The sequence below is a fragment of the Talpa occidentalis genome, unplaced genomic scaffold, assembly GCF_014898055.3.
Source record: "Talpa occidentalis isolate TD23 unplaced genomic scaffold, MPIMG_talOcc4v2.1 talOcc4.4, whole genome shotgun sequence".
NCBI classification, from domain to species: Eukaryota; Metazoa; Chordata; class Mammalia; order Eulipotyphla; family Talpidae; genus Talpa; species Talpa occidentalis.
The window spans coordinates 34117434-34189128 of record NW_023604295.1 but is presented as its reverse complement, the minus strand read 5'-3'; the positions used below and the strand labels follow the sequence as shown (position 1 = coordinate 34189128).

Below are 71695 nucleotides of genomic sequence, written 5' to 3'. Positions count from 1 at the left end.
GCTCCTTCAGCCATTGAAATGACGTGACTGAGATCAGGAAGGGCAAGTGCAGAGTCATCATTGTGGACATTTTATATAAATAATAATTTCCCAGTGGCAACTGTGAACTCTTTTTGTCTCTTCTATTTTTAAATGCTAATTGCTTCTGATTTTGTTTATATAGGCGGAGCTAATAAGAGTGTTTGCTTCATAATCATTGAACTCAATGTATCTGTTTTTGGACACTTGTGATTTATTTTTGCACACATGCTTCAAATTGGTACTAATTACTTTAAAGGATCAGGGTTTCTATTCCAAGAGAGATGACGACAGAATGTCAATTTCCAGTCTCTGAGCATAATGTCCCAATTATCAATGCATTCCAGACCAGAATGGACTTGGCACCTTCTTGGAGGGATTTGGCTGCACTTTTATCAGCCAGTCCCTGGACGTTGCTTTATTAAATCTTGCTTTCGAGTAACTTGTGGGTATGCCTACTTTGCCCTGTCTTGAAAGCCCCGTCAGTTCTATATCAGTATCCCCAATACCTACCTTTCAAGTCCAGGTCACTACTTCTCACTCAAAGCCTCCTTTGATCTCTTTGGTGAAATATAAATTTTACTTCCTCTGAAAGTCCCAGAGCACTTTGCTGATTCTTGATCCTTGCCTCACAGGACTGAGCACTTCTACCTAGTTCTAGAATTATTTATTCACCTTCTTACCTCCTTTCTGCATTATAACCTCCTTAGTGACCACACCTTTCCTGGGTTATCTTTGCCCCTACTCCACGCTGAAACCTCTCCTAGTGCCATGTGCTTTGTGCGTTGATGTAATTGATTTTTTTTAATATGCTAATTGCCTATCTTCTCCAGAAAGATTTTAAGGCAAGTTAAAAAATACGTATAAAGGGGCCTCCCTAGTGGCTCAAGGGGTTAAGATGCAACCTATGAAGCTATTCGCAGCCACTGAAGCATGAGTTCGATCCCTGGCCAGAGAGCTACCCACATGGCGCCACAGACCTCTCCTGTCTCGCCTGCTGCTCAGCAATGTATTTCAGTCAATCTGCCCGTTCTGTTCCCCACTCTATCTCTGATGAATCCTCTCACCCACCCCCCACACCTCTGGCCTGTACCCCAGTTTTTGTATGCATAAATAAATCTTTTTTTAAAATACCTATAAAATAACAAAAATCTATAACAGAGTCTATGAAGTGAGTCTGGAAATTCAACATGAAACTATCATGCCCAGGGAGAACAGCACCACTGTGCTGGGGGCTGGAGATGGGGCTGTGGGTAGCGCAAAGGATTTCAAACTTGACCATGACCACTAAAGGGACCAAAACTACGGATTTGGTATTTGCTGAACAAAAATGTTTAGATGAAACCATCTCACTGAGGTTTCACTGACTGCATAGGATGAACATGGGACATACTGTGACCAGGGAGATATGTCCTCAGAGAAAAGAAAGTAAGCAGGTTGCTCCTCCTAATTTGGTCATTGACCATCAACTTATTTTCTACCCAACTGTTATAGAGAAGACTCTGTTAAACAATGTGCTCACACTGTAGACATTAAAGTAAGAACATCCTAATTTGGCTATTTAGACCAGGAGCCTGCAAATTAGGCCCAATGGGCCAAATTTGGCTCACCATTTGCCTTTGAAAATAAAGTTGTATTGAGGCACAATTTGTGTATTATCTTTGCTGCCTTCCCTGTAAAATTGCAGAGGTGGGTAGTTCTAATAGATACCTGTTTTGTCCTGCAAAGACAACAATGCTGATTACCTGTCTTCTGTCCCTTTAGAGAAAAAAGTTTGTAAGCCTGGTTTGTGCCTTAGTTTAAGACTCATGAAAAAAAAAAAAATACTGTAGACAGTGCCTGGTGGTTAAGGACTAGATTCCATTAAGATCTAATGGAGTGTCGCAAAGTATAGGAAGACCTCTTGGATTAGGGCCATGGGGCAGTGACTATGTATGCCTGGCTCGCTGTTGGATTACAAGTGCCTGCATGGTGCTTGGCACATAGTAATTGCTCGGCAAATATTTATTGTATGAATGAACAAATGGGGACACTTCTAAGATGAGAGTGAAAAGATGCTTGGATGCTTGGCATTATTCAGCAGGAGGGTGGAGGGGTGGGTAGAGAAGGGTACAGACTATGCAATGACTCTGAGGAAAGAAAAAGCCAGGTGTCAGGGAACAGATGCAGTCAGCTAATGGGGAGTAAAGAGACAAGACTGAAAGGTAAGCAGGTGTCAGAACTGGCAGATCCACTTAATAAGCCTTGTTATGGAGGCCTTATCCTGAAGGCCAGGAGAGCAGTTGATAGGCTTTAAGCAGGGCACGTACAAGTTCACAGTGTTGCCTCAGAAATTCCACAAAGCATTCCACTGCTTCATGCAGATCTGTTGGAAGGAGGGCAGGTTGTGAGTATAGCTGGTTGAGAACCATGGCAGGAGTCCAGGAGCCTGCCCTGAGATAGTGGCACTGGAGACAGCGCTCAACAGGCTGAATAGAGAGTACTTAAGAAGTGCAGCTGGTAGGGCTTGGTGGTGGAATAGTCAGGACAGGGAAGAGTTCAGGATGATAACAGAATTTCAGTCATGAGTAACCAGGTGGAAGTTCTGGCCCTTCAATGAGTTGAGGAACACATGAGGAATAAAAGGTTAAAGGGAAGGAAAACTGGGGGTCCATTTGGAGCAGCTGGAATTTGAGGTGCATATGAGAGACTCACCAGGAAGTTATATGTGTAGCATTAAAATTTGGATGGGTAACCCAATCTAAAGACCTTTAGGGTCCAGAGAAAACGAAAGCCATGAACATAAGTAAAATATCCTCAGGGTAGAATGAAAAAAAGGAAAGGTTAAAGAAAAAATTGGTAAAACCAAAGGAAGGCTAGCATTTACTAGAGGAACAGAGTGCACGTGGTCCTTAAAAGAGCCTGGTGAGGGCACGAAGGAAGATGGGGTGAAAGCAAGTGCAGTTTGGTGTCGCAGAACCAAGGGACATGATCCAGCAAGGTCAAGAGTTCAAATAATTAAGAAATGTCTGCTGCAATAAATATTGAAGAGAGAGCACCAAGATGGATGAACAGTGCCCATCAGGACAGCAGCTCCCGCGGAAGAACTGGAGCAGCAGAGAGGCTGCAGTGAGCTGAGCAGGCCTGGCAGGCATGGAGGGGGAAGGGCAGCCTGTTCCTGAAGGATGTGGGGGCTAGGATAGCCTCTGAGGGTCAGCCCCAGGAAGGTCTCTTTTACTTTTCTTTCTTCTTCTTTTTCTTTAGATAAGAGAGATTTGATCATGCTTAAACATTCACTAGGAGGAAACAATAGTCCCATTTTAATAAATCACTAGGGAACCTTGACTTCTGCCAATGACTTCAAAAGTTTTGTCCCATTAGAAAGAGAAAATTCGGTAACCCAATATGTTCTCTTTTTGTACTGAGTTTCCAGGAAGCTTAGAATCAAATTCAGTTCCCCCTAGATGTCTGGTGATATTTACTGCCACTTCCTTTACCTGCTTTCTGTTCTGTTTTATATCTCAATATTTTATTTTTAAAGAATAATTATCATGAGCGGTTTACAAGGTACTTTCACACACAATAACTCGCATCTTCTGTCTCCCATTTAGCAAGTGTGTAATGAGGGTCCACTGTGGCTGTCCACTGTGCTCTGTGCGGCAGACACAATGGCAAGGAAGACAACAGTCACTACTCTTAGAGTGGAGTTGAGGAGACCACACAAGCCAACATATTATACTAATAATTACAGCTGCAGTAAGTAGAGTGAAGGAAAACATTGGGAGCCATGAGAATTTGAAGGGTAAGGAAAAGCGCCCTGGAGCCTGAAGGATGAGAAGAGACTCACCTTCACTGATAATGAGATCTCCTTGGAGGGACACTATAGGTGGCCATTCAGCTCCTGCCTGGATGCTCACAATGATGGCAGCAACTAGTGTTGCACTTTTGCACAGTGCTGTCAAAGTGGAACCAGGTTTGGCTCCTATAACTTCCACCCATGGGTCTGTTACCTTGAACTCACACAAAATAAGTTTAACCTCTCCAGCACTGTCCTTCACAGCAGTCACCTCCCATATTTGGAGACAAATCTGTTCTGTCAGTGTTAAGATCACATTTCCAATTCCATTTTTTCTGTTTCCACATGATATCATGGTTATAGAGATTTTTAATTTCTTGCAACTATCCATTCTTACCTTCTATATAAGAAGATTGTTCTCATATATAGAATTCTTAGCTAGACACCTGGTCATCCAGGGGAAAAAAAAAAGACTGCATTTTATCATTTCATAGCTTCTCTTGCAGCTAAGTTGCAGCAGACTACAGGTAAACGATTAACCATCAGCTCTGGAAGGAAAAATCACTTCATTTATAGCATTTGCCAATTTCTGTCATATTACTTCTTTCTCGGCTGATTCCTAGCTGTCAGCATGACTTCCTGAACCTGAAGTTGGGAGGAAAGTTCACAATCACAATCAGCACTCATGTGCCCTAGGGGTGAGCTCTAGTACATTATCAGGCAGGTGGGTCCATACCATGAAGTTCTCATCTTATGATGTGGGCTGTGAGTGGAAGCAATGCAGACAATGGCCCAGTGGTACCTTCAGTGGAGGTAGGGGAACAGTACTCCCTCTTTTCTGTTTTCCCAGTGGTCTGGAATACAGACATGAAGGAGAGCCCATTTTATACCTTGTAGATAAGGCAACATGTAGAAATAGTGCAGCAATAAAAAAAGGAGTCCGGCTTCCAAATATTTTAATGCTATCCTATTAGACCTAGTTTCCTTGTGAGTGATTTTTTTTTTTTGTAAACAAGAATTTCTAACTTATTTCAGGCATTATTATTTTGGGTGTCTTTTAGAAGAGCTGGACCTATATCATAACTGATAAAGTCATCCATCACAGTATGGCAGCAAGACCACAGCTCTAATATCATGTAAAAACCTGCTATATATGAATCTCAGGTAAGTTAGACATACAACCTATTCCAGGGAGACCTGGCACAGGAAAAAATGTGGCTGGTTCTCAAAAAACAAGGGTGAGTTCATGAGTACTCTAAGGCAGTGTGGATGGTCAGATATTTAAAAGAAGGGATTATTATCATCATTAGTAAGGTAATATTTGAATTCAGCCTTTAAAGATGGCTCTTGAAAAGTCAAAGTGAGCAACAAAGCATTTCAGGTAGGACTGTACTTTTCATTGAGGTTTCAAATTCCAATCATTCTGAAAATGTGATCCATTCAAAAATGTCTAGGCTATTCTATTTTCTTCTGTAATAGAACACATTAGTATTGTAAAACTATGACAAAAATGCTTCAAATATGTAAGTGAATCAATTGTTTTCTGAGACTCTGGTCCCCTCCCCCCCACATTTACAAAGGAGTCCTTGATTTGTTCATTTCAAAGCATTTTAGTGGATTAATTAAAGCATTCCTCTAAGTGCTTTCCTAAGCAGTGATTTCTGGGCTTATTTTGCATTGTAAGATGTGCATAAAGGCACTAAAACACCATTCCTTTAAAAAATCTATAATGCAAAATTTTACTAATGTGGACAGGTCTCTCTTCCAGTTTTTGTTAAGGGAAGAAATGTCTTTTATTTCTTTTTTATTGCTCCATAGTACCCAGCAGAGCAATGAGCATGAGAGCAGTGCTTGGTAAATATTTATTAGTCTGAATGGGAGTCACAGAATTTGAGACTGTGAAGGAGGATGTTGGACTGGGGGGGTGAGGAAAGAGCACATTTAGTGCCTGGAGATCTGAAGAAGTCTGCATGTGCGTGATAAAGTCTTAGGAATGCGCTTTTGAGATCCCCCAGATGATCTCCAGTCTTCTCTTTCCTTCATTTCACAGGTGAAAGACAAGAGCTGAGTCTAGTAATCTAGTGCCTTTCCAAATGAGCTGGGTTTTGTTTTAAAATTTTCTTTTTCAGAGTTGTTACCATAAACATAATAAAAAGAATCTTTGGCATTTTTTGAGACTCAAATTCACACTATAGTCTTTCCTCAGAAAATGAATGTGTGAGTAAATATAAAGGAATACAGTCACATATGGAGATTCCAAGATTTGAAAATGTAAGTCTTTTTTGTGAAGGAACAAAATCACTGAAGTTTGGGGATTCTCAAGACTTATCAGAACCTCTAGGAATTGTTTGTCAGAGCAGAACTATAATTCTCACAGGGCTGCCTGAAGAGTATGAGGGAGAAGAGACCAAGGAACCTTGAGGATGAGGTCAGGATAGTGTGGTTGGAAGTCAGTTCTTATTAGGTACTGAAGAAATAGAGAAGATTTGGGTTCTTAATAGCAGTTGAGGGGGATATACTGGACCCCTCTAATATATTGGCACAAAGTATTTTATCAGGAAAACTTCTTATAGAGGAGCAATGCGCTGCACTGAGAAGAGGTTGTAGCCCACGCTTTGTATCCTTTGTGTAGCTGGACAGTTTATCTCCCTTCTGAGTTTGTTCTTCATCTGTAAAGTGAGATTTCTTCCATGACTAGTGACCTGTCCTTTTCATATGTTAAAATGACGATATTTATGTTTCTGAGAGAATTTCAGCTTTGCAGATGGTATTACACTCTACCACAAACTTCTGTGAAGTCCTCAGAAATATTTTTGTCTGCTTCTTCCATCACTTAACAATTGACTAAAGTATTCAACTTACAATCCACATCATGATTCAAGTCATATAAGAACCAAGAGAAATAATATACAATATGCTACTTAATTTTCCACAGTTGGAAGGAAAAATTATCTATATGCTATTATTAGTCTAGGGTGGTAGAAAGTTACTTAACTTTAATTTTAAGGGTACAGAATATCTATTTTATTATTTAAATTTTTTTTTTTTTACTTATGTTTTGTTCAGGAAGCATTGGTTTATAACACTGTATATATTCTAGGGGTACAGAGGTTCATACCTCTTCAAGTGTGAGTTATCACACTATGCCCATCACCAGAGCACCAGCAATCCTCCACGACAGTCCATTAGACCCCCCACACCCACCTGTCCTCCCACCCTTGTTACTTCCATTCTTTCTGCCCTGCTGTCAGAATACAAAGGCTTGTTCTGGTGTGCTCCTTTGCATTGTTTCTTTATGTTCCACAGATAACTTTCAATTGAGTTTATATTTTCCTAAACTTTCTCCCATAGTTCAACCCTTTAAAGAGAAGTCATCTGAAAACTTAGCGCAGGGTCTTTTCCTCATTTTGCGCCAGTGGTATAGACTATTATGGTCTAAACCACAACCACATTAAGCTTAAACTCTTGTGATAGCTACTAATCCTTCTCCTCTCTCACATCATACCCACCACTCTTTTTTGCCCACCCCACCAAGTCTAGTCCTCACATAGCAACCAGCATGATTCACTTAAAACCTAAGTCAGGTCCTATGATGCTCTGCTCAAAACACTCCAGAGACTTCCCATTTCACTCAGAGTCAGACCCATGACACCATCCAGGCCCCGCCAAATTAAAAATGCTCCCCTGTTGCTGCTTAGACCTCACCTCATCCCCTTCTCCACTCGGGAATTTTCTCCAGCCACCCTGACCTCTTTGATGGTCCCAAACATACTCACACCACAAAACTTTTAATGTTCCCTCCATCTGGAACATTCTTCTCCTGGATGGCAACAGGGTATGTTCAGACCTTGGTTGAAATCTCACCTCTGCTAAATAATACAAGTCTGCCTTCACTGCTCTTTATCTGCCTTCCCCTAATTGATCTTCCTGCATCACATTTAGCACCCCATCATGGTTCCTATTTGTACCTGTCTTTTCTGTTTCTTCCTGCTAGAATATAAGGTCTACAAGTTCAGAGGTTTTGTCTGTTGTATTCACTCACCCTAGTATCTCTAGTGCTTAGAAGTATGTGTGGCAAATAGTAAACATTCAATGAATATTAAATTAATATTTGGAGTGAGCTAGCTTTTTACATGTGTTCACTACTTTATTTTACTGAATGATGTATATGCTCTCTAAAAGAATAATTTGCATTGGAGAGCTTTTTTCTTTTAGAAACAATAACCAACCAAAAAAAAATTAACAGTTCTTCTGAGATCAGTGCCAAGAGGGCAAATTTCAGGGCACTGTGGAAGAACTGAGTGACGGTCTATTGGGCTAAGTTCAGAAGACTGGTAGATTCAAGTAATATCCTATCAACCCTCATGGGGCCATTTTTACCAAGTTGTAAGAGTATGTGCAAATGACCAATGTTTTCCTTTCCTTCTGGGGAACTTTATAGACAGAGGTATTATGTGACTATGTCATCCATAACAGTGATTATACTGATGTGAGGATCTTTCTTTACATTGTAAGGCTGTTGTAGTATCATAATTCTATGAAGGTTAACATTATCGGGTGACTTGGACTCAGAAAATGTTCCTGTTGAGCTCTGAGAAGTCAAGAGGTATCAAGACACAGAAAAAGTACTGGGAACATGGCCCAGGGCCTGGGTGGAAGATTTCAAAACAGGGCTCCAGTAGTCTACCCTGGGTGAGTCTGAGCAAGACATTTCACTTCCCCAGACTGTAGTCTTCTCTTGTGCAAAATATGAGTCAGATAATTCTTGCTCTACCACTTCATGGCATGAATTTCTCAAAGTCTGCATAGAACTCCATGTAAGCTGCTCAGTAAGTGACTAAACACTATTACCTGAGTCCTTAGGCTGATTCCTGAAAAGATGAATGAGAATGTCAGGTGAACAGTCTCACCCGAATCCTGCCCATCACTGAGACAATGAAATCAGGGGAAGGAGAAGTTCAGTTTTAGGATACCTGATTTAGGCGCTATATTTGGGGATTTGTTCATTAATCCAACAACCTATGCAACTGAGCATTCACTGTGTGGAAGATGCTAAACCTCAGATACTCTGGGGAGAGTTGACTTAAATGTAACCCAGGTCTTATCCTTAAGGTGATCAAGAAGAAGAGTGAGGGAGGATACACATACACACACGCACATGCACACACACTAACATCACACACCTCTAATACAACATAGAAAGGGATTTTTCAAAAGAAAGTTCACTGGAATGAAATCAATTCATGTGGCATTTGACAGTTGCTTCCGTGTTCTGAGTTTTAGTTTCCTCTTCTGCAAAAGTGTAATAATCACACAGTGATATGAAGACAAAGATGGGATATTATTTTGTTAAGGTATTTTGTGAACTGGGAATTGCCTTCCAAGAGTTCCTTCTTCCCTCTCTCCCTTCTTCCTCCTCTTCTTCATCTCCTCTTCCTTTATCTTCCTTCTACTCAATCTTCCTTTCTCCTTCCTTCTCCTTTTCTCCATTTTTCTCTCTGTTTTGATAGGAACCCCACTGCCTATTCCTGAGAAGCCTCACAATTATTTGGATCTAACTTGATCATCAAAGTGTCAACCCAGTTGGAAATCTTTTGATTAGGCATGTTTCCTACTTACATCACATGATGACTAAGCATTGCTTGTGGATCTACCCCTTGCCTGAATTAGATGCTATTTTTTCCAGTTGCTGCTAACATATAATGCAGAATGGGGTCAATGTGAATGATGACCTTTATTTCCTAAATGCCTGAACATAACTGAAGTTGGGGGATGGGGTGGGAAAGTTGTTTTAACACAAAATGTAAAGTACTGAGTCTTTCAAATCAGTTAGCATTTAGGAACCAAAATAGACACACCCAGGACTGCTAGGTTCAAGGCTTTCATGTTCCCTTTATCCAGCTAAACCTTGAGTCCCTGGAATTTGTAATGGAATACCAAGGCTGAAAGGAACCTTGGCAATCAGATTACTGGTGCCCATTTTTCTTCAGATGGTAAACTTCCACCCAGAAATAGAAGGCTCTCATGAAGTGATTCAATTGGATTAGCAACAAAATATCTAGAACTTGCATCTCCTAGTTATCATTCTTTCCTTTCTCCTACCCCTTAGGCCAACCCCTGATCCAATGGGCTGGGCAACCATAGACTCTTATTCTTTCTGCAAACCTTCTCCCTTTCTCTTGAACTGGGTTTGGGCCCCTCCCTTCCCCTCCCACCTTTTACACACCTTCTTTCTGAGTCATACACTGTGACAGCCAAAAACTCCCAAGGTTTCAAGGCTATCAAAGCCAAAGTTGGTCTTGTATATAGCCAGGCATCATGTGCCCTGTATTCCACACTTCTGTCCCCAAAATATGCATTGTCTCATTTTATCTTTACAAAAATCAGTAAGATAGCATTATTCTGATCTAAATGAACTAGTCAATCGAAGCTCAGAGAACTGTCTTACTTGCCCTTGGTCACACAACTGAAAAGTAGGAAAAACCAGAATTTACATCAAACCTAGAGACAGATTGATTATTGACCTACTGCCCCTTCAGCATAGCCCAGCCTTGGAAATGGGAACTTGGGGGTTTAAATGAATGCTGAGGGGTAACTGATGCCCTTTTCTTCTCTCGGGGAAGATGGCACTGTGATTCTCTTATATTTCTGAATCCCTTAACCACCAGCAGTGCAGGAAGTCTAGGATATTTCTGAATCCCTTAACCACATACTGAATAGTGAGAAGTAAGGCAAGTTACATACTCCCCTTCAGATACAGTAACAAATAATGTTTCATGAACAAAAATTAAGAACTGGAAAATTAAGAACTGGAATGATGTTTGAGAAAGAATCAGGTAGTCTGTAAAAGACTATGTAAGTATTTGGTTCAATAAATGACTCATGCGTTTCTTAATCCAAATGTTAATGATGACATTGCTTATACTATTGTATTGTAAGCCATCTCAAATACTTTGATTAAATGGGTAGTCTATATATAATAAATTCATGAATAATTAAAATATCTTATTGAATTCTTTTATCTGACCTCTTACCAAAGAAGAGGAAGTTGACTTATAGCTTGAAAGTGCATATATATCATCATGCCAATCCTGTCACTTAGATTATAAAAAAGTCATTGTCATCATTTTAACAAACATTTATTAAGTATATGCTATGGCAAAGACTGGGCCAGGTAATACATTCTCCATCCTCTATTTAATTTTCAAGGGGTAGGTACTATTATTTTATCCATTTTATAAATGAGGACATGGAAGCCCAAAGCATCTAATTAACTTGTCTAAGGTCATACAGGTATTCTTTTAAATTTTTTAACTTTATATATTTTTACATCATTTTTCATTTTTGCACAATGTATGCATTTTCATCTTGGTTATATCCCCCATACAATTCCCACCCCCCTTGTTTTGATCCTACTCCCTTCTCTGCCACCCCCCCACCCAAAGTGTGTTTCTGGTTTATAGTTACTTGTTGATTTTGATTTTTACTTTATTATAATTAGTCTTTTTCCTGGTCCCTTATTTAGGTTTTCTAAATTCCTGCAACGAGTGAGACCATCTCTTATTTTTCTTTCTTTCTGGCTTATTTCACTGAACATGATCCCTTCCAGCTCCATCCATGTTGCTGCAAATTGCATGAGTTTATCTTTTTTGATTGCTGAGTAATATTCCATGGTGTATATGTACCACGTCTTCTTGATCCAGTCATCTATTTTGGGACATTTGGGTTCTTCCATAGCTTAGCTATTGTAAATAGCGCTGCTATAAACATAGGGGTGCAGGTGCTCTTTGGAATTAATGTTTCTGTGTCCTTTGGGTAAATACCTAGGAGTAGAATTGCTGGATCATATGGAAGCTCCATCTTTAGCAGATTGAGGAATCTCTACGCAGACCTCCATGGTAGTTGGACCAGTTTGCACTCCCACCAGCAGTGCAGGAGAGTTCCTTTTTCTCCACAACCTCGCCAACATTTGTTGTTGCTAGTTTTTATAATATAGGTCACACAAGTATTAAATGAAAAAGACAAGTTTTCCAAAGTATACATGGTATATTGTTATTACTACATAATACTTCATGTAATATTATACTTTTGTCAAAATAAAACTTTTCAAAAGTGCTGAGTGGTTTACAATGAAGATTTCCAACACACACACACACACACAAAATAGGTAAAATGTTACCAACCAAGTAGTCAGTATGTATGTTTGAGAAAGGATAGGAAACAGGCAGAAAAGCGTAAGAAAAATTAAAAAAAAACTACTACAATTGACCATAGATTGTAGATCTGCATTTCTTTATATAGACATTTGCATGCTTAATGACAGATTCACTAACCAACAAATGATTAAACACTTATTATGTATGATCACATCTAGAGAACATGGAACTCACAATCACAGAACCTCCTCCCTGGATTTCAAAACTCCTGGATAAATGTCAGGTAAATGTACTTAAATTTAAATTTGTGTGTGTGTGCGTGTGCGTGTGCGTGTGTGTGTGTGTGTATGTGTGTGTACAACTTAAGTAAATTGCCTCTGGGGTGTGCTCAAAAGTTGGTTCTTATCCAAACTGTCCTTTTATACAAATGCTTAAAGAGTGTGGAATAGAAACAATGTCCAACTTTGGGAAACGTGAGAATAGGATTTGAAGAAGAAGATGAGTTACTTAAAATGGTGAAGACATTGGAACATAGGATACTTTTATCTTCAGTAGAACTTTGAGCTCTTTGCAAAAAAAAATCCAATGTCCTCAAATCTAAATAAAGCAAATTGGGCCTCTGATTCCCCAAGGTTCAGATTAAGAGCCCAGGTCTTCTGTGGAGGATAGGAGGAATGAGAGACTGGATTTCCATTATAAATAACCCCGGAGTTCAGTCAATAATAATTTCTTTTGAAGCCCTTTAAGAAAGCTGGGGTGAAGCCAGAGGAAATGCACCCATTAGGCAAAGCCAGGAGAACAGGGATATAGCTATAGCTGATTTCATTTTGCATAGAACTTACTGCTGCAAATCACAACAAAATAGGGTGGTCTGTGGTCTCAGAAGCAAACCACCCCCACCTTTCATTAAGATTTCTCTTCCCTACCACTACCACTCAGGTAACATGACTGGCTTTACTCTTGAGGTATCCTTTGAGGGAAAACTTTGAATTTCCCTGCCTCAGAAAACAGAAATTCCTGGAATAATAAGCCATAAAATTCACATCTCAGTCCATCCAAGTAACAGCTCTTGGCACAGACAGGTTATCTCACCTGTCCATGTAAGTTTCTGCATGTCCCACTGTGGCCTATTTCACAGAGTTACTGGGTCTTTCAAATAACATGATGGATGTTAAAACACATTGGGAGAGGATCAAATTTTCCAAACATGAGGAATAAATAACCTAAAATCTCAAAGGTCTGAAAACATATCCCTACCCATGCACAGTTGGAAACAAAACGAAAACAGTGAGCAGTGCACATAAATGCACAGACATATCCAGTCTATAAAGAATGGAACCCAAATATCTTGACCGACCTTCAAGATCTTCCCCAAGATATTTCCAATCCATTTCTCTAGGATTGTCTCATTCTGTCTTTGATACCTGTTGTACTCCTGCAGATTAATTGTCCAATGACTCAGAAGCCCAGAACATAGGCTTTTCCTTAATATCTCCATTTATGTGTTGGGCGATTTCTACCTCCTGGAATGCCTTTCCTCTCCATGTCTGCATATCCAAACCTGCTTAAATGCAACCTCCTCCAGTAAGGACACCTTTTCTGATTTCCCTTGGTGTAAGTCATCTTAATCTGAGCACCTCTGGCATTTTCATTTGTACCTCATATTTTAATAATTTATATTCCTTTGAGTTCGTCAGTTCTTTGAGAACAAGAATTATGTCTAATTCTTCTTTGTTTCACTCCCCACAGAAATAATAATAGCTGCTGGCTAAGATCTATTGAGCATTTAATATGTGTGATCATCTTTAATCCTCATAGCTAACTGAGGATGTTGATAATGGTATTTTCTTTATTTTTGAAATAAAGAAACACAGGGTCAGAGAGGTTAAGTAAGTTGCTCAATTACACAGCTGTTATGTGATGAAGTCAAGTTGGAAACCAGGATTTCCAGTCTAAATCCATGGTTTTTAATATCCATGCCTCCACTTACTGCATGTTCTTAGCACAGGAAATATTCAGTATGCTTATTCATTGAGTGAATGAACAGATGGATGAATGAAGAACACACATCTTCAAGCGTGAATATTCCCATTCCATGTCTTGGACTTTATATTCCCTTTCAGGTAGTGGTCATTTAACAAATATTTACTGAGTTAATGACTAAAGGAATCAGTACTAAAACAGATGTTGGGGCCTGCTGAGTCTAGAAAGCCCTCAAAGAGGAGTCATTCATTCTTTCAACATTTATTCATTATTCACTCATTCTTTCAGCATTTATTTAAAAAGCTGTTATGTGCTGAGCAGATGGTGTAAGAATAATGACTAAACTAGACATGAATCCTGGTCTTTGGGTGCTTACATTTTGGCACAATGAGAACTGGCTGGTGTTTTTCGATCTACAAAAGAGCACGCTTTGACAGAATAAAGATAATGCAAGCTCAGAGAATGACGAACAAAACTGGCAGAGGTGACAATAAGGTAAGCCTAATACTGAACATGAAGAAGCTCTTTCTAAAAGAGGCATTCAGTTGAAGATCATGAAGAATAACTAGATGACTCACCTATCAAAATAGGAAGTTCTCTCTTGGAAGGAAGATGGTGGCATTGAGGAAGTAGAAACCACCAAGAACCTGCTGAAACATTTAGCCCCAATCACTTCACCCTTGCTGCTTGGGACTGTGAGGTGGATGGCCACTCACTGGCCAGGGCTCTACAGAGGCCATGCAGTGCTATGGTAGCACTGCCTCCCTCTGAACAAAGACTCCCTTATGGAGCAGCTCTGCAAACTTGAGCATATATAAAAGTGGAGATAACAACACTGAATTGTTATGAAGACCCAAGAGTTAATACCATTTAAGTGCATAGAACAATGTCTGGCTTATCGAAAGCCCTGTCCAAAGGTTAGTTGTTTTTATTGTGTTTCTATCATTGACTCCAAATGTTTGTATGCTTGAACTGAAAAATCCTCAGTGAAATTTAGAAGGAAGAGAGAATCCTTACTTTTCACTTGGGTGTGAAATAGAAGTATAAATCACACAATGTGCATCTTGTAACAACTACTTCGTAAGAAGATAGTTCTTCCATTGGCCCAAGACCAGGGTTTTTTAATTGCAGTGTAAATGTACTCTTTAGTAGAATGCCACAAACTCCATGCTTGTGGACTGTCACCCAAGACTTTAAGTGCAGTGTAGAATGAATCACATCATTGGCTTTCTTTTACTTTACCACCCATTGCACCTATCAGAGTCCACCATCTGCTTTCGGCTTGTAAATGCTATTCTAACCTAGACAGTCCATACTTCATTGTTCAGAAGCAAATGCTGATTTAATCCATATATTTCTTGTCTATTTAAAACATCAAAATATATATTTTAAAAATGTGTATATTGGTGGCCTCCCTGGTGGCACAAGGAGCTTAGATGCAGCACTATGAAGCTACCCACAGCCACTGCAGCATGAGTTCAATCCCAGGCAGGGAGTTGACCCACATGGTACAGCAGACCTCTCCTGTCTTGCCCACTGCTCCCCCCAGCAGTGTATTTCAGTCAGTCTGCCTGTTCTGTTCCCCGCTCTGTCTCTGGTGAATCCCTCACTCTCCATACCTCTGGCTCTTGTATGCATAAATAAATAAATCTTTTTTAAAAAGTATATATTAAAGAAAAATATGCAAAGAATTTATAACAAAAAAAATATATAACAAGATGCTGTACCAGGCTCTACTGCAGTGTTCCCATTTTAAATTTTGTAGATAATCTTTTAATATAAACATGTTTTAGTATAATTAGCAGCTTTAAAAATCATGACTAAAATAAATATTTTCAGACCATTATTATTTGTATTTATTTACTTGCATTTACATACTTAATATTGTAACTAACCGCCAGATGCTAGGGTCTTACGTTGCCCTGTTTTCTATAAGATGTATTAAATATGAAAAATACATCAATACATGCAGAAAATACTTTCTTATTTGACTGATGAAATAACTAATTTGAGTAGTCAAGGAATTTCAAAGAAATACCACAAATATTTGTCACATCAGCACCAGACACATAAAATGTTTGGGGTTTTGCTAGTGGGTGGGGCACAGAAGTGGGTTTGAGATCATCTAGAGAAGATGGTAGCTATAGTGAAAATAGCACAGGCTTAGGTGTCAAGAAGACTGGGCCCCAAATCTTGACTGTTACACTGGCTATGTGTCTTCCAAGTCTTAGTTTATTCATCTGAAAAGCAATCATAGAAACACCAATTTCAGAGACCCATAGGAAGGATTAGCGTTAATGTTTATAAATTGTCTGGAACATAGAAGCTCAATAGCTAGCAGTTATTATGATGGACCTAATTTTGCTATATTTGCACACAGATACAATTAGATGATATGTGTTGTGTATTTAGTTGTTTTAAAAGTCGTGTTAGGGCCTCCCTGGTGGAGCAAGGAGTTAAGCGCCACACTATGAAGCAATCCGCAGCCTCTGCAGCACGAGTTCCATCCCCGGCAGGCCAGGGAGCAACCCACATGGCACAGCAGACCTCTCCTGACTCGCCCGCTGCTCCCCTCAGCAGTGTACTTCAGTCAGTCTGCCTGTTCTGTTCCCCACTCTGTCTCTGTCTCTGGTAAACCCCCTGTGTCCCTGGCTTGTACCCCAGCTCTTGTATGCATAAACAAATAAATCTTTAAAAAAAAAATAAAAGTCATGTTAGCAGTCCCTACTCCAAGAGGTTGGCACATGGGGAGCCTGGAGCAGCCAGCCCTTTTCTCTATTCCATAAAACTTAATTTCTTTTCCAAAGCTCACTGGAAACACCATCACAGTCTTCACAGACTCAACATATCACTGATATATCATTGATAATCCAGAGTAAAGCAGTACTTTCCTAGGAATTGGAAGACCTGTGACTTAGTTCCAGTATCTCAACTGACCTTGGGTCAGTTGCCTCCTCTCTCTAGGCCTCTGTTTCTTAGTTTTAAGATGAAGAAATCAGATAATATTTATTCCAGGAGTTTTTCAGTTCTGAGACCATATTATGAACCCAAATCTTAAGGCAAGAGAAAGGGAGAAATCTAGAGAAATGACTAAGGTGGTGAGAGATACTTCCCTCTCATGTCCAGAAAGATATAGTGACCTGATTTTCACATGATCTTCTAAAAGTTAAAATCAAAGTAAGTAAGTTCAAGTATCTTTTCTGTGACCAAAAAAGAATTTCCACATAAGCCTTATCATCAATATCTAAGACTGTCATTTGTAAATATTTCTCTAGTCCTGGCAATAGATGTGTACTATATGCAGCATACAATTTTGTCTGTGCACTCTGCTGACTAAGCACTTACATATGGGTGGGGGTTGGGGTACAGATAGCCTGTGATCATGAACCCTATTTATATCCACTGAGATCACTGAGCTCACACAGCTCTAAATACCTCTGATGTTACTTTGCTGGTGATGGTTGCCTTCCTGTAACGGAACAAATAAATAAGTCCAAGTATAAACTGACCAACTTCTGAATCTGATCACGAGTGAAATGGACCAGTTTCCTGCAAGGCGGGGGGGGGGGGGGGGGGCTGGGTAGAGCGTTATCTGCCCTAGAGATATCAAAAGAGTTTGAAGAAGACACTTTGTTAGGGTTATGTTGAAAATTCATACACAGAATCTCAAAGTCTTTCTGAACCCAAGACTTTTATGATTTTCTGGCTCTATCCAATCTTATCAGACTAATTCCAGGAATATGGGTGATGAAATTTTGTTTTATTTTTTAAAAAAGGTCATAAGTTGTTCAAAGCTATTCAGGAAGAGAGAGAAGTCAACTCTGCACATGGGCAACTGAAGTTTTTAAAATCAAAGACATCAATATTCTAGGGTTCTGAGCCATGGAGTTTAGGTATTAATTTTGATTAAATGTGGATGGTAGCATTGTGAAAAACAAAGTGATTTGCCTAAACCTGGCCTTGGCAAATGGGAGGGGGCGAGCTTATTTGTTAAGGTACCTGACAATTACCTAGCCAGCCTACTGATCCCTGGAACTTCTGAGAATCTTGGACCTACCTGGCTCGGTTTGTGCCCGGTTTGGTGCCGATGGCTCAGAAGATTATTCTATAGTTAATCTACTCCTCCCCTTGGCATGCTGCCTATTCCTACTCAGAAGTTAAAAGGTTGCACTTCCTTAAAATGTAGTATTTCCCAACCAAATCTGCATCAATCAAGCGATTAGTATAATTGCACATGCACGTTCAAGGCTCTATGCTGGCTAATGATTGCTGACTTTGTCTTATACCAGGCTGGTCTTTCCTCGATCCGGCTGAGAACTGACCGCTTGAACGATGTGCTGGAAGATCTGAAATGGAGCAGGGAGAGCACCGTGTCAGATTGCCACAGTCATAGGAGAGGCCGCATTTGCAGCATCTGTCCAAATCTGGTAAGACGGTTGAGTCTCAGTTTGAACTGTGGGGTGTGGAGAGTGACTCAGGAGTTAAAGAATAGCATGGTAAAGGAGATACCAAAGGTGCTTCCTGCCTAACTCTCCTCTTGATTCCTTTAGAAGGCCCCAGATCCCCTCATTTTTCTGATCCCCACTTCTCTCTTTGGATATGTGTTGATTTCCAGGTTGGGTTAAGGAAGAGTGTGGCCCAACACTGGTAGGCATGACAGATTGGTCTGTGTGAATCAGGAAGAGTTTGGAATCTTTATAGGACTCACCCTGGCTTCAGGCAGAACCCAAGTCAGGGGAAAAAGGCCCTTCCCTAGAAGGATTGTGCCTGAAAGGCCAGGCCCATGCTTGTTAATGCAGGGCAGGGTGTTAAGGCCAGGCCTGCCTCAGTGTTCTCTCTTAGGAACCACAAATGGGAGGTAACACCACTAGCTAAAGAACAGTATTCATGTTTCTGCTCCTGCCTGTTCCTGTCTGGGCTGCTGTGACCTCCTCTGTTTGAAGAAAATTATTTGGCTCTAAACCAAAATGTAAGTCTCATTAACATTCTTCCTTCAAAGAACACAATTGTATCTCTCTCTGAGCTCTCTCCTCTTCCTTGGTCTCTGTTTTCCTCATGGTACATGTTCAAGCAGGAGTAGGAGGAGGGGAGTTAAACATTTAACTTGTTCACCAAAGAAGGCTAGCCATCAGGATTCTGAATCTGCTGGTGAAAAGGGGAAGTGGAGAAGTTCTTTGGGAGAGTGGCGACATCAAAGAGAAGCTTGTATTCTGTTTTCTAGTGTGGCTGGGATTTTTTGCTCCAAGAAGAGCTTTAAACAACAGAGCTTTCCAGGAAAAAGAATGATCTTTTTTTTTCTTCCCTCTCCTTCTCTTCCCCATCCATTCAGAAATGCAAGCATTGATATCTGGAGAACAATTGCATTTTGTAGTGAGTGCTAATGTGATTGAGGACTTATTCTAATACTATAATTAATGAAAACAATAATATCCAAATGTTTTCACACCTGCTCTGTTTATCCTCTAAAACAAGGTTTATAAATAGCAAGTTTTGAAAAGAAAAGTATGAATATTATGCCACTTTTTTATGGAAGAAGCCAGGGTCAGAAGTGAAATGCCTCATCCAGTGCTATATACCCAATAGATAGAAGCATCAAAACAGTCACTTTTCTGACCTGAGGCTCAGCATGTTTTTTTCTATACCTTGTTTCCTCTTCCCACACTATAATCTTTTTAAGATGAAGTCTTTAAAGTCTAGGGTTGGGTGCATGGAGTTACTAAAAGAACTAAGAAAAATTGAGCTTTTAAAAGGTTATACTCTTATCCTTCTTTCTCTGCACAGTATCTCAGTATCAAGGAAAAGGATTATTTTTTAAGACTGCTTTGAAAATTTACTGGCCCACAGTTTCTTGACTAATGCCAGTAATAAAATCTTTTCTATCAAAACCACACACTTCTTGGTTTTGTTGGGCTCATTATTGGTCTTAGCTGAGTGGCCAGCTATGTGCAAGTTAACTGGTTGGAAGGTTTTCTGGGAGTAAAGACTGGTGATGAGGTTTCTGTTGAGACCTGGGGGCAGCTGCAGGCAGGCACATATATCTATTCTGTATCTGTTATCAGGAGAGGGACAGGATAGAGAACATACTTAAACTGTTTATCACTGCTTGGGGGCTTACCTGGTCTTGTATAGACTGTTGGGTCACCAGCTGGGTCCCCTCTGGACCAATGGGAAGAGAAGCGAGGACTGCTGACTGCAAGTTGGTCTCTGCTGTGAGCTATCCAGGGTCTTGAAGAAAACTAGCAAATTCACTGTGCTGATCTGTGGGGGGAACTGTCCCATTCTTACCAAATAAGGCTAAGATTAAAGGGCCTGAGCTGCCCCTCTTTCCTTCCTCAGTGTTGATCAATATCAGCATCAGAAAATCAGCCATGGCGGGAGCTGAGGTAGGTGGAGGTATGCTGTAGAGCAACAGCTAAGCAGGCCAAGTTCCTGCTTGGCTGCAGGCTCTGTATGGCCTCAACCAGTGATTGGACTTTCTGGGTTTCATGTATCAAATAGAGAGTTAGACTTTCAAGGCCTTTGACACTTCCAAACCTCATGTTCTCAGATTCTGTCTATAATATCAAACTCTGGTCTAAACATGCTTACCCAGGAAAACCAAAAAATCCCCAAGCTTCTTATCTTTGGTTTGCCTCTCTCTTGCCAGTGTTGCCAGGATGACAGTGGGCAAGAGGAGCAATCCCTATTTACCGGTAATAGTTAATGGTCTTGCTGTTTTCACCCAGCTCCCCACTTCCACTGCCTGTGCCCTCACCCCAGTCCTTCTCTTTGTCATGACTTTAGGCTCTGACACATAAAACAAGAAAGACGTAAGAAGCCCCCTGTGTGGAGGGCTCTGATTTTAGGGGTGAGACCCAGACAGTTTCAGACATGGGCCTGGACTCAGTATCCTCACACCCCTGCGGGTTATGCCCCACGGCGTGGCCATGCTCAGTATTTCTTTTTTAAACACTCAGATAAGATAATACTGTCTGGTGATGACTCTCAGAATCCAGAGGATTAAATTTATTAATTTAATAAAGTGATCATTTCCCTTGCTTTCCTGTTCTATATCCATTCTATCTCCTTCTTCGACCTAGTCTCTTTCCCATAATTAGCTTTTTAATTGTAAGTACTTCCAGTATATTAAGTATTTTTTTGGAGGAAAAAAAAACATTAGGTAATTTAAGGGTTAAAATGAAGTGTTAGGTAAATAAAGAAACAAATGAACAATAACTATTAATGAATAACTTCTGATTTGAATACCTGTTTATTATACAAAATTAGAAATCCAGTAAATGAGAAGTAAAAATAAAACTTCTCATTATCCCATCACTCAGAAAAATCAAACGTGAACATTTGAGTGAGTTTCCTTTCAGTGTTTTTTTTTCTGCCCATTATGTGTGTATTTACTATTAACACTTTCTCATTGGGATTTCAAAGGGGGTTTTAGGACTTAGTCATCACTGTATACCTTTGGTCTTATATTGCTTTTTAAGATCTAATTCCCATAATAAATCCCTTATTTCGTATCACCTGGGATGGTTCTCTTTCCTAATGGATCCCTGATTGTCACAGAGCATGTTGCTGAAACTTCTAAAAGTACCATGTCTGGGCTTTGGTATTGGTTTTCTTACCTGGACATGGTCCAGAAAAGAATTTTGAAGCACTGGAGAGTATGTTTCCAAATAGCTCAGTTATTGCCTATTACATTTAACATTTATTGAGCATCTACTATACATATCAGACATTTTGCTAAGTGATTTTGCACTTTATACTGCTTATTATTAACTCCCTGGAGGCAGGTAGAGCATTCATTCATTTTATGGTGAAGAAACTGAGGCTTCAGGAAGTTCTCCAGTCCAAAGTTGCAGAGCTAATAAAGGGCAGAATCATGACTGAAAGCCAGGCAGTTTGGCCCTGGGGGCCATGCTCAGGACTCAGAGTTAAGTCACTCACCCACACAGCTAGGTGGAGAGGGCTAACCTACTGGAGGGAAGACAGTGACTTGTGTTGCAGAAATCTATGAAACAGTGCTGCTCAAGAAGGCAGTAGCTGTGCTGGATGCTCCCAGAGCATAGAATCAAACAGACATGGCCTCCAATCCTACTCTTTCAACATGGCAGACACGTGGACACATCACTTTCCATTCTGAGTAGCAATTCTATCATCTGTCAAAGAAAGGTAATCATATTAATCTTAGTGGTCGTGGTGAGGAATAAGAGTGATAACATTTGAAACTACATGACATGTTTCCAGGCATGTAGTAAATGCCAACAGAGATTAGTTAAATCTGAATCTGAGGAGAAAGTTTCAAGTTGAGACCTGGTTTTTAGTCCTGGATCAAACACACTTGGTATATGATGTTGAAAAAGATACTAGAAACTGTCTATGCCCAAGTCCCTTATCTTTCTAAGAAGGTTGAACTAGTTGATCTCTAGCATCTTGTCTAGGATTCTGGGGCTCTGAGTCCTTCCTCAGCGGGAGGAATATGCAGATGGTGTCTTCCCTTTTCAAATCAGTCTGAATTGAGGCCAAACTTATGAGTACAGAGTGTTTCTCCCTTGTCTCCTCTGCCCTGTGGATGTTCTTGACTAGTAATCGGAGCTCTCTGAAATGTCTAAGTTCTGATGAAAATCACAAATATTTCTTAGAAGGAAGGGGAGAGGCCTTTGACTGCCGGGATGCTGTGGCTTAAACAAAGCCTTTCGAGGAATGAAGGAGTAACAGTTTTATAGGTTTCCCAACAATGAAGGAAAATTACTCCTTGACTTACTCCAAAGACTGCAGTTGGGAAATCACAAAACCAGATGATTTCTGGGGTCCCTATACTTTTTGTGATTCAGCTATAAGACAAGTTGAGATTCACCTGGAGGGCCTCTAGATGCCCTCCATCTAGAAAGGAGGGCGCTAAGGAGACTGGAGATGAGGAGATGCTCATGCTAAAGGCCTGGTCAGCCTCCATCAAGAAAACTCAAACTGAACATAGAAGGTGCTACAGAAGATTGGTTACGATTTTGCAGAAGGGAGAGCCAAGACTTTCTCCTCCCCTCACCCAATTCTAACCCCCTCCACTCTTCTCCCACCTGCCTGATATATCCTCCTCTTCTCCCAAACCTCTAGCCAGGGAGTGTCCCAAGATTCAGCTAGTGGGCAACGTCTTGTTCAGTATTCACTTCCCTGGGAGTCTTACTCAGTTTCACAAGTTTAATAAAATCTGAACACTGACAAAGTAATATTTCTATCTCTAGCTTAGACTTCTGTCTGAACTCCAGACTCAGAAATCCAACGGCCTGCTCCAAAGTCTGCCTTTGACTGTCTATTTGGCTTCTCTCACTGAACACCTCCAAATTAGAATTCCTGATGTGCCCCAAACTCTTTCCAATATGCTTCACCTGCAGCCTTCCCTCTTTTAGTAAAGAGCAATTCCACTTTTTACAGTTGCTCGGGTCAGAGAACTTGGAGCTGTGTTTGATGCCTGCTTCTCTATAATCCATATCTGAACTACCAGTAATGCTGTTGGTTCTGCCTTAAATATATATACAGAGTTCAAACACTCCTCCCCATGTTCTAATCCAAACTACTGCTGTTTCGCTCCAGGATTATTGTAATAACTTCCTCAGAGGTCTCTGTGTTCCCACCTTGCCCATCTCAACAATGCAGCCAGAGGGATTCTGTGAAAATAAAATGTCAGTTCTGTCCAAATGTTTAATGGCTTTCCATCTCATCCAGGGTAATAGAAAGTCATTCCAATGCTCTGTGAGTTATTTACAATCACAGCCCCCCTCACTGCCTCCTTTTCACTGTCTACCCACCCTCATTCGGTTCTAGCTACACCAGCTTCCCTGCTGTTCCTCTAACACTCCAGGACATGCTGGCTCAACACCTCGGTGCTTGCAGACCCTCCTGCCTGGTGCTCATCCCCCCAAACCCAAATGGTCCTGTTCTCACCTCTGCTCAGTCACCTTGCTCAGTCTGTAGTGTGACCTGCTCAGAGCCAGCATCCCTAGCACCCTATCTCACCGTGCACCCTTCTCCTCTACACCTACCCTGCTTCTCTTCCCTGCTTTCATGCCATTTTAGCACTTACCACCATAAAGATACTGCACATACTCATTATCTGGCTTGTTGTCTGTTCCTCCCCACTAGAAGGAGACTCTCGGAAACTGTGGGACTCTGTGCCAGGCATTCAGTAAATATTAGTTGAAGAAATGGATGGGGTGGCTGATCACAGTCTTTGTGTAGAAGCCTGGGATGCTGTGAACCATGATGCTCTGCACCAGAGCCTGATGCGCTGAACCATGGGCAGAGGCCAAGGGACTAGAGGCTGAGAGAGAAGTGCTCGGGAGAGAGAGACCTTGGGCAAAGGCCAGGTGGGACCAGTGTGGTGTGGAAGGATGGACTAGCTGGCTTATTCTCCATCAGCCATTGCTTTGCTGGTTTTGTTTTGTTTTTTTTTTCCCAGAAAACCTTTTGTCTGTTTTTAGAGTGTAGCAAAAATCCTATGGCTATTTGCTATAATAGAAAATTCATGGATGGAATTCAGAGTCACAGACCTGAATCTAGAAGTGTGACCCGCACTAGCCACTTAACCTCTCTAACCCTCTGCTTGTTCATCTGTCAAAGAAGGATAATAACCCTGGCTTGTGCTCTCATGGGGCTGTTGTGAAGATCAGATGAGGTAACGGATGGGAAAGCGCTTCACACTCTGAAAAGTGGACATTTATAGTGGGGATTAGTGAATGCATGAGTGTGTCGCTAAAATAATTACTCAGACTCACATGTAGATTATCTACTCCAGTGGCAAGGAAAAGAGAGGGGTTTCAAAATCGATGACTAATTCAGCAATCCTTCATTTGGGTTTTCAAATACAGGAGGGGCATGAAGAAAGGACACGGGAGGATTGTACCTTCCTAAGGACGTGGCTGTTGTCCAAATAAAGTGCTATTTATTCCCTATGCACCAGTTCTGGGAATTATTTCTCCTTTCAGCCTTCCATATGTTTGTGAGTTGGGTTTTATTCCACCATTCTTTAGAAATAAGAAAACCAAGATTCAGAGAGGTTAAGTAACTTACTCATCGGCACACAGGAATTTTGTGTCAGACTCAGAAGAAACCAGCTTTACCTCAAAAGTTGATGTTCTTTCCAAAGACTGTCCATTCAGAGAATTTGATGCAAATAATTTAGCATAGGTGCTGCTACCCCAGTCACCTGAATTTGCGCAAATGGATAATGCGGGAGTCTAACATCAGAGACCTGGGCAGAGACCAGACTCTGAGTAATTAAAATGTTCTGAGTCATTCTAAAACTGAAAAGGAAGGTCGTCCACTACCTGTTGCCTTATGTTATGAATGGTTTTTCTCAGCAACACATGGTAACAATTTAGAAGAAACCAGGATTGTTAGCTACATTTTCAGTAAGAACATAAGAAAAACATTGCTGGGAGCAAAGCCCACTGGTCTTTCAAAACATTCGAATTTTGTTTTTAATGCAGTGGTATAAGAAATGACATGGCTCTTTGGGAGATTAACAATCTCAGTCAAGATTTTAACTGGTGACATTTTGTACAACTGATTTGCTATGTGCTAAGCACAGGGGCTCAATCACTGTTCATGGAAACCATGCAGATATTTTTATGTGTATGTATATTAAGAATGGTAAAGGGTAGGGGTTTTGGTGGTTAGGTGTCCAAGCTTATTCAAATGGGTGATGGATGTACAGATTGATTGATAATAGGCCCACCGTTTGGAAAAATGCAAAGACAAAGAAATACCTCTGACAATGTTCAGGATACTGACAGAATACTCGCTTTAAATGCTTGTGAAAGAGAGAATTTATTGAACACCTATGATGCCCATAGAAAGTGGGGGTGGAGAGGACAGTATCTCTTTGCATTGGCCTTAGATAACTATTAGCAACATACACAGAAGATTGTAAATAAGTACTTTTTATAGGCAAGTACCAGTTGGATTCGGAAGCAAAGGGGAATCATTTTCCCTTTGGTGTTAACCACCAATCACAGAAGGACTAAGGAGGCCTGAGTCAGTGAGGCACTTAAGTGTCTTAGATTGTACCGTTGAACTGCATAAGAGAAGATTACAGTGACTCATTGAAGTTTTTTTTTTTTTAATTAAAGTTAAGAAAATAACAAAAAGCAACACCACATTTTTCTGCAGGTGAAAAAACGGGTCTCTGGAAGCATTAAACTTGGAGAGATAGCGTAAGGTCAAGAGCATGGGTTCTGGATGTAACTCCACCAGGGTTTGAATCCTCCTCATCTTCTTATTAGCTCTTTGATCTCAGGGAGGCTATTTCCATTTGGAACCTCTGGCTCTTATGAAATGAAAACACCTGCCTGTGTCTGCTGTCAGAATGAAATAAGATTAAGTCTTGAAGGAGTCAGCGGAGTGGCTGTCTCACAGCGCTCCTCAGAATCTCACTCCCCCACATCCGCAAATATTTCCCAGGACTCTGACCCTTGGGCTGTCTGGGACATGTAACGCTGCCTTCTCCCTTCTGTTCATCTACCACAGTCAGGCGTTGGAACAGCTGATCTCTGGTGCTCTATAAAATGAGTCTGAATGTCTAGTCCTGTTTTTTACCAGCTGACTGGGATTGCTCCACGATATATCAAACAGTCGACTTTCTCTACATTTATGTTAACAAGCTATTTACTGTACTTTGCTGCACTTAATCTTCAAATGAATAACTGTGAGGTAGCAGTTGCTTTCCCCTTCTACAAATGAGCAAACCAAGGCAGAGGCATAGAGAGAAATTACTCTAAACCTTGCGACTGGCATTCAGCACACAGAGAAGGATCCTTTGAAAGCACTGACAACAGCATTAAAAAATGAGGCCCTTCATTATATCCCTGACCTTGAAAAGCAAGTGGAAGCTTTCCCCTTTTCACTCCATCCATTCTCCTCTCTCTTGCACTAAGCGCTTTAGTCATCTTATCTCTCTTTTCTTGCTGTCTTTGAAATGTTGCCATTCCCAGCTGAGGTCATGACTCTCCCAAGAACCTTAATCAAATCTGGAAAACAGCAGGACTGAACACAAAGCCTTCCCTACCTGGTTCCTGGGCTGAATAAGCACAAACAAAGCTGATGCTTGAGAATCCGGCCCTGCTGCTCAAGGCTGTGGGCTGGCTGGGAATATTTCCTGGCTCTGCCCGATTGTCTTTCTTTGGCATTTGACACACTTGTCACTGGATCCATGGTCGGGCCAGTTTCTCCTTCTAGCCTCTGATTTATATTGTCCTCAGAGGACCTAGAACTATGCCCCACACAGCGGGCACTCCCTGAGCTGGAGACCATGCCGCCAAACGGGGCAGAGCCAGATCCATCAAGAGTTTCTGCAATTTCCCAGAATTGCTGACGGTCGTGAGCGTTCGGTCAACCTGACCCCCGGCTTTCCCCATATAGATACACCAAGCCCAGTTTCAACTCATTCCTAATAATGCAATTAAATTTTTGGAAACTGAAGCTGGGTTTCACATTTAAACACTGACTTTCACCACACAGGAAAGTTTCGCCAAATGCATGAGGGACTGGAAAATTTTGGCAAAGATAAGAATTGGGATTTTCCATCCTCAGAGAAACTGTACATGCACAGGTAATACTCTGTCCTCGGAGCTTCCAGCAACCAGAGAGTGGGCAAAGCGTGAAACTGAAAACAAACGTGACCGATAGGGAATCACAGTTATTTAAAAAAAAAAAAAAAAAGTCAACTAGAAGTTGAATTGAACTGTTTCCGCTTTTGAAATGCAACAGCACCTACTTCTCAGAGCTATTGTGGAGATGAAATTAGAACATATGAAAATGATAGCACAGGGCCTTGCTCCTGAACCAGGATTGTATTTAGTTGTTAATTCTACAACATGCATAAAAGCACTAAGCCAAAGTTCAACGCCAAGGTTTTGAACCGCACGCTACAGCTAACTAGCCCAGCTGCTCCCTTCCCCTTTCTGGGTAACAATTTCCTCATCTTTCTAATTGGAATAAAAAAATCACAGCATACTTCACAGGGTCATGATGAGAAGCAAATTAAAGAAGGGCTGAGAAAGTTCTCTGCAAACTTGACAACTTTCTAGACAAAATTAAGCATTATTAAGTATATACCCAATCTCTGTGCCATTGTTTTGGTTCTTCTCTGTCCAACACAGCCCCTTCCCCACAGTCCTCTTCTACTTGCCTGTTGAAGCTTTGCCCTTTATTTTTAAGGCCGTAGAACTGAATGGAAAGAGTATAAAGACTTAGGCCACTGTGGTTCAAACCCCTCTCTGCTGTTCGCTAGCTATTTGACCTTCGGTAAGTTACTTAACCTTTGGGTGCTGTAGCTCCTTGTCTGTAAAATGAAGATAAACATATCATCCATTTTATTAGGTTGTGTAAGATGAGTAAGTTATAGGTGTACAATACCTACTAAATACCATAAAAATGTTAGCTCTTGCTAGTTCAAGGTTATGCTTATTATTTTGATAGGTTTATTTCAAGAATACACCCATTATTTTACATTAATTCATTATTTTGCTCAAACCCCCAAGAACTTTTCTGGACCACTTAGTTTAAAGCAGTCAGGTTCTCATATTCGATCAAAGTATATTGGTTGTAGTTCAAGACTAGCTTTCCTCACTGCTTCTGTGTTTGCTGCTATTTATCTCCTGAACTGGCCTTAGAGCACTAAGTGACAGAGGTTTCCCCTTCTACCACTTACCCTAGCCAATGCACAGTAAATATTTGTTGAGTTGGATGGAAGGTATGCAAATGTATATAAACGAATAAATCTAAATATATTGGACAACAGCTAATAAAAACCTCTACCTGATGACTGTATTTTAAATGCTGAACACAACTGCCATTTTTTAACACCACACCTCACACACAGTAAGGGCTCAGTAAATGTATTTACTTGGAAGGATGGAAAGGTAAATACAGGTGCATAAAGTTCAGTGAAAGTTTTGAGTTTTGAGCTTACTGGGTTCCTCTTATTCAAAATATGTAACATATGGGCAAGTTACTTAATCTTTAGTGTCAGGGCTGGATTAAGAAACCGTGGAAAAGGAAAGTAACCCCTGACCTTCAAGCCCTCACATTCACATAGTAGGCGATCAGTTCATAACCTTTGACTACATGTTGGTAAGACTTGAAAATAACAACATGTATTTATTCATACTGAAAAATCTAACCAAATGGGCAACAAAAGAAGGACATACAGCTGAATATGTCCTGTTTCAGTTCCTAATACATAGAAATTCCAGCACTCCTTCATTTTCTTACAGAACCTTTCCAGTTTTCTTAGTTGAGAAGGGAATTGTCTTAGTAGCACGTTGCTTTGCTTTGCTTGCTCCCCCAGAAAGACTTATCTTTGGGCAGGAACGTGGATTCCCTCAGTATGGTTGGGTAAAAGGTGCTGGGAACAGGAGGAAATATGAGGGTGATGGGAATGGGGACTGCCTTTTAGCAGCTTGGACGTGGTCCTAGCTCACCCATTTGGGAGGATTTTTTAATGTCATGTATACCTAGTATTGTTTTCTTCTCACTTCTAGAATCCAAAACTAAATGAGCTGTTAATCATGGACTGAGGGCTGGCAAAACTGGCGAGTATGGGCAGACAGGCTTCCATACTTGTGGATTCTACCCACGTGCCTGACCCCTGGGGAAATTGTTGTGCACCTCTTCTGTTGAGTGCCCTGGGTGTCTTGTTCCATTTAGATACCTGTAGTTATAGATTGCAGCAAGCAGGATCTGGACACTGGTGTAATTCTCTTTTTAACTTTATCAAAGATCTGTTGCTTCATCTGATGAATGGTTGTCTTATTCCATTGCCAGAATGAAGTCCTTACTTCTCTCTGCCACCCATGCTCTCAACTTTCCTTTCCTCCTCCCCATCAAGACCAATTTTCTCTTAATCTCTTTTTATTTTCACCTCACCATTTGTGGGATTCATCCTGCATCTGCTGCAGACAGGAGGGACAGAGCCAGTGACTCTTAGCAGGAGGAGGCAGCCCAGTGATGATCCTATCTTCAGCCCTTTGGTAGAAAGTTAATCTGACTCCTTGCTTTAGTAACTCACCCAACAAATCAATTGCTTAAAAATATAGGATTCTAGAAAACAGTCCTTCTAAATTTGGACCTTGTTTATACCTTACGGTTACTACTGAACTTCGCTCAGAACAAATTATTTTTTTCCATTGGGGTACAAGGAAGGGGTGGGGAGAGGCTAAGGTAGAAAGAGGAGGAAGAAAGAGGAAGAAGGTACCAAAAAGGAGGATCTAATACTGGATTTCAGTTCCCACTACTGGGAAATGGTGCATTTCCAATTCTGTATTTCAAGAACAAAAAGACTTTCTGATGATCATTTTTATTCTCTTTGGATCAGTATGAATCCTTAGCAATAATTTATGATTTCCTGTACTTAAAGAGTTAAAATATTTTGGGTTAAATAATCATATTTAAGGATGGTTACAAAGTCAAGACAGGGCACTTCAAATACACTGTTCTGCAGATATAGCCGGAGTCACAGAATCTGTTACCAAATAACCGGATGATTTTAGTTAACTGCGATAGTTCACTCATTAGTTTGTCCATTTGTTCATTCAATATTGAACAATCCCTTTGAACTGTGCCTTATAATTTTCACAGTACTTTCCCCTCCATTGTATTTGATTCTCATGAGAAGCCTCTTAACAGAAATTGCCATTTAGAGAACAAGAAACTGAGACCCACAGAAGTTAGTCAGTTGTGGAACTTTAACTGGAACCCGGGTCATCAGATTTCACATCAAATCTGCTTTCAGTTCTACCTAGTTTAATTTAATCAACATTTTATGAGTGAGCATCATGTGTAGGACACAACTCTAAGAAAACAAAAATGAAGGTCTTCAAGAAGCTCCTAGCTTATCAATGAAAAGCAAAGATCAGGCGTGGGTGTGGAGTGGAGGTAAGTGGATGGGTCCTGGGAGAAGCCTGAGGAGGCTAGTATAGAAGATTGTAGTGGGAGATGAGATTGGAAAGATGTTTGAAGGCCAAAAAGCTTAATTTATTGATTTACCATCACCATCATCAAGGCTGCTACTATTCCTCTCCGAATTATTGCCTTTATTAATGTCATTATGAATCTTTATCGGCCCCATTTTCTTTGAGCCTTTTGCTGGAATTTTAATGCCAGCAACTACAAAAGGTAAAGTTATTCTTAGCCACCTGATGTTTAGACACAGAAAGCTTACAGAACTTCCAAGTAACTATGAGATTGCTGAAACCTTACTGGAGGAGTTATGTTTGTGCATGTGCCGTAGTGTCCAATTCATTGTGTGTGGCCACAGAAAAGAAGTGGTTGCAATGCCTGGCAGATATATCCAACCCTGGAACAGGCTGGACGTTGACGATTTGGGTGCTGTGGAAACTGGTCTGGATGCAGGGCTGGCACATGGAGATATCACCTGTCGGTTCACTACCCAAAGGTGTGAGATGCCCAGAGGGTTGGGGTGAACTTGGATTGAATAGGTATCAGGATCTATTAGGTGTCCAGTTCCTGGTGGAGACGTTCCTGAGGGCTTTGGCTTCCAGGCCTTGGCTAGGACTTAAGGCTGTGTACTTTGGGATGAATGGCATGATACTGGACCATCTGTTAGTTCATGGTAGAAGCTATCAGATACCAGAAGACATAAACATTAGGGTTCAGAATCTCTGAGGAGAGACTGTAAGAGTTTAGCAGAAACCTTAGCCTAGGATCCATGAAAGGGCTCCAGTCTCATGGTAGGTGGTAGTGGTGAGGGGCAGGTGGGTGTTTGTAGCAGCAAATCTGGCCTACAGGATGAGTCAACCAGGTGGTGATGGTGGTAAAGAATGCTTAAACTCCGTGCATACATCAGATTCTTGTGGACTTTCCCACTTAGGGTTTTGGGTATTACTGGATGGGAGATTGAGGTGGCTGTTTTATATTCTGTTCTAAGCAATAGTGAGTTTTCATCTGAAACTCAAAAGTTGAACCTGTCCAGTGCTTCACACTGATGTGGATTTGGGTGTAGGACACAGCATTTGAGAAGAAACCATAGTTTTACTGGACTGAGATTTAGTACATTTAGGACCAGTTCTGGCTCAGGAACTAACTTTTGCAGACCTAAAGCAAGTTTTAGCACATTTCTGGGCCTTGGTTTCAGAGTCAGGGTCTCATGTTATACTGATATTTGTTTCCCCAGCATAGAGCACACTGTCTGTCCTACAAAAGACTGCCAATGAACTGTGTGTAATTTGAATGAGTGGGGGAAAAAAATGAGCTGAGCATGAGGAATTACATCAGTAGCTTAAGGGACGAGAGGCCTATAAGAACCACAGTCCTTATCGCTCTTTGGATTCTGAGGTCTCTACCATAGCTTTTTCTGAGCACCAGCGATTAAAAAATAATTGTATACCTCCCAACATCTTTGTGATTCTCTGAAGAAAAAAACATTGATGTAGTTTATTTACATTTTTTTCCCTTAGCATTCACTAGCCAAGAGTGTTATAAGATTTAATAACACGTCTCCTGTAGACCCAAAGGTTCCCAAAAGGTCTAGCTACCTAGAAAGTTCCTGGGTAGCCTCTCAGGGACAGCAAAATAACCAGGAAACCCTCTGACATTTGCAAATGCTGTCAAATACCAACAAACAGATAAGAACACTAAGACTAAGGAGGTGGAGACAGATCAAAGATTTACATGATCGGCCTAATCTCATTACGGTCAATGTACTCAGAAAGGGTGATGTTTTGTTGGTGTGGAGACAAGTGTCTCCCAGAGTGACAGGTCTGCTCCAAGAGTGAGTGGGCCGTTCTCACATTCGCAGTCAGCCTTAACAATGTGGGTGGCTTCAGCTTTAGGTCAAACTTTGAAAACTGTGAATTAGGGGACTAATTATTTGCATGTAAAAGGTATCATCTAGGGCTTTTCAGTATCTTGAGTGTTTGCTTACCAGACAGATTAGATAGATTAAATAGACAAGTGGGGAGAGAGAGAGAGAGAGAGAGAGAGAGAGAGAGAGAGAGAGAGAGAGAAGGGGGGGGGAGATAAACCAACATATAAACACAACAGACCTTAGAAGATAAAGAAAAGAATAGAAAGTACTCTTCATAATCCTACTACCCTGAAAGCCATTAGAAATATTTTTGTTAGTCATGTACTTTTGTTTCTATATCCAGTGTATTTTCTATGAAGCGTACTTTTAAGTTATAAATATGTACTACACATACACTATAGAGGACATAGGATATTTCTATGTATGTATATATGTATATATATATTCTACTTCTTTTCATTTTATCTGTTTCTATAAGCATTTTCAATTCTAATTTTTAAAAATTGATAGCATTAAAATTTACTTAACCATTTTCCACCCACCTCATTTTCCCACCCTAGTCATGGTGGACTAGGTAAGTCATTTAATGTTTTTGTTTTAAGACAGAATGCTTGGATGCTGTTATGTCATCCGCTGTATGTTGAATTGTATCTTAAAGATAAGATTCCTAGAAATAGAATTACTGGGTCAAAGGGCACAATGACATTTATGAGTTTTGAAACGTGACCAAATAGATCCTTGAAAGTCATGTTAACTGACACTGCGACATGATAGGACTCGGTCTCACTGAGATAAACTGGAAATTCCTTCCAAACAAATGACAAATTCATTAAGAATTGTAAATCATAGTACCAAAGGAAACTGGGGGGCTTCCTACACTGTGTCCTGCATGGGACTCCGCAAAACTTGTGCAGGATGGTCTTCTCCTTTCCATCCTATAGGTTGGTGTCACAGAGACACCAACATGTAAGACTGATGTGGAATCTCAATAAGACTAAGTCAAAAGTACAAATTTGAGGCCCTCATTAAATGTGAGGTCACAACAAATGGCTCTTTGGCACCATTGCCCGCCCATATTCTCTTTCTATGATAAGCCATGAAAAAAAAAAAAAATCCAGTGGACTTAGAAGCAGGGCATCCCTGTTCTAGAACTGATTCAGTGTGCACAGCACAAAAATCATGGCATTCTGGCTGCATCTCAGTTTCCACTTATAGAGTGTTAGGCCGGAGAATTGCTAAGGACCCTCAGTTCTAGCATATTACAGCTCTCAATAACTTCACATGAGCAGTTGTAACCGGTCCCACCTCTCTCTGTACCTGAGCATCAATATTTCAAAAAGTCTAAGCCAGTAGATGACTTGAGAGATGGGACAATCACTGCTAATAAAGAGGACCTACTTTATTATTTCCTGAGGATGCCAAGGTCTGTAAAAGAACTTTTTGTGTAGACAATCAGGCCTGAGAAACTTTACACCTTTCTTCTTCAAGAATGGAGATCAAAAAGCATAGGAAATATTGATGGAAAGTGTCTCTTTCATTGCCTTCAAGTTTTTTTTTTCTGGGTTTTTTGGTAAGGGTAAGCTCCTCATGTTATTTCCTCGGACTTCAAATAATTACCTTTGAGTGATGGCTGAGCTACCTTTAAATTTCTTACCAGGAATCTCTCTCTAGGTTTTTTTTTTTTTTTTTTTCCTCCTTTTCCTTTCTCTCTTGTGTGTGCGCATGTGTGTCATGACATATTTCTCACATCCACATGGGGCCCTGGTGGCTTAAAGACTGCCCAGTTTCCAAGTGTCATCTCCTTCCTACCAGTGACTGGGACAGTTTCCAAAAACAAACAGAAGGAACAGATCTACAGTGCAGCAAAGACACTTGGGGACTGTCACATCTGATCGTGAATGCTGCAGATCAAAGGTACAAGATCTTAGAAATTGCCTCCTCCCGCTCTGAACATTTAAAATCTTCAATTGGCTTTTGGACCCATGCAGCATAATCCCAGACTTTGGTCTACAATTGGTTAAAAATTGATAGAGGTGAGGATCCTGGGACTGCCTTCTTTACTTCAAAGTTTAAATTTTAACCCCTTCTCCTACCCCAGGTACACATATACACGGTCCTTTCTATCTGACCCCCACCTTAAAGTTATGTAAATATACATTTACATATAAAGGTACAGGATTTAGAGCTGACAGCATGCAAATCACCTGGGGTTTTCCTTTACACATTTGAGGAAACTGAGTCCTGTTACGCTATTTTGCGCTGCCTTCCAGAAGAAGTTCAGGCAGAATGGCAATTAGAAATCAAGGGTTTTTTCGGGGCAAGAGGAGTTTTTTTTTTCCCCTACCTCTCACTGTGCCCCTGTGGAGTTACGTGTGTGTACATGTCACAGAGACACCAACATGTAGGAAACATGCAACACTCATCTGTAGTCTGAGCTGAGGGAGCAGTGGAATGACTCCGATTTCAGGCAGCTGAAAGGATTCTGCGGGTGGAGGTTGAAATAAACAAGAAAAGCCACTGTGGAGATGTGAATGGAAAAGTACCGAGCACTCCCTCCCTCTGCACATTCTTCCGCTCCCCAGCTCTCCCTGCCATCCAGCCGGCTTCAGATAGGCTTGTGCATGGTCAGGTGTGCAGAGGGCGGTGTGGAGAAGAAAGAAAAAAAAGAAACCCAGGCACAACACGCAAATCAAGTTTTTCCACTTCTAGCCTTAGGTAGTAAAGACAACTAAGTACTGCTAGCAGCCTGGTGGAGGGTGGGCCAGCCACCCTGCGTTTACAAACACTCAAGGGCTTTTCTCCCTTCATCTTCCTCGTAGTCCAGCTGCTGCTTTCCCTCATGCTAAGGTTTCATAGGAAGTGAGAACCCTGCTATTCAAAACAGTGATCGAATGCAATAAACAAATGATTACGCGCGCCCCCCCATCACTTCTCTATTTTAAGCTCCTGATATTTATTTCCATTTTAAATAAGTGAGAAAAGTGTGGAAAATCAGTGTTGGGGGTGGGGGGGGGACTCTGAGCAAAACTAAAAAGGTTTCTAAAGAAAAAAAGTCTCAGAATAATGCAGGCTGAAAGCAGGCAGCATATGGATCAAAATTAAACGTTGACACTTCTTTTTCAGAAGGTAGTGGTAGGAAATCATCTTCCATTTTTTTTAACATCTCAAAATTTTCTGCTCAATTTCTCTAAAACGTACCAAGAGAATTCCTTTCTTGTTCCAAGCAGCTTGTTTACAATAGCACAAAGTGAAGGATTTGACGTAAAACGAATAGGTATAATTTCACATGTCAGGTAGATAACATCTCCCAGACCCTTGGAAAGCAGTGTGCGCACCGAAGCACAGGTGACAAGCATAACCAACCATCAAAACTCACAGAGACTTGCAGTTGCTCTTAGAACCAGTTTACAGCTTACACAGAACCCAAAGCAGCCTTGAAATCCTGCCAGAAAATAAGACACCCACTTCCAAACCCAGGTAGTCACATCACCCTAATTGTCTAAAATGACACAGGACCAGCAAGCCACACAAACCATGTAGTTATGTTCCTGGGGTCGCATACACTGCTGGTCTGAAGCCCCGAGGAGCTGAGTGATTGATCTGCAAGTTTCCTTCTAGTTCTAAAATCTATCATTCTATGATGTGATAGCTGAAAGATCAAGCAGGTACCAGAAGTTCCTGGGAGGCAAAACCAATTTCCTGTTTGGGGTCCCCTTAGAAAAAAGGATAAGACTAAGACGGTGCTTATTCAAAGGATAGGTTCTTTTAAAGCTGTGACTGAATTTTCTGGGAAGGTTTAGCAAGGGGAGCTGGATGCGAAATCTGTTTCTTTCCTTAAATAAATGTAATATTAGGACCAGGTTGTTTTGTTTTGCAGCAAAGCTTTTATTTACCCAGCAGCTGTGATTAGGAGCCTATTACCATGCCCAGTCCACCACGCAAAAGGGCCAGAGTGGCCCTCTCTTCTGAGTAATAATAATAACCAGTAACCATTAAACCATAGGACAGCTTGAGGCTTAGTCCCTCCCAGTCTACAGGAATCGCTCACAAGACCCAAGGTAGGCATGGAATCTCTCTTTAGAGCTTCATAAGGGGATTTAAAGGAATTTGACTATGGACCTGTTGGTCCTTTTAATTCTGTAAGAGAGAACTGCTGGAGTGAGGGAGACCCATGCAGGGACACCAAAGGGCTACTGATGGGGGATTTCAGGAATGATAGAAGGCAGGCCACTCTGCAGAATTCAACCATAGAATATTTGATAAGTGACTTTCCTAGGAACTGAAAAAAGAGGTTGAGAGGTGGCAGCAAATCTTCCTTAACATTCCGAAAGCGACTGACTTAAACAAGTGTCTTTAGAATATCTCTTTTCTTCTAATGGTCTCCTTCTGTTCTGATCAATTCTTTCCATGTAAACACTTTGATTGGCAAAAACAAAAAGCAAAAGTAGTAGAAATGTGGGATGTGTGAGGGTAGAGGTCCCTGGTGGTGGAGTGAATTATTTGTAAACCCAGCCAGGTGGGTTGTCCCTCCAAGGGCTCCCTGCAGACAATTAAAGAAGGTGGAAGTACTAGAAGGGTAAATTCCTTTCCAGCCCCCACTCTGGTAAGTTCTACTGCCAGAGGGAGCCGATTTCCCTTTGCTCTGCAGCGCCCCCATGGGGCTAAAATTGGAGTGGCAAAATATTTAGGAGGGTCAAGCCGAGTCTTCGAGGTGGGGGGGGGTGGAGGGTTATAATGAAATAGGGTGGCATATTTGACAAGAAAACTAACTAAAAATCATAACAGTCATTTCATTATAGAACCAATAATAATCCATATCCATGCAATTCACATTCTAAACCATATAGATACAGCTGAGAAACCCTGAAGTTCTTACAGCTCATAAAAGACCCCCCCAAAAAAAAATTCACACACACAAATATGCAAAGAAAACTACTTCAGTAAAATTAGGGTGTCATTTTTAATCCAGTGGCATTCAGTTAAAACTCTGAAAACGGCAGGGAAGGAGACAAATTAAAAAAAAAAAAGATTGCCTTCTGTCAGAATAAATCTGCACTTGACAATATCATGTGTCTTTGGGGGTAAAATGTTCATTTCAACAACAGTGACAGGATTAGGCCTATGTATATTTTTCAAAAATCCTTCACAAGACAAGCTTTTCTGCAGAGGCTGCAGTAATCCATCTGTCAATAAGTATTAAAATATTCAAATTTCACAGGGACAGATACTTATGCATATTTCCTAAACTCTAGACCCTGTGAAAAATAATCAACTCTTTTGGACCTCTTGTGGCTCTAAAGCCACCAACACAGGCTTTTAAAAAGGGGGCTGTACGAACAACAGCAGTTTCAGTGACAGATCTGAACTTCTAATAGGAAAGACTCTCCAAATGCCTCTCAAACAATCTTCGGTAGCTCTGCTGGCTACTCCACTACAAAACCAAATTTGGGGTTGGGAGAGGTAGATTATTTGGGGAGATATCTTTATCGGAAATTAACATGTGTAGAAATTTTGTGGAACCTTTAAGAACTCATCTGTGATTTAATGAGTTGCCTGAAGGACTCTCAGAGCCAAGGCTCAGAACAGCCTGACCTTTGAAAGCGGCTTCTGGTCCAAACAGTTTGGGTTAATTCTTGAGGAATCTGAAATATTATTTTCCCCTCACACCCTTCTTTTAAGAGAGAGACATAAAAGAAACAAGAGTCTCCCTCATTCAGGGATGAGTAGGAGGGGAAAAAACCCCAACCAACATTTAAATAGGGAAACTGGCAGTTCTGAATAAACAAACCCAGGCCCACAGCGAAATGATTCTGCACTGCATTTGCCTTTAAAAAGAAAGGAAGAAAAAGAAAGATTTCCCCCTTCTCCGGCTCTCAACTCAGCTCGAAAGCAGAGACGACTGCGCCGCGTGCAGCGAGGTGTAGTTGTAGCACAGTCTGTTCTAAATACACGCAGTATCTGTGATACTGGCACGGCAGGCCTTTACAATTCCCTCCGGCTGATCTCTTAAACACACAGAAGAGATTTTTACAACGACCTTGAAGGGGGTGCGGGGTGGGGGGGGTGAAGCAAGACCTTAAGAAAAAGCAAAACACAAACATGTATTTGGTTTACAGAATTTTGTAGAACACACGCATACACATACCCAAACACACACACACACACACACACACACACACACACACACACACACACACACACACACACACACGTTGCTAGCAGCAGGAAATTTCCTAAGAGTCAACAGCAACAGAAAGAATAAACCCACCAATTGCTGTCCTGGAAAGAAACAAACCAAACCAAAACAAATCCTTTGACCATGTCTCTCAGTGCAGGAGAGCTTCCTCTCGGTAAAAATCCAAGGGGAAAAAGAATATTCAATCAGAAAAAAAAAAAAAAAAGAAGCAGAAGAAAGGAAAAAGTGGGGGGGGGGCTGGGATTGTTACATAGGACCAAAAATTAAGCTTCTTTCATCAGTACCAATATGAAAACAACCCATCTTCTTTAAAGCGCTTGAAAGATTAGATAGGGAAAAACAAAAACAAAAAAAAACACCGCACACCACAAAACAAAATCCAACCGATGCGGGAATCCTACGATTTACGTAACATCACAAACTTGCAAAAGGCAAAAATCAGAAGCAAAAAAAAATCCGAAAATCACCAAAAATACAACCAAAAATCCCAAGCCACCACACCAAAGAGCACCAAAAAAAAAAAAAAAAAAAAAAGCTACCAAAAAACCTGTCCCAAATAAAAATACTGAACCCACCGAAAACTGCTTGACAAATATTTTTCTCGTGGAGCCTAAGATTCTGGCTGGAAAGAGCTGTTGGTGTTTACTGTTTTTTTCTCTTACTCGCCTCTACCCTACAATATATAACAGACTTTTTCCAACGGTTCGAGCCTCTCACTCCCTTTTGTGTACTTAGCTCAAGGAGCTGCGTTTATGGGTAAGAGAGGAGGAATTAGCCCCAGACCCCGGGAAGGCGCAGCGCACTCCCCCTCCTATGTCACCGAATAGCAAATTAGTTCTCAGAATTCCAGAGGCCGAGCTTTGCTACAGCGAAGGCGCCGACGTCACAGAGCGGAGCCACGTGACAGCGGCGGAGCGGACCGTACCATCGTGCGCGGCGCGGGCGGGGGGGGCCGCCGCGCAGCCCGTGGACCCCACAGCCCAAACCTCCAAATCCGCGGCCCCGAGCCCGTGAGCACCCCGAAATATCCCGGCGGGTGGGAAAACGGTGCGACTCGGGCGGCTTTTTCTGCCCCGGAGGAGGCAAAAGTCCGGCGGCGCTGACACCGGGTCCTCCCCTGCCGCGGCGCAGTGGTAGAGCCCGCAGCTCAAATTCCGAGAATTGAGCTCTGTTGATTCTTAGAACTGGGGTTCTTAGAAGTGGTGATGCAAGAAGTTTCTAGGAAAGGCCGGACACCAGGTGATTATTGCTGTTGCTGCCGCCGCTGCTGCTGCTGCCGCCGCCGCTGCTGTTGCCGCTGGTGCCGCTGCCGCCGCCGCTGCTCATGATCATTATTTTACCTTTTAATTCTTTTTTTTTCCGCTCTTGCCAAATGCTTTGGCTCCAAGTTTCCTATGTGTATCTATTGATATAAATGTATCTATTTATTTATTCTAGCTGTCAGGTGTTAAAATAAATACCGAAGCTTAGCCCCACGTCTCTCCCACTCTAGGCTATAGAGATTTTTAATATGTTTATTATTTTATTCTTGTTGTCTTTGAGCGCATCGGCCGGTTTGGGGAGGCTTTGGCCGCCCTCCCTGGTGTTGTTTTGGTCTCGGAGAAAAGGAGGTGGAGGCGAGGACGGAGGGGAGCCGGGGGCGGCCGGAGCCGAGAGGACGAGAGCGTGTTTTGGGGGTGCCTCGGGCCGGCCGGGGGGCTGTCTGGCCGCAGCCGGCGGGGGGGACGCGCGCTCGCGCTCTCGCTCTTTCTGCTGCTGCTTGCGTTCGGCTTGTGATCTCGCTGGATTCGCGCGGCTGTGTTTTCCCTCTCTCGCGCTTGCAAACTGCCTTCTCTGCTCCCTCACTCCAGCCACCCCTTCCCCGCTCCCCGCGCCGCTCCCCGCCCCTCTGCGCCCCTCGCCCGGGCTTCTGGGTCACCCCGGAGGCGCGGAGGGAGCTGCCCGCCCGCTCGCCGCGCTGGCGCCCTTCCACCGGCCTCGGTCCCCCAGATGGATTCCCTGCCTCCCTGCCGAGATTTGGGGAGAAAAATGCAACCCGAACTCCTCGGGGTTTGCTCCCCCCACCAGCCCAGATGAAGTGTCGTTGCTACTATTTCAGAGTCGTGCTCTTCCTAGCGAGAGCCGAGTGTTTTTGGTGGCTCCTGCCCCTGTGTTTGGGGGAGCCCTCGGCTTGCCTGGGGGCGGGGATGTTGGATACTTTGGAAATTATTCTTTCTTGCTTCTTGCTGGCAGTCGAGGGAGTCGGCAGCCCGCGCGCTCCTTCTCCCCATCCGAAAGAGGGAAGCTGCTGGCGGGACAGAGATTTGGGGGGTGGGGTGGGAATGGGGTGCGCGTTTGCACCTGCGGTGCGGTTCAGCTTGCAGGGGCTCGGGGAACCTCGCAGGACCGCCCAGACCAGCGGGAAAGGTGGCGGGGTTTCTGGCGGCCGCGGTGTTTGTATTTAGGGCGCTGCGTGACTCCTGGTTAACTCCCAATGGCTGTTCCCCTCTTTCCTAAATTTTATTTTTCCCCCGCGGTGCAAGCTTTGTAAAAAGGACAACCGCGGGCCTGAGAGTCGCTAACGTCAGGCTTCGGATTCTTGAGGTCCTTGCACAGGGCAAGGCGACAAACAAACAGCCCAGCCCGGGTGCCTGCGTGCTGGACCCGGGAGCAGGGAAGGGCACTTTGTGGGTCTGGCGGGGGGACCGGGCTCGAGGAGGGCACGCGGGCGCCCAAGGGAGAGCTTTGTGAGTGATTTTGCAAAAACGGACGGCGAGGTTGGTTGGATTTGCAACCTGTGGCTCCTCCAGGGAGTAGGAACCGGGGAAGGCAGCAGCGGCGGCGGCCCGGGGCGGGGCGGGCGCGGGTTGGGACTTGGAGCCTCGGAAATCGGCGATGCTGGGGGCCGCGGGAGCGAAGGGCCACCCCGCCGCCTGAGGTCTCGAGAAGTGTGGATTGCATTGCCTTTCTGATGCCGTGTTATTGGAACTCTGGCGAAAAATGGAACTAGTGTTGCAATGAGTTTTAAGCTCTCCCCATGGAAAACAAACACAGCTCAACAGATTAAAAAAGAAAAGAAAAAGACGCTTTTTATGTTGTGCACCTTCTCGCAAGTGTTAAGACTTGGTGGGGGGGGGGGGGTCCTGACAGCTGAAGGAGATGTGGATGAGCCCAAATAGGGGGCTGGAAAAGTCCTGTTCTTGGGTCCGTGACCGCCTCAGAGAGCTGGTCGTCTCCCCAGAAAACTGATTTAATTTTTAATGGATTTTTCAATCAGTTTATAGTTTCCAGGAGGAAACTCTTGTAATGCACTATTCTCTCTCTCTCTCTCTCTCTCTCTCTCTTTTAAGTTAAATGAGCATCCATAGATGTATTTTTTACTTGAGGGTGGGGGGAGAGAAAGTGGGGCAGGAGAGGGAACCAGGGAAAGGGCTGTTTAGAAATACAGTTTGTGGCTCTGAGCGATGCCACTGGCTTCCTCTACAGAGACTGCCAGTTTCCCTTTTTCTTTGCAAGGTGTGTGTGGTTTTAATAAATAACTTAAAAAAATCAAAGGGGGCCCAGCAAGATCCGTCAGGAGACAGGTATCTATTTTGCTTACTATTTACTACCAAGAGCCTTTGGCACTGGAACAGAACCTCGTAAATCTGCAGCCCAAGTTGAAGTTCATCTGGCCCTCATCCACACGCTATTCCTGGAGGTAGCAAACATGAGCTCAAAGGAACGAGGTGAAATCATATTCTCGCTTTAAAATATATACTTTTTTTTTTGGAGAAAAGATATTTGTCTCTGGAGGAGGAAATGTTGAAAAGAGATTGCCAGGAGATGGGCATTCCCTTGCTTGAAAGACTGTAGTTGAGTCTTCAGGCCAAAATAGAAACCTGTAGATGGGAAATATTCCTCCCTCCCCCCACTTATAAATAGAAGTTTCCAATATGCTACTTGGAAGATTTTCTAATAGTGTAGGCCCAAGAATTGGCCGATTTTAAGGATCTATTGATACTGACAATAGAAGCTGTTTGTAGAAAGTGGGCAACCCAGTTTTGGGGTTACCCGAAAGGAGAAAGAAGCCAGAAGCAAGAATTCTCCAATTGACCTTTTTCTCTGTGCTCAGTTTTGAAGGATTTTACCCCGTGCTTTCTTGAAAAGACTGTCCAATTTATTCTGGGTTTGGTGGACAGGGAGGGAGCTCCAAACTCTTACTTAAGCTGTCGTTTGCTGAACCTTGAAGAGTTCCAGTTATTGGTTGAGTAAATGGTAGCCATGATTAGATGTCAAAATCCTTCCTTCCCTCTCTCCCCTGCCAAGTAGCCACACTCACAACCCACTTTGTTGTGAAAAACTTAAGAGATTCAGAGGCCGCGGTGCGGCAGCGCCACCCCACGGTGGGTGAAACTATTTGCAAAAGTCAAATATTTGAAAAATACTGTGAAATGACCTTATGAGACTTATTTTTTCTTTAGGAAAAAGATAAAACTAACTTAAAAAATACATTGCAGCTGATCTTTCCAATAGGGAGGGAAAACTGTTTTTCAGTGAGGCTGTTATTAGAGGCAAAGTAGTTGTGTGTGTGTGTGCGCGCGCGCGCGTGTCCATATGTGTTTATGTGCGCGGGCGCGCGGAGAAGGGTCGAGAGCAGGCCTGGGGGGGGTTGCCTAGCTGGTTTTAAGTGGCAAGTTTTTGCGGAGGAACCCCCCCCTTCCCTCGGATTTGACTTCTCAGGGCATCTGAATTATGCTCCCTAGTCTGACGTTCAGATATGGAGGAATGTTTTGGTGTAGAACACCACAGTGACTGGAAGTATTGCAGTTTTACTGGTGGTGACGGTGTCGCTATTGGGGGTGGGCCGGGGTGGGGGGAAGCGTGTGGATGGCGTCGGGCAACGGTAAACCGGTCTTTAGTTGGGTCTGGTTCCCCCTGGGAGTCCAGGCTGCGTGGCGCGTGCCGATTTCCTGCACTGCGCAACAAGTGGGAACGTTGCCTCAGTGATCAGAGCGAGGGTGCCTTGTTGTGGCAAAACTGACCAGTTGCTCTTCGCCCCCAGAAAGCCGGGAACGGCTCCTCCCAACCTTCCCCACCTCCCAGTCGGAGACCAGCAGCCCCACCCAAAGACCAGACTCATTTCCCCACCCCAGCCCGGCTTTGCCGTAGGCTGTGAGCCTGGGTAGGATCCTGCTCTTGGCCTCCAGGGTCCTCTTTCTCCGTTGGTCATCAAAAGGAGTTTATTCCCGACTTGTCTTTGCTGGAATCTCTGCTGATACCATCTAGTGCTATTCCACTTTTTGAAGACAAGTGCACCCTTTCTTCTTCCCAATACGTGCAGCCTTTCCGGCAAGGGAAAAAAATATATCAATGTATAACACAAGAACGCAGCTTCTGATATCGTGCTATGTGTGGCTGTTAGCGGCATGAGCGTCAGGAAGAACGAGTCACACTCTGTAAATTAAATGTTTTCCTGCGTTGGCTCTGGAGGCGAACCCCCTCCCCCTAGAAGACAAAAAAGGTGGGAGAACGGTCGGGTGTGCAAACTGGCCTAGAGGTGATTTTCGAACGGGCTGAGTCTGCCACCTAGTGGTAGGTCGTGGTCAAGCTCCCCGCCCTGGGCCGTGGGCCGATGGTGTCACCTTAGGGTGCCCCAGTATCCTGAGTTGGCGCTAGGACTGTCAGAGGGAGGGCACCGTCCAGCGAGGATGTTATCTGACTTCCACCCAGAGTTCTGGTAAGGTGCATGAAAAGTAGAAGTCCTCTGATGAGCGCACTTTCCATGGTCGCTCAGCTAAAGGCTCCTGCCTTGGGTAAGAACCGTGTAATAACCGGCAAGGAACACACTCTTTCCTGGTCCCTGTCGCTGTGGCCTCTTCAGGGGATGTTAATTGTGAGGCATGCTGTGGGACTCTTTAAAACCGAGGAAACTCAGCTGGTGAGGGGGCCTGTTAGTGGTGAATTAGTGACCTAACCAGGACCAGATTTTAAGTTTCTGGATTCCAGGTCAGTGACTTAAAGTCAAAGGTGAATTTATCTCGGCCCCTCTGAGGCATGTAAGAGAAAGGAGCAGCTGTCCGACCCGCATCTTAACCTCTTAGGTTTCCATAGTTGGAAGCGGTTCTCCAGTTGTCTTGGAGGGGTTTAGAAAGTGCACCCTAAGATTTTCGGTAACAGACATAAAAGCCTACTGGATTGGTGACGACTGGGGGTCTCCGATCTTGAGGGGTCGGGTCCGTGTGTAAGGGGTGGTTAAGGCTCAGTCTCTCTGGGCTTGCAGAGATGTGCCTTGCTGTGCCAGACGCTCACATTTGAATCCTTAAATCACTCTGTTCCCCTTCCTTCCAAACTTTGCTTAGTGGCTTGGCAAGAAATCATTTGTGTGTATGTGTGTGTCGGGGGTGGGGGTGTCATATGGACGGGCAGAGTGTAATCCTCGTAGAATTTGTGCCACAACAGCTTCTTAGCAAAGTTTTTTTGGAGCTCCAGACTTAAATGGTAATTGCGCACCCGCGTGCTGGCGGCCCCTAGCGGCGGCCGTGGCGCTCGCGCGCGGGAGACGCTGTAGTCGGGCGGGATCGAATTCAGCCTTTCCTACTGGGGAGCTGCTGGGGGCCGCGTCGGAGAAACGCGCCTCTGTTCGCGTTGGAAACGTATCTGGGTTGGAAACGTGTTTGAAGAGAGGTGAAGTTTGACTCATCGCTTTCCAAGGACAGTTAGTGCCTTCCATCTTCATTAACGTGAATAAAGACCTTGGCTGACTTCATTCCAGATCGTATTTTTTTAAAGTCATTGTTAGTTTGGGGAGATCATGACGCTCCCCTCCCCCGCCCGCCTTTTTTTTTTTTTTTTTTTTTGCAAAGGCTGAGCCAGGTCCAGTAAGGATGCCCGAGATATCTATGCTGGGGACTTGGTTTGCTAGCATTGTGCCGGCTCTTTCTGGAAGGCTGACTGGAGCCGGGAGCATGGGGAGCATATCCCTTCTGCAGCTCCTCTTCAGATCTTGATGCTAAAACACATCCCTCTATTTTATTGCATTTCCTAGAAGCTTGCAGGCTTGCAAGACCGCTGTTGGCAGGAAACGCGATAGAAATGAAAGTCAGGACATAGTGTCCCCGAACACCTCGGTCACCCCAAGCGACTGCCGAGGCCACCACATTATCAAATTCGCTTTCATCTACTGTGGTCTCCCCACCTTACCGCCCCCCAGTCAAGAGCGCGAAGAGTGTTGTCTCCTAGAACAAAAACAACTCGGCGGCTAACCCCACCCCCTACCGCCTCACCACTGTGGCTAGCCCCCAGCTGCTCTCGAGCTGAGCGGTTACTGAGGGCTGCGAGGGGGCCTCGAGGCGGGTTGCACTGCAGCAGCTCCAGCCTTATTCAAATTCTTCGTACCTGACCCTAAAGGATGCTTTGCACTTCCTGATGCAACGCTGGATTTTTCAGCGAATTATTGGAGCTATTAGATGACCAATAATCCAAAATCCGACCGGGATAGAAAAGGGGGCGGGAGGAAGGGCAGAGGGCGTTTTTCAAATCTGGAAACTGTCTAAACTAGGTCAATGGGAAGGAGAGGCGGGGCGACCAGGGGGGTGTCTGCTCCAGGCGTGGATGCAGGGCCCTCTCTAGTGGTCGGCCGCGGAAAAGCAAGGTTAGGTTTAAGCTTCAGAATCCACGGGATTCCTAATTGCCAATAAGTGCCATTATTTAATTTTAACCTCCCTCTCCAGATTCTCATCCCACCCCCTAGTAGATTTCAAACCTCGTTGACACCTTTATCCCACCGGCGGAAGGATGAGGAAGCCTCGCAGTAGGATTTTATGAGTCCTAAAAAGCCTGGTCTTTAAACACGACCCTGACCCCGCCTCCGCCGCTGGGCAGCTTCGCGGCGCGGGGTGACGCTGCCGCCAGTTTTAGGACCAGACTGAGGCCTTACAAGTTGGGTTTTCGAGTCCCCCCACCCCACCCCACCCCACCCCCAGGCCCCGAAGCGCCTCCTGGGTCCTGTACTGAAATCAGTTAGGAAGTGGCACCCAGGGGTCCTAACTCCCGGGAAAGTCACGCGGAGGCCCGGCGATGCCCGCGCGCCCCCGTGCGCGCCTCGGCCGAAGCCTGACCGTGTCTATGTGGGTTCGGAGAAATCGGATTGGAAAATCCGGAAACCTGGCCAGGCTCGGCCTGGCGGCTCCTATTCTGAAGACTTTGGGCGGAAACCGTGCTGAGTTGGGTTTCCCTTCTTGCCAACGTAGGCGGAAGGGACTTTCGGTTTAGTTTCCCTCTAACTTTGCTGGGGCTCCCGAGGTGGAGACCCTCAGGCTTCGGGGGTCCATCTTTCTCACCTCGGCGCTTCGCACGGCCACCCCCTTAGAAAAGAAAAGGGGCAAACCGAGAGGGGCGGTGGAGGGACAGCAGGGGCTGGGCTGAGCGCGCCGTGAGCGCCCTGGACCGGGCGCTGACGAGGAATTTGGAGGAACGCGCGCGCTCTCCTCCGCGAGCCCCCGGCCCCCCTCCCTGCTGGGCGAACCCCCGCGGCCCGCGCGCGCAGGCCGCTCTCCGGGCGGCCGTCTGGGGCCGGCGGCTTCCTGGAAAGTTACTTCTCCTTGGAGCCGCCGCTCGGCAGAGAGTGTTCTGTGAAATCGCTGAGCTGAGATCAACTGCGTTCCGGGAATGAGAGGGCTGTGCCATTCCCCTCACTGCCCCCTGCCTTGGCGGCCTAACAGGGAAAAAAAAAAGAGGCGCACACAATGTTAGCCACCGAGGTGCGCGGAAAGTTTTATTTGAATGTAGCCAAATTTAGGGCTGCCACAGCCTCACCACGGGACGGCCGCCGCGCCCGCGGGGCTGGGAGCTGCATGGGCCGCGGCGCCCGCACATCGCCCGCGGGGGGCGGTGCCTGGCGGACAGGTACGGGCGGGCGGGCAGGGGCGCGGGCTCGCTCTGGCGCGCGGGGCTCAGGGCTGCCCGAGGGAGCGAGAGGGTGAGGCTTCCCAGTGGAGAGGCCAGGACAGGAGGGGGCTTTCGTGTTGGCGCGCCCTCTTGCTCGTAACCTCCACTCGTCCTTCACGCTTGTCTCCCTCCCCAAAAGGCTGCCTGCCTTGTCTTCTTTTTCCCTCTTTCTGGTTGCCTTATTTTTTTTTTTGAAGGATGTAAGGGGGACCCCCCCCTCTTTTTATTCCAACTTCTTTAGAGGATCTGCCTTCTCTCCTCCAGGTGTCTAATGGAAAACACACAGGGAAACACCCAGGGAGAGAAGGCGAGGGGCCGTGGTGGGGAAGGCGACGTGAAACTCTCACTTGGTGTTTGCTGCTGTGGCTGGGGCAGGCTGGGGGAAGTCCGGGGCTGGAGCCGCTTGCTTGTCAGTTTCTCCCTGACTGCCTTGCTTGCTCGAGGGCGCTGGTTTTTGTGGACTGAGTCCTCCGTGTGGCCTTGGTGGGATGACTTGAAGCTAGCTGACAGGGTTTTTCCAGGACTTTGCTGAGAACTGGCTTTGAGATCTGGAAGAAGACTTATCCCGAGAACATCAGGGTTCTCCCTGGTAAATCAGGGCTGTTAGGAGTATTGGATGCAGTAATAGATGGGAAGAGCTAGGTGGTCTGTAAAAAAAAGAAAAAAAACTCTCCAAGTTAGGGGTGTTTCCACACCTGCAGCATCTAGAAGGGAGGTGCACTTGCCCATCAAAACCCACACACTCACTTGCTGTGGCAGAGTTAGTTTAGGAGGGAGTGAGTGTGCGTACATGTACATTTGTCTTTGATGGGGCAGAGATTTAGGGTGAAAAGTGCCCAGCCCAGGGCCTGGCTGACAGTGGACTCAGGGGAATTGTTTGTTTGTTTCAATTCGATCTGGAGTGAGTCATTGCCACTTGTCAAGGTGAAATGGCAAATCTGGGCTTCCTGTGGTTCCAAAAGTCTGTGACTGGAAATCCACAAGCAAGCTGGTGGTTGAAACTGGTTAAAGGACAACCGTGGGTATTCCCGAAGTGCGTAGGGATTCTTCCATGAGGGGAGAGGAGAGGTTTATAAACCTCACCTGTGTCCTCAGTATTCTTTTTCAAAGGAGACAATCATCGAATCGTTCCGTGAGGACCAATTTAGTGGCTCTCTTCACCCATCCTGAGGTAGAATGGGGAGAGGAGGAAATAGGTTCTTTTGTCTTTTTCTGTCCTCTCCCTTCCCCCATTTTCTTCCCCCACCCCACTCACTCACATGCACACACTAACCTTGAAGCCGATGAGATTGAGTGACTGGCACTTGGGACCACAGAGAAATGTCAGAGTGTTTGGTTACAGACTCAAGGAAACCTCCCATTTTAGAGTGCTCATTTGGTAAGACTCAGCAGCCTGGAATGGGGGCAAAGTGTTTGTGTGGGGGAAGGAACTTAAAAATGAGATTCACCCACATCAGGGTTGCTGTCCTGCATGTTGTACAGCACGTAGGCTGATTTGGAAAGGGGACAGGAATTTGAGCCAGAAGACCTAGGGGCCGGGCCACCATCCATCCATGTGGCCTAACATGACCTCCTTGGCCTCAGGCCCCTTTACTCAGAAAATACTTCTAAAGGACTGGACTCTTTTTAAAAAGGAGAGGGGGAAAGGTTCAAATATTTTGTTTTGCAGCTCACATCTGGACCTAAATAAGAGTCTTACACCTGTGCTTTACGTTATTTAGTTTTGGAGAAATCCATTAGAGAGGGTACATTTTTGTGTGTACTCTCTGGCCGGTTCTCAGCTAACCACACAGTTAAATCTTTCACCAGGTGGGGGAAGTATAAACTTGGAAGTTGGTAGCACTGTATGTGGTCTTAGACCCAGGAGGGAAGGGAGAGGAAACTTTGAAAAAGGCAAAGATTCTCAAGAAAAGCATGGCTATGCCATCTCAGGTTGTATTCTGCAGGTTCCATATCCCGTCTTAAGTGCTTCAGATGGTCAGGAAACCCCACCTGGCTGTTGCTCCTGAACAAGCCCCTTGAAGCCCCCAAGTCTCAGTCTTGTCACCTGTGAAACAGGAATAAAGAGTCAGCCTTTATTGACCCTGTCAGCCTTACAGAATCATTCTAAGACTTGAAAGATACTATTTAGCAGGTTTTGAAAAACAGTCAGGGTTTTTAGGCCCCTGGATGACCATCCTCTTTGATACTGAAAGAACCACTTTTCTTGTTTTTTTTCTTTCACATAAACTCAAGTGCCCTTTGTATGTTATAGTATTTTACTTTGAGAAAGGAAATTTATGTGTATATTTATATGCTATCAATGTATGCAGTTGTATTCCCAGTACTCAGGGTAAAAACATCATTGCAGAGCTTTGGGTGGCTGTTGTTTCTGTGAGAGCACAGAGCTGGGAAAATGTTTGCTAGCTTGTGGGTAAAACCACACCAGCTGGTAGGCTGCAACTATCAAAGTAACACTAAGTACATGTATCCTAAAATAAGATGACAGTGGACAATCTTACATTCGTTAAATCGATTTCTGTTTGCTTTCTTCTCTTCCCTGCAGATTTTAAGCAAAATTTGGGACTCTGAATCAAGGCATTGGGTAAGCAGATCAAATTCTATGCTTTCAAATGTTGCAGGAAAACTGTTTTCTTTTGAATTTGCCAGTGCATGTGTTTCTGTGAACATGGCCACTTTTCTTTAAATGAGATAAAAGCCAAGTCCCTCTCTGTCACTCCCAGGCCTTACGCCTTCACCCGTGCATTAGACTCGTTTAACACGTGTGTGGCCATTTATTGCTTACTCATTTCTTAGTTCCAATTAATTTAGCCACCTACTATACACCAGCAATATGCCAGGTACATTGAAACAATGCTGAAGCCCAGTAGGGCTGACAGATGGTAGATGGGTCCATGGCATGAGATTAAGAATGACATGAGAATAGCTGAGATTTTTGAGGACCTACTATGGACCTGGCACATAGCTTTAATTTTTACAACCACATAGGTATTACTACTCCCATTTTGGGAAAGCAAAGCCCAGAAGCAGCTTGGCTCAGGTTACTCAGCTAACAAAAGGTAAAGCTAGCTTGCTAACCTTCAAAGTGTGCTTTCTTCCCCCACCCCTCCCACCCCCCCCCCTCCCCGCCCTGTAACACACATTCTCCCTCTCAGTGCTGGCAGGGTACTTGGTATGTGGGAAAACACTCAACAAAATATTCAGTCAGTCTCTTCTCCTCCCTAAAGGGCTTTCTATTCCCATAGATTTCAACTCTTATAGATATAAAGAATAATGGTCCTTGAATTGTTCAAAGCTTATCACAAGGGACCTCAGCTTGCACCTGACATGTTAGCAGGCTCAACCACCTGTTCTCAGACAAGCAGAAGCAGGCTCTGGAGGACTAACAGGATTTTAATCATTTTTTTTTTTTTAGGTGAAGACAAAATGGCGTCACCGGCGGACAGCTGTATTCAGTTCACCCGCCACGCCAGTGATGTTCTCCTCAACCTTAATCGTCTCCGGAGCCGTGACATCTTAACTGATGTTGTCATCGTCGTGAGCCGAGAGCAGTTTAGAGCCCATAAGACAGTCCTCATGGCCTGCAGGTAAGGTGTCTGGAAGGGAAAAGTAGATCAATTAAAGGGGCAGAAGAGGGGGACCTGTAGGCCTTTTGCTGTTTGGGATTGTGCCTCACTTGTCTCCAGATCTCTGCATGTAGCTTGGCAACATCAGTTCCCAGGAAGAATGTACATACTTTTAGAAAAGAGTTTGTGTTTTGTGGGAATCAAGGAAGAAGAAATAATATGCTATCTCAAGAAGGGATGTGTTTGGGGGCAAACATGAAGAATAACTGCAGTTAACCTATGTAAAAATGAAACATGGAGAGAGTTCTGAAATATTTTATGCAAGTTATTTTGAGATCTACTGCTCTTTTATTCCCTAATTGTATTTTATGTTATAACTGTGTTTTCATGCGTGTTTCAGAGCACATGTAAGTTAGTGAGAGTGAGCCAGCTAATTCGTCATATATGACAAGACTTTCAAGTATGCAGGACAATTTTATATCACATCATCTCTGGATATACATAGGTACCCCCTGTGTTATGGCTGACACGATTACCTCCATTTTCTAGATAGAGAGGTAGACAGATGAAATGATATAGAGTCAGGGATCTCTGTTGTTGAGAACTTACTTAACATCTACAACAGGCACCTGCTTTTCAGTTGGAGCGAGAAGAAGCTTATAGGATTGTGAAAATAGTACAGCATGCTAACTGAATGCTGGGCATCAGTCTTTACTTTCTGTGTTTTCCTTCTTGCCTCAACCCAATGAGATAGACATGATTCATCCTGCTTTGCAGATAGGGAATTAAGTATCTTCCCCAAGGTCGCATAACTCCTTACTGCTTAAAGTCTGGCTTGTAGCTGGCAACTTTCTCAATAAGAGTAGCATTGAGATGACAACTCAGAATCCTGGCTTTCAACAGAATACATTCTTCTCTACCAGGCACCTGGGTCAGGGAGGCGTGACCTGCGATTTCACTTGGATCATCTAAGAATGATGATAGTCCATGAACTTTTAGAAAAATCAGTTGACTATAAATGTAGTCATCATTTTATTGATTCATCATCAATGTCTAATTCACTTCTTAAAAAAATACAATTGGATTTTAAAAATAAGGATAATGCAATGGATCCAGAAGGGGAATGCTTAATCCAAAACTAGAGACTGAAAAGGGTTACTGCAAATGAGGGCTAAATTTAACTCTGGTGATCCATGCAATTAAGACTAAGGGGAAAACAAGGTTTTATGACTTTTGAAAAAAATCACTTAACCTCTCTAATCTTCTTCCAGTTTATAAAGAGGGAGGATGATACTATCTACCTTGCACATTGTAAGGAAACAGGAGGATGTATGTATATGACTCCCTGGCAGTTAGTGAGAGTTATTACTTGCCATGGGCCCAGGGGAGAGGGTCTGAGCTTCTATCCCACCATAACAGTAATTAATCCCAGATTTCTACATGTCTGTTATAGTGAGACAAGTGTTTTGTTTTTTGTTTTTTTTTTTTTACAGTGGCCTCTTCTACAGCATCTTCACAGACCAGTTGAAATGCAACCTCAGCGTGATCAATCTGGATCCTGAGATCAACCCTGAGGGTTTCTGCATCCTCCTGGACTTCATGTACACATCCCGGCTCAATTTGCGGGAGGGCAACATAATGGCTGTGATGGCCACAGCCATGTACCTACAGATGGAGCATGTCGTGGACACTTGCCGGAAGTTTATCAAAGCCAGGTGAGTGACACCTGGAAGGAAACCTTGGAGTTGGAGGGGTTCAGAAAGTCTTGATAATGCATGCATGCGGAACAGCTCTTCTGTCGTATGCCAGTGGGACTAGTGGAAATGCTATATTTCCACAAATTTTGTACACTTTGGCACTTCTTGACTCTTGTGCTTCAGGCAGACTGGACACTTTGCTGCTCTACAGATAGGTCTTGTGCATCCCTACCCCTTGTTGTCTTCCATTCACTTGATCTGCTCTTCCTTCTACTCATCCTTCAAAGCCAAGCTTGGATGCCAGCTCCTCCATGAACATTTTTAAGGTTATCACTTTCCTCCCTCAGCCTTTGTGTTCCAAGGCCTTTTTCTGGCCTCCACACTGTCCTTCCAGTTTAACTCTTTGAATGTGTGCTTTAGTTTTCCTTTGGATTCCTATATAATTGTTTACACATATGTCTTAGTAGCCCCCCCAGACTGCAGGCTTTTTCACTCATATTTTATGTCACTTTTATGTTACTCTTATTAGAGAGGACATTTACACAGTGACCTTCACTAATTCACTGTGGCTTATCCCCTACCTAAGGGCTGGTAAGATACCCCTATCATTTAAAGGTGAGCAACCTGAGAACCAAAGTGAAGAGCTCAGCAAAGGAACAGAGACTCAGGACTTTCCTTCCTTAGAACCATTTGATTCAGCTGCTCTAGGATTATTGCATCCCTTCTTAACCAGAAGGGTTGTCAACCTCTGAACACGTCCAGAAGCCAGGAGCTCAGTGTTCCACAGCCGTGCAGCCTCCCTTGGACAGATAGGGAGGTCCTCTTTGTGACAAGTTGAAATCTGGCTCCTGTTACCTTCCCTCATTGGTTCTAGCTCTGTTCACTGTGATGATGTTAAGCTGGCCTATTTTTTGCCCACCCTAATGTCCCTTCAAGTATTTGCAGCTAGAGCTTTCCGTCTCCGGTGGGTGATAATGGTAGCAATCTCATCATTGCCATCATTTACAGGTACTTTATATGGATCAGGCCTTGTGCTTAGAACAGTTAAGTAACTTGTTTCAGGTCCCCTAACTGCCAAGTGGCACAGCTGGGACTGGAAATCAGGTCTAGCTGCTCCACAGTCAGGGCTTTTTACCCTGCTGTATGCTGATTGTTTTGCAAGGTATACTTCCCTGTGACTCTCAGCACTTGGGATGATTCCTCTTTTCAATGGGGCACTGGTCAGTCTATGACCTTCTAAAGGTATGGTACCAGTCTTGCAGAAATTCTTCCATCCCTGAGCCTCTGTTTCTATGTCAGATGGACAGTAATACCTGCTTTTTCGTCCTTGTGGGATTTTGAATGGGCAGGAGAGAAGGGCTCTGAAAACTTTGGATAAACTTTGACAGGCTATTCAATTGGAAGAATTATAGATTCACACACATAAGTTACTTAAACATTCAAGGTTGTTTCTAAGCAGGCACATATGTGTGGATAACTCACTTTCCTTCTCTGGCCTTGTTTCCCCAACTGTGGGCTAGATCACCAGACTTCTAGCATGAAATCCTCGTAACTATCAATATTCCCCTATTCCCAAGCCACATTCCCCATGTCTAGCTGAACCAAGCACAAATGTGGTTACATATGCCAGTATCATGTGGAAGGTCATCTGGGTAACAGTTCTGATTTGGAGGCCGATGTCTCCTCTCTTTTTTTTCTACAGTGAAGCAGAGATGGTTCCTGCCATCAAACCTCCCCGTGAGGAGTTCCTGAATAGTCGGATGCTGATGCCCCAAGACATCATGGCCTATCGGGGTCGCGAGATGGTGGAGAACAACCTTCCACCAAGGAATGCCCCAGGGTGTGAGAGCAGAGCCTTTGCCCCTGGCCTGTACAGCAGCTTGTCCACACCACCAGCCTCTTATCCCGTGTACAGCCACCTCCCGGTCAGCAGCTTCCTCTTTTCAGATGAGGAGCTTCGAGATGCCCGGATGCCTGTGGCCAACCCCTTTCCCAAGGAGCGGGCCCTCCCCTGTGATAGTGCCAGGCCTGTCCCTGGTGAGTACAGTCGGCCAGCCATGGAGATATCCCCCAGTGTGTGCCACAGCACTATCTACTCGCCCAAGGAGGTGGCCCCGGAGGAGGCACGGAGTGACATGCACTACAACGTGGCCGAGGGCCCCAAGCCTGCTGCCCCCTCGGTCCGGAATGCCCCTTACTTCCCCTGTGATAAGACCGGCAAGGAGGAGGAGAGACCCTCCTCAGAGGATGAGATTGCCCTGCATTTCGAGCCCCCCAACGCACCCATGAACCGGAAGGGTCTGGTTAGTCCACAAAGCCCCCAGAAGTCCGACTGCCAGCCCAATTCACCCACGGAGTCCTGCAGCAGCAAGAATGCCTGCATCCTGCAGACCTCTGGCTCTCCTCCAGCCAAGAGCCCCACCGACCCCAAAGCCTGCAACTGGAAGAAATACAAGTTCATTGTGCTCAACAGCCTCAACCAGAATGCCAAACCGGAGGGACCAGAGCAGGCCGAGCTGGGCCGCCTTTCCCCTCGCGCCTACACTGCCCCGCCAGCCTGCCAGCCGCCCATGGAGCCTGAAAACCTGGACCTCCAGTCCCCAACTAAGCTCAGCGTCAGCGGGGAGGACTCCACCATCCCACAGGCCAGCAGGCTCAATAACATTGTCAACAGGTGATTTCAGGGGCCATCTGACCTGCAGCCGGGTTACCTGGGCAGCATTCTGGGTTCTCTTCTTCTAAGGGTTAGAGGGGCTGTGTTTCTTCCTTGCCAGCAATGTGCAGCATAGTAAGGTGTGAACTGAGTGGCCATTGATTGAATTCATCTAAGTAAGGAAGGCTATCAGGCATCATTGTCTTTTCTCGTAGCAAGAGAGAGATTTCCCCTAGATGGTAGCAGAACATTTTATGAATTGCTGAGGCAGCCCCTGGGGTCTATGTGTGGCATGCAGTCTTCATACTTGCCCTAAACTGAGGGAGGCAGTGGACTGTAGTCCACCAAGAGGAAGAAACTGGGCCCAGGAGTGGAGTTATGAGCGCCTCATTACCTCTATGTGTGTGCTGTTTGGGGCGACTCTGCAGCCCCAGGTCCAGGGTGGGAGAGCCAGCTCTGGCCTCTGGCTGGCCTCAGCAGAGGGAGGAGGGAAGGGTATTGAGTCCAGGCAGAATGTTGCACTCTGCTCCAGCTGCTGAGGCTCTTTCCTCCTGCCCACAGGTCCCTGACAGGCTCCCCCAGAAGCAGCAGCGAGAGCCACTCACCGCTTTACCTGCACCCCCCCAAGTGCACATCGTGCGGCTCTCAGTCCCCACAGCATGCGGAGATGTGCCTCCACACTGCAGGCCCCACCTTCCCCGAGGAGATGGGAGAGACCCAGTCTGAGTACTCGGATTCTAGCTGTGGTGAGTCCCTTTCCCGCCTCCTCTCCCAGGGAGAAGGGAGGCCCCTGCCTCTGCCCATGGGTTTTGTGTTTCCTTTTTATTGACACCGTGTCTCGGTTTGGAGGGAATCCCCGATTGGAAGTCCATTGACACTCAGAATCACCAGCCATTGTCCCACTCTTGGCCTCTTTGGGAACTGGGCTGACTAAGGCAAGGTAGGGGGTGTTAGAGTTAATCTGGGGCAGTGGGACTGACAGCCTCTCAGCTTCATTCCAGCAAAGGTGGCTGTGGACCTGACCTAATTCCCAAAACTTTCTCAGTCCTCTGGACCCAAGCTGTAAACACTGCTATATGCACCTGTTAGTTCACCCTGCTAGGCTGTAGATTCTATAGGAGAGGCATCTGACCTTACTCACTCCTGAGCCTCCCATAGGTCCTAGTGAGTCCTTTGCATGGAGTAGGTGCTTAGTTAATGTTACCTGAGTTAGATTAGTTGAACTGAATTATTAAGTTGAAGTTTCTGGATAGTCTCTTGCTTGGCATCCCCAGTTTTTACTAGATAAAAAAGCCTACCCCTTCCCCCAGCTCCAGCTGCAGAAATATAGCCGTTATGCCTAATCAGAGTTAAGCCACCACGACACATGTCACTTTCACCTGGTTATAACAGAAGGGAAAAATCAGTTTCACATACTGAGAGGTTTGGCACAGGGTTATGGACCTACAGTTGGGAACAGGGACTACCCCCTTGTCCCCCCGCCCATTTGCCTTTGCTCTGCACTCCATTTCATTCTCTCTGGGCCTCTGTTTCTATTTCTTGCATCATCTTTGATCTCCTTTTATCAGAACTATTTGGTAGACATGAAATCCCGATAGGTGCCCAGGGTGACCATGTCTATCATCAATTCCTCCTTCAGTGACCTCAGAGTATTGAGTTTGATTTGAATCTTACATTCCTGCAATGCTTTGTGTTATACAATATGCTCCGGTGAGGTAGTCAGGGCAGGGACTTTTATCCTGATTTTGGAGATAGAGACACAGAGAGAGGCTCAGAGAGGTGAAGGGTCTTGCCGGAGGACTTCTTTTATGCATCAGTGTAAATAAAACTATGAACTGATAAGGAAAGTCCCTTCTCCAAGCTCTCAAGAGAAGGAAGAGCCTGCGGAGCTTTTCTCAAGCTGGTGCAGGCCATATGGGTAGCGGTTGGTTTGAGCTTCCCTTTTGTCCCTTAATATTCAGATGTGTCTCCTTCCTCTTCAGGGACTGAGACTAAATGTTCAGAAACATGAAGTCCCCACAGGGCCTTTGCTCTGGGCACCCATGACTGTTGGGTGGGCAGGGCTGGCATTCAGTTTGGCGCTGGGAATTGCCACAGAGGGGACAGGCCTTGCAGCCCTTCTCCCTTCCTTGTGCTGACAATGGTGTCCCCTCCCCCCCTCCAACAGAGAATGGGGCCTTCTTCTGCAATGAGTGTGACTGCCGCTTCTCTGAGGAGGCCTCACTCAAGAGGCACACGCTGCAGACCCACAGTGACAAACCCTACAAGTGTGACCGCTGCCAGGCCTCCTTCCGCTACAAGGGCAACCTCGCCAGCCACAAGACCGTCCATACGGGTATGGCCCTGCCCCACCTTGCCAGGAGCAATCAGGATGACTGGGACAGGACAGTGTGGGACCATGCAACCTGGTAGGGCGAGGCAGGGAGCAGGCTGCATCTTGGCCTGAGCGAGGGATCTAACCCGGTCTTGTCTTTGCTTAGCAACTAGTCACTCCCTGTATTCTTTGCCCTCTGAGATACTTTGTCCTATTTTTTTTTTTTTTTCTTTGCTGGGGTCAGAAATGTTAGTCCCCACCATATAGGGGAAGAAACTAAGGCTGATAGAGATGAAGTAGATTGAGTTTTCAAAAGCCAGAAAAAATCAAAAGCCTCTTGATTTCCTCTAAGGGCTTGTTCCTTATCAACTCATACTCCTTTACAAGGTAACTTTTAATAACCTGATTGTTGTCCAAAGTTGACTCTTTGGTATTTTAAATGGGTCTGTTACCCCAGAGACTTTCCATGAAGGCAGGCTCAGCCTTTTCATTGATTCGCTGTGCCTGTGCATCTCCTCATACTCAGGCCCCACCCCTCTTGCAAATGGAATCTCACTGTAGTTTCCATAAGGGAAAAAGCATGTTTCTCTAAAACAGAGAAACTAGAGTCTCCTGATTGTGTCTCCTTGGCGAGCGAGTTGATTATTGAATCAGTCTTCTCAAAATTAAGATCTAGAGAAGCCTTTCCAGGTCATCTAAATTTGCTGCTCAGGTTCCAGAGAGGGAAACTGAGGCCCAGAGAAGGCACATGACTTGTCCAGGTCCCTCAGATAATCCTATGATAAAGCTGGTTCCGGGCTTTCCTGTGATCTCCCTCCCGCATGTCCTCTCCCTGTGTTGTCTTGCCCTCCTTGCCACTCTGCCAAAGCTTCCTCTTGTGTGTGAGAGAGATGCTTGTGGAATCTCTGTTGCCTTCCGAGGGAAAGAAAGCTGAAGTGGCAATCAGGAAGGGCAGTTTTCTAGGAAATCCAGCGGCTGGGACTATGAAGACCTTTCCCCGTTGAATACAGTCCCATTCTCTTGATAATAGGTGAGAAACCCTATCGTTGTAACATCTGTGGTGCCCAATTCAACCGGCCCGCCAACCTGAAAACCCATACTCGAATTCACTCTGGAGAGAAGCCCTACAAATGTGAAACCTGCGGAGCCAGATTTGTACAGGTGAGCAGGGGTGTGAGGAAAGGACCCCTCAACTTCTGCATGCTGTGGGAGGCAGCAGCCCACCCTTGCAGAGCCTCTCACACTTCGCTTTTCCCTCCAGGTGGCTCATCTCCGTGCCCACGTGCTCATCCACACCGGCGAGAAGCCCTATCCCTGTGAAATCTGTGGCACCCGTTTCCGGCACCTTCAAACTCTAAAGAGTCACCTGCGAATCCACACGGGAGAGAAACCTTACCATGTACGCACACCTCTTGTGGCTGCTGGCTGGTCTGGGAGGGACAGGGCGTGAAAGCTGGGGCAGCTGAACTCTCTGCTATGATCTCAAGCACTCAGTGGGATGACCACTGAGCTCCTGGTTTTAGGAACTAGAGTTGGGTCTCATTGTCAAGGCTGCCCTGCCTGACCGGTCTGAGTCTCAGTTTGCTCATCTTTAAGTGGGTATATTGGACTAGATGATCCTGGCCTTAGAAAAGAGGTCTGAAATATGGAGACGTAGATTTTGGAGTCATTCCCTCATTCCACAGATACTTATTGAGCACTTACAACATGCTCTTCTACTGGGCTAGCTGTCTACTTACAAGGAGCTAAGGTATTTGAGAAGGAGCGTGATTGTGATTCAGAGAGAAAAGCTCATTGCAGGAAGGTGCTGGTGGCCTGCTGGCTGGCACAATGCATGAACAGACCCCTGGACTCATAGTGTTCCAGACCAGGGTCTTGATCAAAGGCAGCTTTTTTGAACATTCTGTGAGCTAATAATAGTTTTTATATTTTTAATTGGTTACCAAAAACCAAAAGAATAATATATTATGACATAAACAAATCACAATATACATTTTGATGTCCATCGATGAAGTTTCCAGCCACACTCATTTGTTCACAAATTGTCCATGACCGCTTTCACACAAGAGTGGCAGAGGTGAGTGGTTATATGAGACACTCTGTGGCTCATCAAGCCTAAACTACTCACTGTCTGACTCTTTGTCGGTATAGTTTGCTCATTGCTGTTGGAAAGGGGAAAGATGTTGGCCAGGCAACCGAGCATCTGGGTTCTGATTCTGGCTTTCATCCTCACCCTTTTTAGGGCCTCGGTCAAGCCCTGTCCTCTTACTGGGCCATGGTGTTCTCTATAAATGATGAGGATGCTGTAGAAGAACAGATTTCAAACTGTGTTCTGTCAATCCTTTAAATTCTGCTACCCTGCAGGCAGGACCAGATTGGCACTTCAGCCCCTTGTACCTTTCAAGTTTCCATTTCATTTGTAAGAGAGTCCAAGCCCTACAAGTATGCAATGATTATAGATGATGTTGACTTCAATGAATTTACAGCATCACTTTAGTTGTGATGGAACTTATCAATGAATGATTAACCCATAGCACAGATGTTAACCTGCAAAATGTGGTTGCTTTCACTCACTTGTCCATCAATCCCAGAGTGATTTCTTGCTCTTTGTTCTTGGACACATTAGATATCTACTCAGTATTTTCATTCCTCATCTATAAAATGGGTCTGATAATAAAACCGATCACAAGTTGTTATATTAAGTAAATGAATTCACTAAAATGTTCATATAGGACTTGTCACATAGTAAGAATAAAAAGAGTATTTGCTGTTATACTTATTTGCTAGAAGTTTGGATGCACAGGATATCAGAGGGAAGAGTGACCTATGCAGTGTATTGACTCAGTTCTTCTGAGAAGAGCAAGCCCAAGGCCCAGAGAGAAAAAGGATGTGTTTGTGACACACAGCAGTGGGTGGCAAAAATAAGACGGACCCTCGGTCTCCCAAGACCAGGGCTCTTCCCATTCACTGTCTTACCCATTTTATTTATTTTTTATTTTTCTAAGTATATTTCCATTTTTACTTTAAAGCATATTTTCTACATGATCATATGTTATCAGATGTTTTACTTGAGAATAGTTTTATATTTATGGAAAATTTGCAAAGATAGTACAGAGAGTTTGACAGGCACCCAACTTGCCCTAGTAACACCTTGCATGAATATGATGCATAGGTCACAACTACTGATATTTTATGATAAATTTCCTATTTGGATCTTCTTATTTTTTTAACTTGAAACAATCTTTTTCTGTTCCAGTATCTTATCCAGTTTACCCCATTATATTTAGTCATCCGTTTTACTTTTAAGTGACTTTTCCACTAAAAGTATTATCATCCATTCATTGACTCATAGTGAGAAACAGATTTCTTTGCAAATGCCTTGTTATCTAAGGTATATGCACTCAAAAGGAATATAACTGCATTTCTTAAATCATATTCTAGACTCCAGAATTTTCGTGAATTCATTGTGATCTAGAAGATCTGTCCAAACATGTTCAGATTTTTTACATAATGAATTTATTGCATAATATACCTAGAGGTATATTCTGCTAGGTACAAAGAAGATTATAAAATTTAGTAAGAAAAGGTCACTGGCCTCCACGCATTCCCCAGCAGATAAGGATGCTATTGCACAGGAGAGCTATGTGGCAAGGCTGGAAATCTTACAGAGGTTTCATCCTAGAGAGATTCAGGAATGCCTGAATGTAGAAAATCTGAAATGCCCATTTTGGGATAAGATTTAAATTTGTGAAGTTAAGGCAGGGAAGTGTACCTCAAAACATTATGGAAAGCAGGGAAAGCTCATTTGCACAAAGCTGACTTGTCCCAGAGCAGAAACCTAGCCTTCCTGCATGTTCTGAAGGTGAACTATGAATGGAAAGAGCTGCCCAGCCCTCACGGGGACTCTTTCTCTAGGTTTTTGAGCAACGAATGACGCGTTTGTTGGGTTGATGACACCTAACAGTGTGCCTCTGTTTTCCCTTCAGTGCGAGAAGTGTAACCTGCATTTCCGTCACAAAAGCCAGCTGCGTCTTCACTTGCGCCAGAAGCATGGCGCCATCACCAACACCAAGGTGCAGTACCGAGTGTCGGCCACTGACCTGCCCCCGGAGCTCCCCAAAGCCTGCTGAAGCATGGAGTGTTGATGCTTTCCATTCGAGCCCCTTCTCAGAATCTACCCAAAGGATACTGTAACACTTTACGATGTTCATCCCATGATGTAGTGCCTCTTTCATCCACTAGTGCAAATCATAGCTGGGCTGGGGGTGGGGGGAGGGGCATGGGGACTGGGAGCCGGGGCTGCTCCCTTCCCCCACTGCCATAAAATATTAAGAAAATAATATTGCTTCTTCTCCTATGTGTAAGGCGAACCATGTCAGCAAAAGGCAAAATAATTTTATAGTATCGAAGCGGGGGAGTTTGCAAAAGTTCTGACTTGATTTAGTCTGCAAAATGAGGAATGTATATGTTTTGTGGGAACAGATGTTTCTTTTGTATGTAAATGTGCATTCTTTTAAAGAAGAGACTTCAGTATGTTATCAAAGAGAGGGCTTTAATTTTTTTAACCAAAGGTGAAGGAATATATGGCAGAGTTGTAAATATATAAATATATATATAAAATAAATATATATAAACCTAAAAAAGATATATTAAAAATATAAAACTGCGTTAAAGGCTCGATTTTGTATCTGCAGGCAGACACGGATCTGAGAATCTTTATTGAGAAAGAGCACTTAAGAGAATATTTTAAGTATTGCATCTGTATAAGTAAGAAAATATTTTGTCTAAAATGCCTCAGTGTATTTGTATTTTTTTGCAAGTGAAGGTTTACAATTTACAAAGTGTGTATTAAAAAAAAAAAGAACAAAAAAAGCAGCCGAAGGAAAAAATGTGTAGTTTTGTTCTAGTTTTCGGTTTGTATATACCTGTACAACGTGTTCTACGGTGCCTTTTTTCATGCAAGTTTTCAACGATGGACAAGTGCGCCATCCCTTTTTGAAGTGTGGGCAGACACAGGGACTTGAAGTTGTCACTAACTAAGCTCTCTTTGGCAATGTTTGTCTCATCACATTCTGCGTCATGCTTGTGTTATAACTACTCCGGAGACAGGGTTTGGCTGTGTCTAAACTGCATTACTGCGTTGTAAAATATAGCTGTACAAATACAACAATAAAATGTTGAAAAGTCAAGTTGGTACTGTTTTCAGGGTCTTTCCTTGCACTGGGATGGGTACTTGAGTGTGTCTGTTTCCTCAACCTTTAACCCAGTCGGAAATGCTCACAGAGGCAAGAGGCTGCTGGTGGGTGGAGTCCTGGAGACAAGAGCCAGGCCCAGTTCCTGGTAGCTGGGCCTGGTCCCGCATTTGCTCCCAGCCCCCAGAGGGACCACAGACTCTGAGCCCTGGTCATGAGGAGCTCAGCTCAGATGAAGGTTCTGGATGAACCTCTCACTTCTATTTCTGGCTGGGTCCTGCCTCTTTCTGTTTTGTCACTCAGAGCTGTAGGCTGAACTTTGAATGACTTTAGCTCTAGCCCTTTTGAAAAAAGAGTTTATGAGTCCTTTCTTCCTCTGGACCTTGGCGAACTGAAGCATTCTGTGAAGTGAGAAGGCTCACACACAGCCGCACGCCCCCCCCAACCTCCGCCAAGCTTCATCAGCACCTCTTCTGGGTCAGGGGGCAGTGTGAAGGCATCTGACCCACTATCCATTTTTCATCCTTGTTGTCTTTGGACTCTGCTGTCTACTGAGTGACTGACAGTTCAATCACTGTATAGATAGCAACTAGTCAAGCAAACCCCTATCCTTATAGAAGTTTTTGCCCAGAGGACTCTGGTGGAAGTCAGTCACACCTTCCTGTAATAGTTGGGACAACCATTTATTCCCCTGAGTCTTCTTCCCAACCTACCCAAGAGGAGAGTGAGTTAACTAGACTGTTTATGGTTGCATGATTCAGACATAAGTTCACCCTAGCTGACTTTGGCGCCCAGTTTTATTTTACCTCAAAGAACCCCAAGGATCAGGTTTGATTGACAGGACCTAAGGACAGTGAGGACAAGCACAGTCCTGGCCACTGGCCCGGAGGAGGAAGTCCGTGCTTTCTCGTTCCTGGGTGGCAGTGGGAACAAGGCGGAGACGTGAAGCAGAGCTGTTTCCCAGGCACTCGGGCCACGGCGTGGACAGTGGTGGCCCTAGGCAGGGCCTTGCAGCAGGCTCTGAGCACGTGCTGGGAAGTGTATGGGAGCCGACCCCCAAAGTCCCAGAGAGAGCCTCAGAAAGTGACACTACCCTCTGCCAGCCACATGGCCTTTCAGCTTAGGTTTCCTTTGAAAATGACTTTAAAGGACTTGCCAGCTCGAGGCCTCAGCTCACCCTGCTCTTTGAAAAGGGAGAAAATGATCCCTCTGCTCCCATAGAAACTTGGCAGAAGAACTTACAGAACAGAAGGCTTCAGGAATGACAATTCACAGGTCCGAGAAAGCTGGGCCCAGGGCCCCTTTACTCCCTGAGGGCCTCCAAGTTTGTTTATGTATCATTACTGTTTAATAGAGAGACTAGGGGCTGAGGGCAGACAGTGTGGGTGGCGTCCAAGTTCAAACAAAAGGGAAGATCAAAGAGTGAGTAACCAGCCAATTGGCAATCAATAAATAAAGTAAAAGCAGGCAACTTTAAACAGATAAGCTAGGGCAAAGGGAATATGGAATTTTATTACAAAAGCATGATGTGAATTCAATTTTTCACCAATAAATAACATAAAATACGCACAATGTTCTCTGTGTGGTGGGATCTTGAGAGGAAAGTTTTCAGAGGACCAGAGTAGAGGTTGGGGTGGGGCTAGAGGAAGGGGGTGGCTAGAATTAAATAGAGCTAATTAGGAGCTAGGAGGGGTAAGAACTGGTAAAAATCATCTAGTTTAAATTTGCCCTTGACCTATAAAGGGACAGAAGCAGAAGACTGGAAGAAGCTTGCCTACTGTTGCTCAGTGCTCTGGGTGGAGAGTAGACAGGGAGAGGAGGTGCCTTCTCCTTACTCCAACCCAGAGGGAAGGAAGAACGAATAACAACATTCCCATTTTAGAAGGAAACCAAGGCAGAGACTTGTCCAAGGTCACTCAGCTAAGAAGTGGCCGCCTAGTCTGAGTTCACACTACTGGCCGCTGGTAGAACTTTAAGCATTTTCTTTGTATTGGGAAAGATGAGCTTTTCCCTTTGGAATCTGTGTTCCCCTTCTCCTCTATCACTCAGTAATAACTGTATTAACAGTGGTAAGCATATCTTGTCTTTATGAGGTGCTTATGATGGTCAAAACCCTCTTGCGTCAATGAGCACACTCAGTTCTCACAACAACCTCCTGTATTCAAAGCTACAGAGGGATGGAAACCACATACCCACCTCAGAAAACTCTGGAGCAGCAGAAGTACCCCAATATTGCAATTGAATCAGTGGCCCAAAATAACACAATAAACTGCACCTGCACAGAATTTTCCAAAAGAAACCATTATGTCCTCAGTCCTCTGCTGAAAGGTCAGAACTTGGCCTTATTCCATGGCATGTGACCTACTGACTGGTTTAAGGAAGGATGCTGGATACAAGGTCAAGCAATCACAGGCAGGCCTGTAGCCTCTTAATGCAGGTAACATGCTCCATAAATAGGGGTGCTCATGAGATGGGCTACTAAGATCCCTGGGAATTTGCAGTGAAATACAGAGACAACCAGCCAGTGCAGTGTTTCTCACACTCCATCATTTGTGATCATGACTTTATGATAGCAACATACCTGGAAAATGTATGTACTATTTTTCTCTAAATCAACAGACTTTTTAGATAGTTTCCTTAAATACAAATGAAAATAAACATTTAACATTCAAAATAAAAATATTCACTCATGCCTTCTAGAAATTGTCCTTTGCTCTACCAGAGGCATTCTTCAGAAAGCACTAAGAGAATTGGAATGGGGAAGAGAAACAGAAAGATTCAGACCCTTTAAGAGTATCTTGGTTGCATAAATAGCACAGCACCAGAATGAGGTCCCAGGAGGAGAGTTAGAACTCGAATGACCTTCCGCTTGTCACTGATTGGGGAATTCTGGTCTTAGATTTCTAGAAGATTCTATTCCTATTATAACCACTTTATAGTAAAGTTCCTGCCTCTGTTTCTTCATCACCCACCATTACTTGGACTGCTCTGTGTGAACCCCTGTATCCTGGAACTAAAGGAGCAAAATGCACACAGCTGCCTGGGTCTCTGGGTGTCTGGCATTAGGAAGACCCTTAAATACTTTTGGGTTGGGTCCAGGTTTCTTAGCAGGGGAGCTGTGACATGTTGTGATCCCTCCAAAGTAGGAGGATACCTGCCTTGGCATACCGAAAACACTGTAACCACTTGGAAAGACATTGCTCCTCCAAACCCCCAAAGCAGCCACAGGAAGCTTCTAAAAGGCACACAGCAGCCAGGCCTGCCCTGGTCATGGTGTGTGGCACATACAATCCAGTGTCCGAGACCATACCCCTGCACCAAAAGGGGACAAAGTTTCAGCAACCACTGGGGATGTGAACTTCTAGAAAGTCAGGCACTGAAACAGGAAGACCTTGGAGTTTAGGGAGGGGACCTAGTGAGACTTGGAGCCCCCTGGACTAATATATTGACCCCCAGCTCCTTGGGGCTAGCCCTCTTGTTAAATGCATCTGACTCCGTGAACCTTGAATGACCGACTTTCAGCACACCTAAAAGATGAGCTTGTTGGGTCTCTCCCTACCGTTTTGGGTTAAATATCAGGCATGACCGGAGGGGCTCCAGCGATCACTATCCTACTGCACAGGTGAAGCAATAAAGTCCAGAGGGGAGGACAACATGCCTGAGGTCGCACCAAGGATTTTTATCAGAAAGGTCTCCTGACTACCTTGCCCAGCCTTCGAATTATGTGTAGTCATATTGGGTGGGGGGAAGGGGGAAGAAGGGGGTGGGGGGGGAACATGGACAAATATGGAAGTAAAATCACAAAGAAACACAAAAGTGTATATCAAGTTATGGCTAATAAATGACATTCCTGAGGATTCAGCGGCTTTGAGCAAAGGTTTACTGATAAAGGTAAAGTTCTCTCAAGGCAACACAAAACCCACAGGCAGACCGCTGAACTGGTGGCCCTGGGGAAGCAGTGTTGGTGCTTGTCGGGGACTTTTCTGTTTTCTGTGGAGCTGCAGCGCCTCCTTCTGTCTGGACAGACTGGTCCTTCTTGATGTCACCAATAGGAGCCCTTTCTGGAAGTGGCCGAGGCTGCTGCCCATACTGGAACAAGCACCATCAACTCAGTGATGTAAATGATGGAAATGTACTTTCTTATAGCTTTGAAGTCTGAAATCAAGCATCAGCAGGGCTGAGAAAAAGAATCCTATTCCACTTTCTGTGGTTTGCTGCCAGGCTTGGCACTTCCCACTTACAGAAGTATCTGCTTGTTCTCCATCCTCACCCTCACATGGTGTTATTCTATGTGAGTATGTCTGCATCCAGATTGCTCCTTTTTATGCAGATGCCAATCACAGAGCAGTGGGACCCACAATTATGTCTGCATTTCAGACCTGATTTCTAAATAAGGTCATATTCTAAGGTTCTGGGAACTTGGCTTTTAATATATGCATTTTTTTTAAAGATTTATTTATGCATACAAGAGCTGGGGTGCAGGCCAGAGATGTGGGGAGTGAGAGGATTCACCAGAGACAGAATGGGGAACAGAACAGGCAGATCTACTGAAATACACTGCTGAGGGGAGCAGAGGGAGAGTCAGGAGAGGTCTGCTGTGCCATGTGGGAAGCTCCCTGGCTGGGGATCAAACTTGTGCTGCAGTGACTACGGACAGCTTCATAGTGCTGCATCTTAACCCCTTGTGCCACCAGGGAGGCCCTCAACGTATGAATTTGAATGGACACAATTCAACTAAAAACAGATATTGTTTCTAGGAGGGGTGACATGCTTTCAAAAGTTGAGCCATGTTCACCTCTTTTCACATTCTCTTTGCTGTCAAAGGAATTGAGATATGGAGTTTTCTTGATGCCAGAAACTATGTCTTACATCTATGGTCTCAGTCACCTTCACCACGCCCCACTGAGGGGGTTTGCCTGACTTCTTGCAAATGAGAACGAGATACAAGGAGACCAGCACTTTTCTCCCCCTTAAATAAGTTGTGTCTTTTGATGACTAGTGGCCTCCCCCAGATGAGTATATTGGGGCAAAGTAACCATGCTCAGTGAATACCCAGAATTCAATTACACAGAAGGGAGAAAAATCTAGATCCAGTTTGATTTTGATGGAATCATTAAGAACTTCTATATCAATCCATTGCAGATTTGCTAAAAAGCCCTCTTCTTGAGAACTGGAGACTATTATATTATAGTTAATCATCTTTTGAAAAGTCGTGGAGCATTTCGCATTTACTTTGGTCATGATCTAACGCAGTAGTTCCCCACTATAAGGAGTTGTCTACTCCACAGAGATGATGCAGCCAAGGTGAGACTCTCTAATCTGATCCAACCTCTTCATCATACATAAAAAGAAGCCAAGTGACATTAAGAAAAGACATTCTGTAAGGACTAGGAAGCTACTCTCCAAATATCTAGGTGCGTGTTTCTTTCCGCAAAGATGACGGCCTCACACTGCCAAGATTTCCTATTTCCAGAGAACTGAGTGCACGCCATAAGGGATTGCATTCTTCATATGGCAAATCACTTCTTTGGTATGACAGTAGGGGCAAAAATTGCACCAAAAGGACAGAGCTCAGCTGGATAGAATAAGTGGTGTCTAGTAGATGTCTGAGCTCTGAGTGGAGTTGGGCGGGGGCCTGTGCTCACCACTGAGGGGATGCAGTAGAAGATATATGGGACTTGGCAGTGATGTGGATTGGGGCAGGTTGGGGAAAATCACCCTGAGGTCTTGTTAAGCTTGAGATATGCTAAGGTGTGTTCCTATTTAGAAACTGATTTAAAATTTTATTTTTATTGAAGCGACATTGGTTTATAACATTATTTAGATTTTAAGTGTACAGCATTATGAATCAATATCTGTATAGGCTCCATTATGTCCACCACCAAAGTCTAGTTTCCATCACCATCACCACTGACTTTATCCTGACTTTCCTACTCCTCTTTCCCCTTCCTCTGGTAACCACTATTTTGTTCTTAAAGAGTTCGTTTTTGCTTGTTAGTTTTGTTTCTTTATCTTCTATATATGAGTAAAATCATATTGGGTTTGCTTTTCCTGTAAGTGACCTTAGATGATCTCTGAAAATGGTTCACTACTTACTTGACCCAGAAAACCCTACAAATCCACATAAATCAAGCAGTTCCTCCTCATGTTCACTTTGGTTTTTTTGTTTGTTTTCTTAAAGATTTATTTTATTTATTTATGCATAGAAGAACTGGGGTGTAAGCCAGAGGTGCAGGGGGTGAGAGGACTCACCAGAGACAAAGTGGGGAGCAGAACAGGCAGATCTATTGAGATACACTGCTGAGGGGGGTAGCAAGCAAGACAGGAGAGGTCTGCTGTGCCATGTGGGTCAGTTTCCTGGCAGTACCTGGCCATAGCTTGCTAGCACTGAGACTTTAACCCCTGCGCCACCAGGGAGGCCCCTCGTGTTCACTTTGAAAGCACTCATGAAGCTGCCCAGACCACCAAGTGTACACGTATCTGAGAAGCCACCAATTCTCTGAAGGATGTTGCTCCACAGAAGAAAGTGTGCCATTCCAACACGACATGCGGAGCTGGTAGGTGTGCCGGGCCACACAGTGGGACTGGAAGCAGGATAGGCAGCTCTGCACATGCTTCAAAATGCAGACAGTCATGCTGAACTTAAGGGCTTAGATGTAAATTCTCTGGTTGTGGAGCACATGCAGGTGAACAAACCCTGAAGATATGGGGCAAATACGGAGCTCCTGGTTGATTTACCCCCATGTAGGGTGCCCCTGGCACATGGAGATATCCTGACAGAAAAAGAGCAGACTTGCCTACACCAGAAGAGAAGGTTGCACAGAAGAAAAAGATTTCAGGAGAAACCAATGAAACAAAACTCATGACCCAAGAATAAATTCAGCATCAAATGAATGCAAGTAAAAGTTTAAAAAATCATATTGTGCTTGTCTTTCTCTGTCCTTCAAGGTCAGTCACCCATGAATTTCCTCAGGCTGGAAAACCAGGAGCGAATGTACAGACTGGCTAAATGAGTGAGAGAATGAGTGTATAGTTAAGGGTGCCAGGTGGTTTCAGAGCTTTCCTGGTGCCTGGATTGTAGGCCATTCTACTGGTGCAGTCTACCAAATAGCCACAAGATGGCGGGTTAGACCAAGCAGTGAAGACCGCAGAGGCCGATTTTTTTCTGGTTCCAGGGAAGTAGGAATATGTAAATGGGGTCAGAGCTGGTTTTCCTGATCAGATCTTCTGTCCCTTTGTGTCTATTCCTGTCCCATAATTCTCTTCTTCGCCCCCGTGAAGCCATATAATGAAATTGACTGGTGGCTATGGGATGCGATTTCAGCCTGTGACCCCAGAATCTCTCCTTCGAAAACTACTTGGGTGTGCAAATTTCCACTCTGAAAGTCATTCCTTTGAATTTCAGGACTTCAGTTTTCCTTGGAAATGGGTGGGTCATATTTCAGTTCTCAGGCCAAAGTTGCCCAACTCTAATGAAACTCTGGAGGGAGGCAAGTGTTGTTAGATGACGCTGATAGAAGTAGAATGAACTTTACAGATCACCAGGGGCTTTCATTTCCAAGAGTTCATTTAATCCTTCGGTTTAAGGAAGAAAAATCCCATTCCAAGAAACTGAAATTCGGAGTGGAGAGCCCATGGACGCATGGCTAGTAAGAGGCAGGCTGGGAGGGGAAACTCACCGCTCACCTTCAACACTGACAGCCTGGGGGCGGCTCCCTAAGCCCTGCCCCTCCCCCCCCCTCCCCACACACACCATGGTACTAAATTTCTTGGTTAGTTGTGGCAGGGTCTTTCCTTTGTTCAACCCTGGTAGGCCTAGGCCCTGCTGCCGTGAGATCCAGGCCAGAGAGCTCCGGACCTGACTCTGTCTCTGGCATTGGTCAGAAAATTTCTCCCTGGTCCTCAGTTTCCCACTTTAAGTGAAAAAACAACATGGGATTGTAACAGGGTGGTCCCCAGGAAAGGGGGAGGTCCCAGGTTCCCTGCCCCACCCAAATGGAGGGTGGAGCTGAGCAGGGAGAGAAGAAGCTGCAGAGGAAACTGAGAAGGAAGGAAGCAGGATGGAGAGAGAGAGGAGACCTGGAGGAGGCACATGTCATGGAGAGACACGTGAAGAAACTGCGCTTGCCTTTTGATCGTGGACGGGGTGACACAGATGTGGGTGAGTCCCGTGAGGAGGTGACAATGGCAGCTTTTATCTTGATGTTGATTTTGCTCTTTTCCTTCCGGGCTTGTCTGGTTGTTTCTGAACCTTTTCTGTGGGTCCCCACTGGAAGATGCTTTAGACTTGTGGCAGGCTTTGGGGCCTTGCTTTGAGCCAATGCCATTTGGATGGAGTTTTACCCATGAGGGGATTTGTAACTTTGGGTGCTTGAATTAGAAACTAGATTCTTTGCCTTTCCTGTCTTGTATTAAAATTCCTTCCCA

The 71695-nt window shown here is 44.2% G+C and overlaps 1 protein-coding gene across 4 annotated transcripts; it reads left to right on the top strand.

The window, feature by feature from the left end:
- Positions 1–18342: 18342 nt before the first annotated feature.
- On the top strand, positions 18343–63284 carry BCL6 (BCL6 transcription repressor). Of its 4 annotated transcripts, none has more exons than XM_037525272.2 (10): positions 18343–18359; positions 50392–50430; positions 51262–51433; positions 52906–53127; positions 54812–55783; positions 56324–56508; positions 57930–58097; positions 59107–59237; positions 59338–59475; positions 62063–63284. In XM_037525272.2, the coding sequence occupies exons 3-10, from the start codon at positions 51273–51275 to the stop codon at positions 62204–62206; spliced, it is 2121 nt and encodes a 706-aa protein (XP_037381169.1). In that variant the 5' UTR covers positions 18343–18359; positions 50392–50430; positions 51262–51272; the 3' UTR covers positions 62207–63284. The 4 variants fall into 4 exon arrangements, with proteins under 4 accessions (XP_037381169.1, XP_037381165.1, XP_037381167.1 ...); XM_037525268.2 differs by lacking the exon at positions 18343–18359 and adding an exon at positions 40138–40178; XM_037525270.2 differs by lacking the exon at positions 18343–18359 and adding an exon at positions 47458–47659.
- The last annotated feature ends 8411 nt before the right edge of the window (positions 63285–71695 follow it).

Bases quoted from the DNA above. Each gene is read 5' to 3' on its own strand.
- BCL6 (XM_037525272.2), top strand. From the start codon at position 51,273: ATGGCGTCACCGGCGGACAGCTGTATTCAGTTCACCCGCCACGCCAGT. The intron at 51,434-52,905 runs GTAAGGTGTCTG...TTTTTTTTACAG, and splicing joins ACAGTCCTCATGGCCTGCAG to TGGCCTCTTCTACAGCATCT. The intron at 53,128-54,811 runs GTGAGTGACACC...TTTTTTCTACAG, and splicing joins CGGAAGTTTATCAAAGCCAG to TGAAGCAGAGATGGTTCCTG.